Below are 72,089 nucleotides of genomic sequence, written 5' to 3' on the forward strand. Positions count from 1 at the left end.
CCACCAAGAGCCTCCAATGAATTCAAAGGACAATAGGCGGCCACCAAAGAATTCAAAAGGTAATAAGCCCCACCAACGAGAAATAATCAACTCATGCTGTAACCTAGAGCCTATACCCCCCTGAAAAAGTATAAAAAGTGTGTGCTTTTGTTCCTTGGGGTTGTCTCTGTGCCAATTACAGGGCCACCCCAGTGCACTGGATCATTAAACCTCTTGTTTATTGCATCAATCTCCGCCTCTGTGTCTCTGTGAATGGGACATCCCGGATGTAGGGCTCTGGGGCCGAGTCTTACAGAGGTATTTCTTAAGTAAAGGAAAACCATTCATATTCACTCAAAACTCATTTACCAGTATGTTTTTTTTTCTAAAATGTGTTCCTGTCAGGCAGATCATGTATAGTTCATGTAGAGATATCCTAACTTCTTAAGGGGACAAAAGTAAGTGAGGAGCTACTGAGCTCTTGCTTTGTGTCACTCTGCCTCATTCTTTAATTAATTAGTTTACAGATATTCCAACCAAGAAGAGAAGTCCTGTTCTTTCCTCCTTTTTGGTTCTTTACTTATCAAATGTAAGTTTTTCAGCAAGAAAAAGCATTAAGCTGGGCTCCATCTTCTGTTCTGCATTTCCATACTGAGCAATACTGCCCTGATACAAAGAATTTGCAGGAATGTAAACAAATGACAGGCTCCATAGACGTTTTCACATAGCAAGTTTTCTTAACAATGAAAATACTTAAGTCACATTTGTTCATTGTTTTTAATTTGCAAAGTTCCTCTTTTCTTGAGAACTTGTTTCCTGTCTCCCTTTTTTCCCTTTACACTCTACATGCAGTATCAGAACAAAACAATTCAATTTTCTCATCCTTTATACCCTATTTCATTATTCAGATTCCATACTAGATGGCATGTGCCATGTTCTCCACACTTTGTTTCTGAAATTAGAGTCATCAAACAATGGAGTACACAGCTGGAGTTTCTCTGACTCTCTTCTAGTAACTGAATGAGTAATACAAAGTCTCTAAGTTCCCAGTGCACATTTCCACAGGGCAAGAGCAATGGTAATACTGTCCTTATGCTCCCAACACTGAGCTTCCTGATCGCCACAGTACAGGGATTTAAAAAAACAGTTGTGCTTCCTGGTTGCTGCCGCCGCAGAGAGCCCTTGGGCAGCACCCCGCGAGCAAACTTGAGCCTCGGGACCACAGGTAAGACCAACTTGTCTGCTGCAAGAGAGCTGCCTGGTGAGATCGGGACACACAGAGGCAGAGTTCATCTAGGACCGGGCACGTCCTGTGTTTGCCGGAGGTCCCACGCCCGCGGATCCCGGGCACGCAGCAGCTATCTGCTCCCAGACCCTGTGGGAAAGACACCTCACCGCCTGATCAGGTGGGCACTCCTGAGGCTGCAGAGCAGAAGAGACCACCAACATTGCCCACCCCTGCCCACATCCCTGGCCCAAGAGGAAACTGTATAAGGCCTATGGGCTCCCGTGGGGGAGGGCCCAGGAGCGGCAGGACACCTGCCTGAGACACCGCCGGAACCTGAGGGAAACAGACCGGATAAACAGTTCTCTGCACCCAAATCCCGTGGGAGGGAGAGCTGAACCTTCAGAGAGGCAGACAAGCCTGGGAAACCAGAAGAGACTGCTCTCTGTACATACATCTCGGACGCCAGAGGAAAACACCAAAGGCCATCTGGAACCCTGGTGCACTGAAGCTCCCGGAAGGGGCAGCACAGGTCTTCCTGGTTGCTGCCGCTGCAGAGAGCCCTTGGGCAGCACCCCGCGAGCAAACTTGAGCCTCGGGACCACAGGTAAGACCAACTTGTCTGCTGCAAGAAAGCTGCCTGGTGAACTCAAGACACAGGCCCACAGGAACAGCTGAAGACCTGTAGAGAGGAAAAACTACACGCCCGAAAGCAGAACACTCTGTCCCCATAACTGACTGAAAGAGAGGAAAACAGGTCTACAGCACTCCTGACACACAGGCTTATAGGACAGTCTAGCCACTGTCAGAAATAGCAGAACAAAGTAACACTATAGATAATCTGATGGCGAGAGGCAAGCGCAGGAACCCAAGCAACAGAAACCAAGACTACATGCCATCATCGGAGCCCAATTCTCCCACCAAAACAAACATGGAATATCCAAACACACCAGAAAAGCAAGATCTAGTTTCAAAATCATATTTGATCATGATGCTGGAGGACTTCAAGAAAGACATGAACACACTTAGGGAAACACAGGAAAACATTAATAAACAAGTAGAAGCCTACAGAGAGGAATCGCAAAAATCCCTGAAAGAATTCCAGGAAAACACAATCAAACAGTTGAAGGAATTAAAAATGGAAATAGAAGCAATCAAGAAAGAACACATGGAAACAACCCTGGATATAGAAAACCAAAAGAAGAGACAAGGAGCTGTAGATACAAGCCTCACCAACAGAATTCAAGAGATGGAAGAGAGAATCTCAGGAGCAGAAGATTCCATAGAAATCATTGACTCAACTGTCAAAGATAATGTAAAGCGGAAAAAGCTACTGGTCCAAAACATACAGGAAATCCAGGACTCAATGAGAAGATCAAACCTAAGGATAATAGGTATAGAAGAGAGTGAAGACTCCCAGCTCAAAGGACCAGTAAATATCTTCAACAAAATCATAGAAGAAAACTTCCCTAACCTAAAAAAAGAGATACCCATAGGCATACAAGAAGCCTACAGAACTCCAAATAGATTGGACCAGAAAAGAAACACCTCCCGTCACATAATAGTCAAAACACCAAATGCACAAAATAAAGAAAGAATATTAAAAGCAGTAAGGGAAAAAGGTCAAGTAACATATAAAGGCAGACCTATCAGAATCACACCAGACTTCTCGCCAGAAACTATGAAGGCCAGAAGATCCTGGACTGATGTCATACAGACCCTAAGAGAACACAAATGCCAGCCCAGGTTACTGTATCCTGCAAAACTCTCAATTAACATAGATGGAGAAACCAAGATATTCCATCACAAAACCAAATTTACACAATATCTTTCTACAAATCCAGCACTACAAAGGATAATAAATGGTAAAGCCCAACATAAGGAGGCAAGCTATACCCTAGAAGAAGCAAGAAACTAATCGTCTTGGCAACAAAACAAAGAGAATGAAAGCACACAAACATAACCTCATATCCAAATATGAATATAACGGGAAGCAATAACCACTATTCCTTAATATCTCTCAACATCAATGGCCTCAACTCCCCAATAAAAAGAAATAGATTAACAAACTGGATACGCAACGAGGACCCTGCATTCTGCTGCCTACAGGAAACACACCTCAGAGACAAAGACAGACACTACCTCAGAGTGAAAGGCTGGAAAACAACTTTCCAAGCAAATGGTCAGAAGAAGCAAGCTGGAGTAGCCATTCTAATATCAAATAAAATCAATTTTCAACTAAAAGTCATCAAAAAAAAAAAGGAAGGACACTACATATTCATCAAAGGAAAAATCCACCAAGATGAACTCTCAATCCTAAATATCTATGCCCCAAATACAAGGGCACCTACATATGTAAAAGAAACCTTACTAAAGCTCAAAACACACATTGGACCTCACACAATAATAGTGGGAGATTTCAACACCCCACTCTCATCAATGGACAGATCATGGAAACAGAAATTAAACAGAGATGTAGACAGACTAAGAGAAGTCATGAGCCAAATGGACCTAATGGATATTTATAGAACATTCTATCCTAAAGCAAAAGGATATACCTTCTTCTCAGCTCCTCATGGTACTTTCTCCAAAATTGACCATATAATTGGTCAAAAAACGGGCCTCAACAGGTACAGAAAGATAGAAATAATCCCATGCGTGCTATCGGACCACCACGGCCTAAAACTGGTCTTCAATGACAATCAAGGAAGAATGTCCACATACACTTGGAAATTGAACAATGCTCTACTCAATGATAACCTGGTCAAGGAAGAAATAAAGAAAGAAATTAAAAACTTTTTAGAATTTAATGAAAATGAAGGTACAACATGCCCAAACTTATGGGACACAATGAAAGCTGTGCTAAGAGGAAAACTCATAGCGCTGAGTGCCTGCAGAAAGAAACAGGAAAGAGCATATGTCAGCAGCTTGACAGCACACCTAAAAGCTCTAGAACACAAAGAAGCAAATACAACCAGGAGGAGTAGAAGGCAGGAAATAATCAAACTCAGAGCTGAAATCAACCAAGTAGAAACAAAAAGGACCATAGAAAGAATCAACAGAACCAAAAGTTGGTTCTTTGAGAAAATCAACAAGATAGATAAACCCTTAGCCAGACTAACGAGAGGACACAGAGAGTGCGTCCAAATTAACAAAATCAGAAATGAAAAGGGAGACATAACTACAGATTCAGAGGAAATTCAAAAAATCATCAGATCTTACTACAAAAACCTATATTCAACAAAACTTGAAAATCTTCAGGAAATGGACAATTTCCTAAGCAGATACCAGGTACCGAAGTTAAATCAGGAACAGATAAACCAGTTAAACAACCCCATAACTCCTAAGGAAATAGAAGCAGTCATTAAAGGTCTCCCAACCAAAAAGAGCCCAGGTCCAGACGGGTTTAGTGCAGAATTCTATCAAACCTTCATAGAAGACCTCATACCAATATTATCCAAACTATTCCACAAAATTGAAACAGATGGATCACTACCGAATACCTTCTACGAAGCCACAATTACTCTTATACCTAAACCACACAAAGACACAACAAAGAAAGAGAACTTCAGACCAATTTCCCTTATGAATATCGACGCAAAAATACTCAACAAAATTCTGGCAAACCGAATCCAAGAGCACATCAAAACAATCATCCACCATGATTAAGTAGGCTTCATCCCAGGCATGCAGGGATGGTTTAATATATGGAAAACCATCAACGTGATCCATTATATAAACAAACTGAAAGAACAAAGCCACATGATCATTTCATTAGATGCTGAGAAAGCATTTGACAAAATTCAACACCCCTTCATGATAAAAGTCCTGGAAAGAATAGGAATTCAAGGCCCATACCTGAACATGGTAAAAGCCATATACAGCAAACCAGTTGCTAACATTAAACTAAATGGAGAGAAACTTGAAGCAATCCCACTAAAATCAGGGACTAGACAAGGCTGCCCACTCTCTCCCTACTTATTCAATATAGTTCTTGAAGTTCTAGCCAGAGCAATCAGACAACAAAAGGATGTCAAGGGGATACAGATCGGAAAAGAAGAAGTCAAAATATCACTATTTGCAGATGATATGATAGTATATTTAAGTGATCCCAAAAGTACCACCAGAGAACTACTAAAGCGGATAAACAACTTCAGCAAAGTGGCTGTGTATAAAATTAACTCAAATAAATCAGTTGCCTTCCTCTATACAAAAGAGAAACAAGCCGAGAAAGAAATTAGGGAAACGACACCCTTCATAATAGACCCAAATAATATAAAGTACCTCGGAGTGACTTTAACAAAGCAAGTAAAAGATCTGTACAATAAGAACTTCAAGACACTGAAGAAGGAAATTGAAGAAGACCTCAGAAGATGGAAAGATCTCCCATGCTCATGGATTAGCAGGATTAATATAGTAAAAAATGGCCATTTTACCAAAAGCAATCTACAGATTCAATGCAATCCCCATCAAAATACCAATCCAATTCTTCAAAGAGTTAGACAGAAAAATTTGCAAATTCATCTGGAATGACAAAAAACCCAGGATAGCTAAAGCTATCCTCAACAATGAAAGGACTTCAGGGGGAATCACTATCCCTGAACTCAAGCAGTATTACAGAGCAATAGTGATAAAAACTGCAAGGTATTGGTACAGAGACAGACAGATAGACCAATGGAACAGAATTGAAGACCCAGAAATGAACCCACACACCTATGGTCACTTGATTTTTGACAAAGGAGCCAAAACCATCCAATGGAAAAAAGATAGCATTTTCAGCAAATGGTGTTGGTTCAACTGGAGGGCAACATGTAGAAGAATGCAGATCGATCCATGCTTATCACCCTGTACAAAGCTTAAGTCCAAGTGATTCAAGGACCTCCACATCAAAGCAGACACACTCAAACTAATAGAAGAAAAACTAGGGAAGCATCTGGAACACATGGGCACTGGAAAAAATTTCCTGAACAAAACACCAATGGCTTACGCTCTAAGATCAAGAATTGACAAATGGGATCTCATAAAACTGCAAAGCTTCTGTAAGGCAAAGGACACTGTGGTTAGGACAAAACGGCAACCAACAGATTGGGAAAAGATCTTTACCAATCCTACAACAGATAGAGGCCTTATATCCAAAATATACAAAGAACTCAAGAAGTTAGACCACAGGGAAACAAATAACCCTATTAAAAAATGGGGCTCAGAGCTAAACAAAGAATTCACAGCTGAGGAATGCCGAATGGCGGAGAAACACCTAAAGAAATGTTCAACATCTTTAGTCATAAGGGAAATGCAAATCAAAACAACCCTGAGATTTCACCTCACACCAGTGAGAATGGCTAAGATCAAAAACTCAGGGGACAACAGATGCTGGCGAGGATGTGGAGAAAGAGGAACACTCCTCCATTGTTGGTGGGATTGCAAACTGGTACAACCATTCTGGAAATCAGTCTGGAGGATCCTCAGAAAATTGGACATTGAACTGCCTGAGGATCCAGCTATACCTCTCTTGGGCATATACCCAAAAGATGCCCCAACATATAAAAAAGACACGTGCTCCACTATGTTCATTGCAGCCTTATTTATAATAGCCAGAAGCTGGAAAGAACCCAGATGCCCTTCAACAGAGGAATGGATACAGAAAATGTGGTACATCTACACAATGGAATATTACTCAGCTATCAAAAACAACGACTTTATGAAATTCGTAGGCAAATGGCTGGAACTGGAAAATATCATCCTGAGTGAGCTAACCCAAACACAGAAAGACATACATGGTATGCACTCACTGATAAGTGGCTATTAGCCCAAATGCTTGAATTACCCTAAATGCCTAGAACAAATCAAACTCAAGACAGATGATCAAAATGTGTATGGTTCACTCCTTCTTTAAAAGGGGAACAAGAATTCCCTTGGCAGGGAAGAGAGAGGCAAAGATTAAAACAGAGACTGAAGGAACACCCATTCAGAGTCTGCCCCACATGTGGCCCATGCATATACAGCCATCCAATTAGACAAGATGGATGAAGCAAAGAAGTGCAGACCGACAGGAGCCGGATGTAGATCGCTCCTGAGAGACACAGCCAGAATACAGCAAATACAGAGGCGAATACCAGCAGCAAACCACTGAACTGAGAATAGGACCCCCGTTGAAGGAATCAGAGAAAGAACTGGAAGAGCTTGAAGGGGCTCGAGACCCCATATGTACAACAATGCCAAGCAACCAGAGCTTCCAGGGACTAAGCCACTACCTAAAGATTATACATGGACTGACCCTGGACTCTGACCTCACAGGTAGCAATGAATATCCTAGTAAGAGCACCAGTGGAAGGGGAAGCCCTGGGTCCTGCTAAGACTGAACTTCCAGTGAACTAGACTGTTGGGGGGAGGGGGACAATGGGGGGAGGGTGGGGAGGGGAACACCGATAAGAAAGGGGAGGGGGGAGGGGGATGTTTGCCCGGAAACTGGGAAAGGGAATAACACTCGAAATGTATATAAGAAATACTCAAGTTAATAATAAAAAAAAAAACTAAAAAAAAAAAAAAAAAACCAGTTGTATCCTGATGAACACGGGCTTTGGGGTGATATTACACAGTTTTTAGATGTATCACTTACAGAATTGTGTTTGACCTGGTAAAGACTTAGTTTCCTTGTTAGCAAGATCTTGCTGTCAGGTAAAGCAGACCTCATGTAGCAAGAGTTTAACCCAGAGCAAACTCTCAATAAAGGCATGTCATTGAGTTTCATTTCTGTAGCTTGGGAGCCTCATGAATACTGTCTCAACTCTTAAAAAGTTCCCCAATTCAACAGCATGAGCACCTGCAACAATGATTTAGATATCAACGTGATCCTTAGTGTCAGATCTTTAATCATACACAGAGCTTACGAGTAAGGTTCCCCATTAACCTAGTGAATTCACTTAAGAATTGTGTCTATCATACAAAAGAAGGCGAACTATCCAGAGGATTCTATTGTAAAATCTCCGCCTGGAAAATGGAAGGAAAGGTATCTGTGTCGAGAGTACATCACACCTGATTGCCTCAAGCATACAGGTGTACCGGAAATGTCTACAAAAGCACTTTCAACCTTTATGAGAAAGAAAAACAAGTCACTGCCTCCTGCTTGGAGACTTGGAGTCATAGCTAGTGGCATGAATAATTCATCAGCAGTTCCAAAACCCAGATAATGACAGTTTTGTTATCTGCTGAAAGGGCAGAAGGGTTGTTCAGCAACAACAAAATTAGTTCCCTAGAAACAAAACTGTCTTTTTCACCCTTGAACTTTCCTGGTCTGAAATTGGAAGATATTTTAGAGTAGCAGTCCAACCAAATTCAGAGGAGATTCCTGATTAAACAAACGGAAGGAAAACAATCCAAAGCAAAGCATGCAGCAAAATGTAAAGGCTCACTTCCTCCTCTTGGCTTCCACAGAGTTAGCCAACTCTGTTGTACTGTGCACATGTTCCCCATGCAAATCTGTCTCTCAACATGACAGAAAACATTTTGACATGGGTAGAGGACACAAAAGTGACTGCTTTCTAACCTTTAGAGTTACATCTCTAACACAGTAAAGTCTGTGTGACCATGTGGAAAAGTGTGCAGCATTCAGGTACTGAGCTCCTCTTCTTGAAAGACCAGTTCAAACAGTGAGAGGCAAATGTGGACAATATATAGAATTGGTCGAGAGTCAGAGTTAGGGTAACTTCAGAGGGATGCTCCTGTGTCTGAATGACAAGTCCCCAGAAAGCTGTACAGGTTTTTCTTAGTAGCTTGTCTTCTTAAATATAAAATTCTTTTTTGCTGTCTTTGCAAAGGAAGGGGTTTGGAAAGACTTTTGATACATCGGAGGAAGCATTAGCCACATGCATCTCAGAGCCTATGCCTTTGGCAGAAGCGCCTTGGTGTGCAGGAAAGCTCTCTAGCCGCCTGCTACCAGCCCTGTTTGGCCTCTTGTCACAGATGTTACTGATTTTGTAAGATAGCAATTCCCAGCTCCCAAAACAGATTCCAAGTGAGAAAATAGGAAAAGCAATTGGTTGCTATTAGCTACGCATTCTGAAGTAGAAAGAAATGTGGGCAATGAGGAATTTCTGGCCTGGATTAGAGGTTCCATGGTAATCAAACAATTATGAGAAAGAAGATTCCCAGCAACTTGAAACCCAGAAAGTAGGTTCAAAACAAGAGTGTATATCTTTCAGACCTTCCTGGGAAAACCAATGCATCCTCAGAAGAGTCTTCCCCAGGGCTGACTTTCATCCTTCCCAGGAATGTACCATGCTTTTAACCTTACATGAGACTATGGAGGGAGAATATGTCTTAGCCTTACACTAGATCTGGGATGACTAGAGTGAATGACATCCTCACCTGGCCTTGACGACAACATTACGCAGGGTTTTGATTGTAGTTCTGGGGGCTGGCAGCACCATATTTTCCCAAGATCAGAATTCCACAGGTCCTACATTCTCCCATGTACAATACATGCATGCCCCCGATTCTCTGACTATAATTTTCAGCATAGATGTTCATTGCCACAATGTCCTTTAGGCTAAATATTGGGGGCTTTAAAATATGACTTTATTAAACCAGAGTCTACAAAGCAAAAATTAAGCTTCTATAGTGTACAATTTGTCAAATTTTTGTATACTCACAGATACATCTGAAACAGAAATTCACATTCATCAGCAAGAACTATGCTATTCCCATTAACAAGCCCTCCAATCCTGAATCGAAGTGGAAAACCACTAGTCTTATTTCATCACTCTCGCTCCGTAATTTTATAGAGATGAATATAATAAATAGGTATTTTAGCCTGCGTTTAGATTTTAAAAAATTTCATGTCACCAGGAAATTCCAAAATTGAATTTCCATTTTATTTTCTGTGAAGCCAAGGAAGTAATACTTCCTGGCACAGCTGTAAGGTATACACAAAATAATAATATGTTAAGGAAGATAGCACAGTGCTTGGCACACTGAAGATGCCAAATAAAATGGGCCTCGTTTCTGAGAATAATTCTGAGGAAGCTACCCCAAACCTTCACGCTGAAGGCAGCCTACACTTTTGTGCACAAAGGTGAACATGGTGTTGTATGCAAGCTGTAGTTTTCAAGCAAAGTATCTCCCCAAAGTATGTCTGAAGCATTCCCTACTGGACCACACCCTCATTTCCAAAAGTTTCAGATACTCATGATCAATTGAGATTCAAAGAAATAAAACATAAAAAAACCTTAAACCTTAAAGAAACAGAAATTCCTAGAGTGAAATGACTTATGTTTTAAACAGTGTGCCATGTTGAGAAAGTGATGGAAGCCCATGGAGTCTTACCCACAATGTACGCAGTATGACTTCTCCTAAGGAGACATGAACAAACTTCAATAATAGTATGTGGGTTACTGGGGACAGAAAAAAAAGGAAACAAACCAATCGAATATAGTTTATTAGGGTTACTTATAGGAAGATGGGTGAGATGGCCCATTTACCTAAAAGTCCTGCCTCTCCTGGGTGATACCTCATTAATGCTACATCCCTGCACCTCTCTGTCCAACTTGTAGGCAGATCCACTAAAAAGTCTCTTCCCTCTCAGAAACTATTTACTATTTAAAGAATGTTGTGGAAACAGCTTGTGAACCTTATAATGTTTCTAAAATTGAGCCTCTAGCCTACTGAACCTCCTTTTTTTCTCAAGTGAAAATTTGAAGGAAATACACGCATATTCTCCTCTCTCGTGCACTCACACTGTATTACTGCATTGGCTTACCCTCCTGCTGCTTGTTCAGCAGTCCTCAGTTATGAGTTAAGCTGTAGCTGACACAGTACTAGTATAATAGTCCTGTGGTGTAAGTGCACCCCCACAATATTCATCTTGCTTGATCTCAGCACAAAGAAATGGGGCCAGCTTCATCACATATGCATGGAGGGATGAACATGCTATGACTCTGAAAATGTGTGAACACCTGAACACAATTCCTCAAAGAATATTCTAACCATTATTACTCTATTGTGTTTCTCTGTGTAAGGAAATCCATAGGTTGCATGATTTGGTTCTGTCTGTAGTTTCAGGCAGTGTCCTGGAGGAGAAGCTATTGAAGAGGGAAAATGCTGTATTTGAATAATGTCACAAAATATGTGAGAAATAGAAAAACTTAGAACCTATTCATAATCCAGCTACTTAAGATTTCCATAAATAACTCCTTTAGCACTAACCACTATAACATTAATCTACTTTTCCTACCTTTAGAGGAAACTAAATATACATACACAAGACCATGTTGCCTCTATTAGCGCTGAGACTAGTCAATATAGACAGAGATGGTAAATAAGAAAATACGAGAGGGGAGGAGGGGAGGGGAGGGGAGGGGAAGGGAGGGGAGGAGAGGAGAGGGGAGGGAAGGAGAGGGGAGGGGAGGGGAGGGGAGGAGAGGAGAGGGGAGGAGAGAGCGTACCACTTGTGGCAGGCAGAGGCAAGTAGATCTCTGAGTTCCAGGCCAGGGCTTTACAAAGAAACCACGTGTCAGAAAAACAAATGAAAGAAAGAAAGAAAGAAAGAAAGAAAGAAAGAAAGAAAGAAAGAAAGAAGGAAAGAAGGAAAGAAGGAAAGAAGGAAAGAAGGAAAGACAGACAAACAAAAGAAGCCAAAGCATTGTAAATATAAAATTAAGCCTTGTCTTGTAAAGGCCATGCACGCTACTTTCCCCAGAGATAATAATACTAGTGGGTTTTGTTTAGACAAAGCAGTCATAAACAGTTAAAGAACAAACTTCAAAGGCTAGAAAGATTTAAAAGACCATGTAATGCTGACTTTTAAAGTTGAACTGACTAATATTGCTCAGATGTCATCTAAATGCTTTTGACTCATGTGACTTCTAGTGTTATCATCTTATTTCTAAGCCCAAAGAAATAACTAGCAATTGTGATTATCATGTTGGTTATTAATAGCTTTAAGAATTGTTAATATCTAAGATAAAGGGATGGAAAACAACAATACATACATAGATAGCATTTTATTTTATTTTATTTCTATACAATACCAATCTCATTTCCTGCTTCACATAGATTTTCACATGATGCTTGCTTCATTTTGCATTTCTAAAGTTTTAAAAACTATTAATTTTTTATTATGCCTGCATGATGTTTACACATGGTTACTTATGTCATGGTGTACAGGTAAAAGTCAGAGGACAATTTTGTGGTATCTGCTCTCTCCTTCTTGGATTCCTTTCATGGATTCCACAAGTCAAACTTTGGCTTGCTTATCCAGAACCTTTACCTATAGTCCCACCATCTCATTGGCCTTTTGTTTTGCTTATTAAAATATATGTTGCCACTTTTAGAGTAGCTTTAGCATCATAGCACAATTAAGCAGGCTGTACACATTCCCAATTTTCTCTTCCCGTATACCTGCATTTGTTTGTCTGTTTGCTTGTTTGTTTTTATATTTTGGGATGATGATGATGATGATGATGATGATGATGATGATGATGATGATGGTGTGTGTGTGTGTGTGTGTGTGTGTGTGTGTGTGTGTGTGTGTGTGTTTTAGGATATTTTAGGATAGGTCCATGTATGCAAATACCTGTGAAGGTTGGAAGAGAACATCATATCCTCTAGAGCTGAAGTTTTAATAGATTGCAAGCTACTTCGTGTAGCTTCGTGTAGCTGGGAACTGAAGTGTGGTTCTTTGAAGAGCATAAGAGCAGCAAACTCTGTCAACTCACTCAGGACCCTGTGTTTGGGATTTTAGTAATGCTTCTAGATATGTAAAGATGCTATAGTGTCAGAAGAAATGCAGTGTAGTCCAGTGTTGAAATCCTAGACTCTGTTGCACACATAGTTTACATGGCTTCCAAAAATATGGAGTACCACTGAGTTTTCTTGAAAAAATAAGAAGTTAAAATGGATTAGCTATAACAGCTGTACAGGTTCAGCACAGTTTTGAGATGAAGGTTTGTTATATATAATTCTAGATATGCCATCCAAACAAAGAGACTACAACTCTGCAGAAAAATCACTAATGTTCTGATAGCTAAAATTCATGGAACAATAAAAGTGAAGATTTTTTTGTCTCTGGAAGACTACATAGAAAATCTATCACAGAATACACACATTAGACTATTACATATTAGGAAGTGAATCTCAACTGGACTGACCCACTAAAATTAGGGAATTTTCACATATATCTTTTAACTAATAACTCAGTCTTACCTAATGTTAATTGTACATTGGGTTGGTATTATGTATTAGCATAACTTTGTGAGGTAAAATTCTGTGCAGTAAATCATATTGCATATTTATTTGTGAACTTCCTTTGGAAAGCTTCCGGGCTTATTCTTAATGAGTTTCACATAAGTCAATACAGTTCCAACCAAGCTGATGTCAATAACAGGTTTCCTGAATCAGTAGTGACAGAAGTCCTGGATTAAAAAGGTGTGAATGAAGTCATTCTGGGGATCTCAAAAGTAGAGAACTGCCCAGAGGTTGCATCTGGAAACCACTGGAGTATGTGGAATAGAAAACATGTTAGCTTTTCTTCTAAGGTTTAGATGTCTAGGAATGATGCAGAAGCAGGCATTGAATATAAAACATGAAAATATGGGCTGAGCTAAGTGAGATGGGGGTAGGAACAACCATTAAAGACTAAGAAGCCAGAAGCCATAACTTTGAGAAAGAGTAAAGGTACAGGGATATGGAGGAGTTGGAGGTAGAAATGGTAATAGGAAAAATTACATAGTTATATTTTAATTTCAAAATTTTCAAAAAAATTAAAAGAATATAGGAAAGAGAGAAAAAAGGACAAAGCATGAGTCAAGCCAGGTTGCTGGGCCTTGTTCTTTCAGACACACTATATTGTCCCCAGTGCCATCCAACTATAGCTGTGGTCACAGATTCTGCAGGTATTATAACACATGGAGGGGAGGACTCTAAGAAGCCAGTTGTACCTGTTCTCACTAGCATTATATCTGGTTACAACTCACTTTGAGAAGAACAAATTATTGGTATTTGTACAAAAGAAAATGGGCATTCATCGCTCATATATTAACCAAAGTGCCGATTTTAAGTATGAACTTCATCATAGCAGAAACCAGCAGTTCAAGCATTTTTAAATATACATTTTATTTACTCTTGGGGAATTTCAACTATGCATACAATGCCCCTCCCCAACTCCTCCTAGACCTCCTTATGTTCTGTTCTCAGACCGACTTTATGTCCTATCAGTTTTAATAGTGAAAAGGAAAACAAGAAGTTTCATTCACCATGTTGTGAAGAGGAACGAAGAGATCCAGAGACATCCCAAATAGATCTTCACTATCCCTACATGATAGTAGGGCTTAAATAGAAAACTAGAGGGGTTGGGGATTTAGCTCAGTGGTAGAGCGCTTGCCTAGAAAGCGCAAGGCCCTGGGTTCGGTCCCCAGCTCCGAAAAAAAAAAAAAAGAAAAAAATAGAAAACTAGAAAATTGAATGCATGTGTAAGCGTAGACCTTTTTACCATAGCATGAGCAATGAACTAGGGGCCACAGCCTTGGAGAAAACTCCCTCCCCAAGAGCTTGCTTTTCTGGTGCTCTTCAAACTGTTACTCTAAGTTGTTTGTCCAAAAGTTATTTGTACAAATTCCCATTATTTCAATCTACATTAAACCTTTGGTCCCTGGTTGCCTTTAGAGGGGTTAGGTCCCTAATTTGGAGTTTTGTGTGTATATAGGGCAAGAACGTAGCATCCTGATATTGGGGAAAGGAAAGCAGAGATACGCAGTGCACTCCCAGTGAGATAGTGGGCATACAGCAAGTTCAGTGAGTCATAGCATGGCACGTCTAAAGTACGGGGATGATGAGAGAGAGGAGTGCAAGGCAGGACTCTGGAACCACTGACTTCAGCCTCACCAACAATGAGATCTTCCAAGTCCTTAATATCTAACCCAAGGGGTTGATATAAAATGTGAATAAGGATGATAAAGGTGCTTACCCTAAAACAGTATTGACTCTGGAAAGTTGATATTTCAGTCTTAGAAGTTTGAAAAGCCATTGGATATGTGACTGTAAATCTCTGTTTGGATATTATGAAATCATTTATGTGTGATTTTTAAAGGACTGATATGGAGATATGGTTTTTAGCATAACACGAATTTGGAAAGCACACCATATTAAATACATATAATGTTCAAAACATATCAAGTTTTGGAAAATGTCCCCTAAATATCAAAATATAGCTGTAGTTAGAGAGGTCTTGGGAGTATAATATAAAATTCCCCTGTACTTTTTGTGGGGACAACAAAGAGTGATCAAAGTGCCTACCACACTATCTTACTAATTGTCACAGCTTTTTTGCCAAATGAATATTTTCTCAGACTCTAGGAAAACTTCACAACCTCTCAGTCATCTTAAAACTGAAATAGAAAAGATCAATATCTGAACAAAGATCATGACCAAAGACATTTTCCCTTTAAACTAAATTTCTGGGTCTTGTCTCTGGATAGGGACCATAACTAAAAGAAACACAAACAAATGAATTTTGTCAAGCATTGAATTTTTCCATCTTGTTAAAATAATGACCAGTGCAACAGTCATTAACATAAATTAATCTGACCACAAACTACCAATACTGCCTATATTTAGTTATAGATTACCATTATACAATTTTTCCTAAATGTCAAAACCTTAAATAACAAACAACAGAAGAAAACAGCCAAGTAAATTATGCCTTTAATTAAGGTAATGATAATTGGTTATACAGTTTATAGATTAAAAATGGCTCGTGAGGTATACAGTATGTAAACACTCATATGAAACCTTACAGTTTAGTATATGTACACACAGCACAAACACAAAATTAGTAATAAACACATGTGAATGCCAGGTTATCAGTATTTCACTTTAGGCAATATAAGTATCTCTCAATAGGCAAATAGTATATAATTAAAAGTGTATCTTTTTTTTTTTTGGTTCTTTTTTTTCGGAGCTGGGGTCCGAACCCAGGGCCTTGCGCTGCCTAGGCAAGCGCTCTACCACTGAGCTAAATCCCCAACCCCAAAGTGTATCATTTTTAAGTTTGAAAATGATTAAGATGTGTTATTGCTTTGGACATATATAATTTACTATGTATGATTTAGATTCAAGACATTGACCATGGAGCTATGAGCTTGAAAGTTTAAGAGGTAAAAGATTTATTCAATTGATAGAATAACTAGTGTATGAGAAATCTTGAAAGTGGGACAAAATGGTCTATTATTTTACCTACAGCACGGTTTGAATAAATTAACGTTTCTGGGAAAAGACATAAGTGAGCTTATGGACACAGCGAAAGAGAAGCGAATAAGAGTCTTGATGTCTTCTTTCCCTTGAGTTCATTCCAAAAGCCCACAGGAGACACCACCACTTCTGGAAAACACAGACCAGCAATGCTTGACAGTACATTTTCAGCTAAAGCTTTGGTCTTCGGTGAATAGATGAGCTAGAAAAGGCTGTGGGGGTGCCCATTGTCTCATCAGTGCTTTCCCACAACTCTAATGAGCGATGCTAAGTTCCTTCATGACGTTCTGGGAAGGACGAAGGCAATTAACTCATTTTCTGGGAAAACGTATAAGTGGTAAGTGATGTGGAAGGGTAGTTTCTAAATATCACGTACGATCCAGCAATTGTGGACTCAGAACTCCATTTCAGCAAGGTAGATTTGACTAGAACTTGGAATGGGAGACCTCATCTTAGCCTGGAAGCACTTTCACTTTTAAAAAATAAATGAGCAAATTTTATTTACAGCTTTGGAATTTGCCTTTAATTGTCATTAATTCAAAGAGCACCCGTATTTAGCAAAGAGTGGGCCAAGATCAAATAGCCTAACCCAGATAAACTGTACAATAGTATTACTTTTCAGTCAGCCGACTGAAACAAAAAAATCAGCAGGATCTAGAATTAAATTTTTACAACTTACAACGTATTAAAAAAGGGAGTCCACTTCTCTCCCTCAAGAGCTGCGGCTCTCTCCTACCTATTTGTAAGATGAAGTTTGAATATTGTGTTCAGTTTGCATTTGAATTCTGAGGAAAGTATTTCAGCAGCTCATGCATGGGAAACAGGGTCTGAGGGACAGGATTAACTCTTCCAAGGAAGTGGGAATAACACTCTGGAAAAAAGTTCACACTGAACAAAGCAGCCACAATTTATTATGGAATCTCAATCCCTGTGGATACTAAAGTGTTTAGTCTGTGTTATCCATTGACATGACACTTGAAACATACGAAACTGACACCAGGAACAACTCCAGCCACAAAATGCTGTGGCCATGCAGCCTGGCTGTGAGGATAGTTGTGGAAACCTGCCTTCAGAATCCAGCCACATCGTATATTAGCTGGTGACAGATGTGCGTCATCCAACCTTTATGAAATTTGAAATCATTTGTAAATGAAGATAGCTAAGAGATATAAAAATAAGATGGGGAAAAGAGTTTACAGTTCTCAGTGCTCAGGGAAAATATACAGGTAAAAACAATCAGCATAGAGCAATTAAGTTAGAAATAAAAGTTAGGACAATTCCAAGAAAACACATCTTAAAAGCAACAATGCCTGTCATAATGTTAGGATTATGGAAAAAATTTCTGGATGCCATTGAAATCTTTCTCCTTTACCATTTATCACCTCTCGGTAGGTACAGAGATATAGTTTGGGGGAACAGACACATTCCCTGGCCTAGGTAGGGCAAAACAGTACTAAGTATAAAACTTATACTTAAACTGCAGACTGACTCCATTTTCAAATTTCCCCTGTGGTCAATTTTTGGCCAGTGATTAAACAGTGGATTTGAGAAGAGCTCAAGAAAAAGAAAGGAGAACACTGTGGCTAGGGCTTTGGGCAACGTGAACTGTGAGGTTCATTTGGAGCAAATGATTTAGAATAACTGAGAGAAGCCTGTGGCTTTTGGCTAGAGACACAGGAAATCTCACTTCAGGCTCTCCTGACTCCGTGCCTCTATCCAAATCCACTGGACAGAGCAGGCATTTGCTTGCTTTGAATTTAGCATTAAGCTGTTCCTCAAAACACCCCAATGTTTCCAAATGGATATTTGCTCCTGTCACATCCTGAGATATTAAGACCTTAGAATTCAGGGTTAAGGGGAACTTCTAATTCCCCACAGAAGTTCTGCCCTATTGGGAGAAGACAGTCTTGAGTTATTATGACATTTCCAGATGCTGATGTACAATTCTCAGAAGCTAGTTCTCCCCATGAAGAAGCCTCCCTTAATCTATGATAGGACTTTATTTTGCCCAGGTCACTACAGGCCTATGGTGCCTTCTGAGACCTGGGCACAATAAACCTTTCCCATGGTCAGAACTTGAAGAGAGAACTGGTGAGCAAAGGCCTCCATTTTCTTGTTTTTCAAAGCCAGGAAAATCATGCAGAAAACTGAGCACTGAGACGATCGGATCTGTATCCTCTGCACTGAACCATCATTCAGGTCTGCACAATGTGTACTTCTTTGTACCCAGCACATTTTCATATTTTAATAAAATTGCCTGTAGATGTAAGCCACCTATACTTGAATGTGTGGGAATCGTGGTTCAGTTCACATTGATTCTTTTATAAGGAAGCAGGGAAATACATATTTCAAAGAATATTTAAAAGACCACTATAGCGTTCCTTAAAACAAAATATTAGAAAAATTGAAGGCACTTGCTCAAAATGAAGTACATAGAGAAGCAGCGTGGAGCCCCATGCTGGAAGTCGTGACTCTATAGGCTGTGGAGAGAGCAGCCAGCTGCGAAAGGGTGCGTTTCTGAGGGCTTCTCAGACTCTCCTCTTCAAGCTCTCTGTTCTCCACGTTCCTGCTGCTCAAAGTCATCACACCCACACTTTCAAATGCCCACGCTAAGCCAGACAACCTCAGCTTCTTCTCAACATTTACCATTTTCCACTAGGTTTTCACTTAAGTTAGTGGACAAAAGCTAATTAAATTTAATACTCAGAGAGTACAAACTGTCCTCAAACTTTAACATTCTGCTTTTCTGGGTAGCTGATATGCTCTCCATGCACCAAAAAGTTCATAGTATGAATTCCATAGTGTCTGTGGTATCATGTTCATAGTCCATCAGTATCAGGTATTTGTAATAATAGATGCCATATCATCTCATACCTTCTCACCTGCTATCGTTCCCTTCACCCCAACCTCTGCTGTCTCCTCTCCTCTAGTGCAGGGAAAGCAGTTTGCCAGTCCATTCTGACTATTCCCCCAATGTCACCTTGCTAAGATTAAATTCCTATATAGAGGTTGTCTAAAATTATTGTTAATAAAAAGTTTTTTTGTGGCATTCAATCCAACAGACACTGGTAAAGTAAAGCTAAACCCCCCATGTGTCCCAGAGACCACATTATCTCTACTTAATTTTTAATCAGCCTCTTCCATCACTGACTGCTCCAAAGATGTCCACCCAATTACTGACCTTCACCCCGTTCTTCCTGCCTCACATTTCCATTCTGCTCTCTCCTTCCATCCAGATTCATTTTCTTGGAAATCATAGCCTGTTTTTCTACTGTTTCATACAAATTTATATTCTCCTTTTTGATGATGCTTTCCATGTTGTTTCTTTCTTTTTTGCCAATTTTAGCTAAGCTTTCAGGATCCAAGGAAAAGACTGGTCCTTTATATCCTAGACCACACCCTATTCCTGCCCCAAATGGAGTGTCCTTTGAATTAGGAATACGTTTTGTTGCTTATGATAAATCAGGATGTTACCTAAATGAACCCTGAAGCCAAGAACACATAACTAGTTACCACCAGTACAGAAGATACCTGAAGGTGATTGAGACTATCTTCATCCTTGGCAAAATCTGCATTGGCTAACAATATAGAGCTTCGGCCTGCACAACCTGTTCTTGGGATTTAGGCTCAGTACATTCAGAGAGTTCACTGTTTTTAACCTAGATTTAATCAAGTGCTCTTGTTTTCGCCATTGGATCCTCATTGAGGGAATTAGTAGAAAATGAACCAACACACAAAAGATGTGTTTGTAATGGTCAGTTTACTGTGGTTGCTCTCATAGTGTGATGATAAACCTGAACCCAAGACATTAAGCACATTTGGTATATGGTTTGCGATTACCACTCTAGGAAATGCCTAAATAAAGGAATACATATGTGTGTATATTATGTATGTACATATCTTTATATGAATTTGGTCTAATGTCTTCATTTTCTTTTCAAGAAACTGAGGCAAAACATTGAATAGAATACTGATTTTTTATTTTCCACGTATTTGAAATTTCTCTTAGTGGTACTATGGGTGAAGAAAAGTATAATGTAAAATGTCCTTTTCTCCATTGTAAGGACTATAGTAAGCTGGGGAACAAGAACTATGGGATTAGAGGACACAGAACCTGCTTGAATCATAGATGGCATTATCAGAACTACACTCCAAGAACAAACACTTAAAGCTGTGTGGAAAATGGTCAGAACAACAGACTTGTGGGGAATAAACCAGAAAAGCACATCCTTGTAAGATTGCAGGTAGGAGATCCTTAATGAGAGTCATAGAAAAGGCAAAAATAATTGAGGAAGGACAATTGTGGTAGGATGAACAATAGAAGTTACTACAATTAGAGCAATTATCTATAATTGTGACTTATGGAGACTTCTGTTAGGCTTACACCAAATCACTAAAGATCTAATTCATCTATAAGATAGCTTCTCATTTGGGAGATTCCAACCCCAAAGTCTACAGAGTCGCCAAAATCTTATTTATTTATTTATTTATTTATTTATTTATTTATTTATTATTTATATTTTGGAAGGCAAAACTGCTGTGTAATTTCATGATCTTCAGAACTCCTACCATTATGTGTTAGAGGTAAGTCAGGTAAGACTTACCTTCTAAATGCATATGAAACATGAAGAGAAAAGGAAGAGCTCAAGGCAAGTGCTAGGCTTGGCGTTTGGATGTCTGAGAGTGTAGTAACTATTAGACATGGGAACAGGGCGGGGCAAAACACTCTGACCATTTCAGATCCTCAGGAGGTATTTATAGGGATCTATTGGAGAGGCTATTGTTAATGGGATAGAAAAGCCATAATGACATTTTCCCACATGCCTTGAGGACCAGAGATAGATCATGAAAATGGACATAAGCTTTCAGACTTCAAAGGCAGATACAAGAGCAACATCTCAGCGCTAAGGCACCAGTTAAAATTCCTGAACACCAGATAATGCAGTCCAGGTTCTACTTGAAATTTTAAATGGAGAGTCAGAATAGATTTACATCATTATAAACTATTACCTTCCTGCCCTGGGCCTTTAAATCAGTTCCTTTCTTGGCCAAATATTTAGAGAAAAATGTGCTCACCAATACTTTACACTTTCTTGGAAAAGCATATGAATCTAAGACTACTATAAAAGTTTTTCTATTCTGATTTTTAAAGATATCTCAGTGTATCTGTCTTGTTTCTCTTTGTTGTTGTTTGTGTGGTTGGAAGGTTTTATTTAGCTACTTAAAGCATTATCAGTTGATATTTTTACTTTCTTTCCTACCACCTTCAGTTTCTTTGATCCTTTATTTTCTTTCTTTTTTTCTTCAGATAGTTTTTACTCAGCTCATTGGCCAGAATATTTGATTGCCACTGACTGAATGGCACACTATGGTAGCATTCAAGGTTGATACTTCTGTTATGCTTTTGAAGAAAGAATATATTAATTTTAAACTATTTTACTCTGTCAAAACTGGAAAAGAGAAAGACAATAAATATGTTGAAGAAAATATTTCCAAGAGTATCATTGTTACATATAAATTAACTACAGAGGAACACAGCACTCCTAAAATAATAATACAAAGGAAGAAAAGCAAGTTTGTGAAGAATAGACATGTTTTCAGCATTGACATAGATTAATCATCATATCATTTTTTCAACCTGATTCAACAAATATTTTTGTGCATTTTTCTTCTTATTATCACACTGGCAGTAGAAAATATCTATTGTTCTTCTATTAAAGATTTTATTTTTTTTTAAATTTATTTATTTTTATATAAATACACTACAGCTGTCTTCAGACACACCAGAAGAGGGCATCAGATCCCATTACAGATGGTTGTGAGCCACCATGTGGTTGCTGGGATTTGAACTCAGGACCTCTGGAAGAGCAGTCGGGTGCTCTTAACCACTAAGCCATCTCTCCAGCCCTAAAGATTTTATTTTAATGAACAACTAGAAGCTATTAGTACAGAACACACATTTCATTACTTTCTAATCCTTTTACCATGGCGGATATTACTAGCCATTTGTAGTAATCTTTTTCATTGCACTAGGCAAGGCCTCATACTTTATTTCATATTGTGATTCAGTATCACTATCAGTCAATCTAATGGGATTCATGGGGAAAATTCTATTTGTCACCAAGACCTAGGGGATACACAGGAAGGAACATTATGCTGTATAGAGAATCAATCTCTCTATTCAGGAAAAGAGTGAGAGAGACTTGTTTGAAGTAGATTTTTAGAAAGTCTCCCTAGACTATAGCTTTGAGTTGGACATTTAAAAAGGGGTGGTCATCACTTGCACTTTTTTAAAACAGAAATGAAGATCCCTCTGGTACCCCAGGCATTGAGCAGAGAAGTGGGCTCACTATGGCTTGGTTCAAGTCTCAGTTTTATTCTCTTGCTGAGTTTCACTACAACATTGAGAATATCACTGGAACTCTGGACCTGTACACTTTATCTGGTGAATATGAACCCTAGATGAGGTGATTATTAAAAGATACTGAGGCTCTTTTTAAAAATATATCCTTTTACAATACAATCATTATTCCCCGCCCCTGTTCTGCTCCCTGACAGTTCCTCCTCCCTCCCCCATCTCCAAGAGGATGTCTTCCCACACCCCTACACTCCAACAGGCCTCCCCATTTCCTGGGACCTTGAGTCTTTCAATGGTTAGGTGTGTCTTTTCTCATTAATGCCAGACCAGTCAGTTCTCTGCTATAAATGTGTCTGGGGCCTTGGACCAGCTAGTGTATGCTACCTAGATAGTAGCTCAGTATCTGACAGATCTGAGAGATTTGTTGAGACTGCTGGTATTCCTAGGGAGTCACCCTACTCCTCAACTTCTTCCAGCCTTTCCCTAATTCAACCACAGGGGTACCCTAATTCAGTCCAATTGGGTGTAATATCTGCATCTGTCTTAGTCAGCTGCTTGTTGGCTTCTCTAAAGGCAACCATGCTAGGCTTCTGTCTGTAAGCACATCATAGTATCAGTAATAGTGTCAGGCCTTTGAGATGTTGGGTCATGTTGGGCCATGTTGGGCCATGTTGGGCCATGTTGAGCTGGTCATTTGACCTCCTTTCCCTCAGTTTCTTCTCCATTTTTGTCCCTGCAGTTCTTGTAGACAGAAACAATTCTGGTTCAGAGTTTTTAACTGTGGGATGACAACCCCATCCCTCCACTTGATGCTTTGTACTGGAGGTAGATACTACAAGTTTCCTCTCCCACTGTTGGGCATTTCATCTAAGGTCCCTACTTTGAGTCTTGAGATTCTCTCACCTCCCACATCTCTGGTACATTCTAGAGTGTCCCCTCAACTCTCACCTTCCAAGATTGTATATTTCCATTCCTTCTGCTGGCCATCAAGGTTTCACTCCTGGTCCCCCCCATACCTGATCATGTTCCCCTTTTTTCCTGCCCCACTTTCCCTTTCACACCAAATTCCCTCCCACCCTCTGCCCTTTGCCCTCTGCTTTCTTCTTTCTCCCAAATGGGATTGGCTTGTTAATCTTCTTGAGTTCTGTGAATTATATCCTGGGTATTCTGTACTTTTTTTGTGACTAATTTCCACTTATTAGTGAGTATATACTAGGCATGTCCTTTTGGGTTTGAGATACCTCACTCAGGATATTTTCTAGTTACATTCATTTGCCTGCAAAACTCATGATGTTCTCATTTTTAATAGCTAAATAGTATCCCGTTGTGTATATGAATCATGTTTTCTGTATCCATTCTTCCATTGTGGGACATCTGAGTTGTTTTCAGCTTTGGACCATCACCAATAAGGCTGCTATGAACATTGTAGAGCACACATCCTTATGGTATGGTAGGACATCTTTTGGGTATATGCCCAAGAGTGGTATAACTGGGTCTTCAGGTAGATCTATTTCCAATTTTCTAAGGAAACTCCAGATTGATTTCCAGAGTGGTTGTACCAGTTTGCAGCCCAACCTAGAAATGGAGGAGTGTTCCTCTTTCTCCGCATTCTCACCAACATGTGCTGTTTGTTACCTGAGAATTTGATCTTAGCCATTCTGATTGGTGTAAGGTAGAATCTCAGGGTCATTTTGATTTGCATTTCCCTGATAACTAAGGACTTTGAACATTTCCTTAAGTACTTCTCAGCCATTTGAGATTCCTTTGTTGTAAATTTTCTATTTAGTGCTATACCCCTTTTTTGATTGGGTTGTTTGATTGTGATATGATATATTCTGGCTGGAAGCCTGATAAGATCAATAGGGACCAGCCTCATCCTGTTTTCTTTAATATAATATTTCAATCTAGTAAAGTATTTAAAGACTTTGTTATTTTTGTTTGTTTGATTAGTTGGCTGGTTTAATTTGGTTTGCTTTTTGATTTGTTTATAAAGATTCCATCAGTGTACCATTGACTCTGCCACTACCATTTGACTGCTGAGAATTTGCCTCGGGACCTCATTTAGAGAAAAGTTCACTGGAACCGTGATGTAGCTGAATGCACTAAGAAAATATAAACTAGCATTGGTGAATACTAGTGCTTTTCTATCACAGACTAACTAATATGTAGTGTCTACACCTTTTGTTTCTCATCACTAAAAATGGAAATTATCCTTCTTTAACGGTCTTTAATGGAAAGAAATGTTCTGACTATTATAAAAACACAAGCTTTTCATTTGTTCTAAAGCATTTCCCTAAAGAACAATGCAAATCCAGAACTTCCTTGTGTGCTTTGTATACTTCATAATTAATTAATCAAACCCCAAAAGGAAAATGTGCAGGACACAGAGAATGATCCTCAATCACATCCACGATCTAATCACCAGAATCTCTGAATATATTATTTCACATGTTATGAAGATGTTGACTGTATGGTTAAATTTAAGAATGAAAGAGGGAAAGATGTAACCTAGATTATTAGAGTAAGTTTAATGTCACAGTGATCTCTTTAAGTAAAAGAGGGTGATAAGAAAGGACATATCACAAAGAAATATGTCGCAAAGGGAGAAATCACAGTCATGTATTGGGAGAAAGACATTGATGCATACCTGTAATGGTGAAAATAAAAGGACACAGGAACCAAAGAACGTGGACAATGTGAGAGGTTGATAAAGATGGAGGAAATAGACCCTCACAAGGACTACTTTTTCCCAGAGAAAGTCAAAGACCATTGCGTGACCTAACGAAGAGCAAGCTGATTAATGTATGTTTTTTCACCCCACTAAGTCAATGGCTACTTGTTGTAGCAGTAATAGAGAGCTGGTGATGCCCGATGTTTGTTCCCTAAAGTGGGGTTAACTGTGGTATTAACTATTGCTATTATTCACTGAATTCATATTACACCTTAAACACTGTTTCATGTCTTAGGATTATTAACTTAATCCATTTAAATGTAAACCTATGAGATGCATACTATTATTAATCCCACATTAATGAGAAAACAAGGTGAAGAAAAACTAAGGAAATTTCCAAAGTCACATAGCTATTAAGAAGTAGGACTGTAATAGGTATGAATCTATTATTCTACTGGGAACATATTATTGAAAAAAAATGGTGTGACTCCCATCTGAACCTCTTTGTAGATTTTTTGAACAATTAAAATGTTCACCTCAATCACTACACCCTTAAGCAAAAAGAAATATATCATTTTAATTAGAATGACACCTGTCACAATAGGAACAACATCTGTAATAAAAAATTAAATTGTTTAACAACATTGAAAGTGGTTAAAATGCTTACTACTACTGTGTGGATTTTAAAGTCTTTTTTATGGTCCCACAGTCTCGAAGAACTTTTAGGAAATGGGAAAAATACATCACCTTCTTTATTCTTTTGGAAAAATAATTATTCAACTATAACTCAAGATGCCAAAAAGTACTTCCTTTTACAATATGGGGTATGTTTTTCTACAATACTATGAGAGAATTACAGGACCCCAACAGAACAGTCCATGATTTTAGCCACTGCTTCCACAGTTCAATTTATTACAGTGTATTTTTGACCTGTAGCCAGCCCATCACCATATTGCAGATTTATAAAAGGTTCAAGATGGAAACTTAGGATTCTAAAAACTACTGATGTGCTTTAACAAACTCCACTCCACTTCTTCAATGTAGATTTTATAATCGTAGAGTCACTATAAAATTTTATTTCTTGCTTTTGGTCTCACCTAGGGAAATTATACTAGCCTATTTCCCACAATCTTCTAATGTAACTGTACAAAAATCGAATTGTTTTTCTGGAAGTCACCAATAATGTTTCACATTTTAAGCAACACACACACACACACACACACACACACATAGAAAAAGAAGCCCGGTTCCGGGTCATTCCGTGATTTATGACTATCCTCTTCTGAGCAGTTCCTATTTATACATTCATTTGTCCTGTCTCTGGCAGCATCACTAGACACAATATAGAGTGTCCCAATTTTTCCTCTGGAATCATAAGAAAACATTTAGCAGAATTGAAATGATATTGCTTTTTAATTTTCTTGCAGAAATCTGTGGTTTGTGTAACATGACTCAGTCCAGTTTCTGATTAATGGGAATGCATTTCGCTCCCCCAATAGCCGAGTCTGCAGGTATTAAAAGCTCTCACAATCCAAATACCGGAATTAAATGCAAAGCCCCGTGAGCTCGGAATTTACTGCTCTAAGGAAGAGATTACAAAGAAATTGGAAATAAATCCAATAGTAAATTTAAAGAGGTTCCTGAGCTACTGTTTCCACTTGCAATGGATTCCTTGCAAGTCTGTGCTGATAAACTGCTTGGATAAGCACTGGCCCCAAAGTAACCTTTGCACTAGACTTGATGTAAGGAATGGTTCCGTTACCATAGGCATATCACACATGAAGTTGGGAGTTGATGTATTAAGTACAGGACAGAATCATTCTATTAGGACTGCCAGTAGTGAGGCTATGCCTGACGTCACTCACCCTCAGACCTGAACACACAAAAAGTGTTTCTCTCAAAGCAGTTCATAAACCCACTAGTGTTGCTGCCGAACACAATGGTTGTCCACACCAACAGAGTAAGCTCAAAGGTTTCTATAGGATATTGAAGAATATTCTCAGATTTTAAGTGTCAAATGTTGGTCTCTGTGGTAGGATCTTCCCTAATACATAAACTTACAAGGGACCAATCACTGGGCAAGCAGGCGAGAAGGGACTTTGGGGTCATAAAATGGAAGAGAAGGCAGGAGAGAGGGATGATGCCAGTTTTAGATGGGGGAGAGCAAGGAGGCAAACAGAGGCTGCTGTTTCAAGTAACTGGAGGATTTCTAACAGAATAGTTTGTAAAATTGAGATGCTGTATTCTGTGCCCAGCAATCATGTTACCTGTTGATTCTAAACTAAGATTGCGTGGTGTTTTCCTTCACGTGCAACTCAACTGAGTTCCAGAGAAAGGTATTGGCAGAGTGTGGCATCCAGGTACAGAATTTGGAAGCAGAGGGCATACATGGCGACAGCCAACAATGGGAATTTAGTGAGACAGGAGAAAAGAGCCCTGGTTAAAAGGAAAGAATGAGATCTTAGCCTGCCCGACAGGCTGATGAGGCCGTCTGCTTGTGCTTGTCTGCATTAGTGTAGATTTTTTTTGTTTTTGTCTTTGTTTTTGTTTTATATTTCACACAACAGGTCTCAGAAATATCATCTTGAGACCTGATTTCTTATACTTCCTTCCTTCAGCCTTAGCTCTTTGAGTTTTTCTGTACTTGAAATAGTGTCTTTATAACAATTTTCATATAGTATATTTTAATCATATTTCACCCCCTCCCAGCTCCTTCCAGATCTGCCCCACTCCCTCCTTCCTCTCTCATTCAAATTATTTTAATTAGAAAAAATTTTCATACAATATATTTTGATCATAGTGTCTTTTCTTCCAATCTCTCCTAGATCCTACCCAACTTTCCACTTACCCAACTCCATAACCTTTCTTTCACTATGCAAAATAGAGAATTTAAAAAATGAAGAAAATTGGGGTTGGGGATTTAGCTCAGTGGTAGAGCGCTTGCCTAGGAAGTGCAAGGCCCTGGGTTCAATCCCCAGCTCTGAAAAAAAGAACCAAAAAAAAAATGAAGAAAATCACAAGAAACACACATATACACAAAAAGCCCCACAGAACACAAAATTGGAAATCATAATATATAGGTAAACAAAAATGCAGAAACCAAACAATATGAGACAAGAAGTTTACAAAAATGCCACTAAGTTTGTTTTGTTAACCATCTATTGCTGGGCACAGGGGGGAACACCTACAAAAAAGACACACACACACACACACACACACACACACAAACACACACACATACACACACCTTTTGTGTTGACCAACTTCCCCTGGGTCGTTTACTGAATCGTGGTTGATACACCCACCTTTAAGTGTGGGACTTTGTGTGTCAGTTCCGCTTCTCTGTGTGATGATTTTTTTTCTGGCCTGTATTTGTGAAAGTCTTGTGCATATTGTAACAGTCTCTGTGAGGTCATACGTGTCCCAGCCTGATGTATCTTGAAAACGATGCTTCCTTGGAATCATCCACGATCACTGGCTCTTACAATTTCCCCCCTCCTCTTGGATCTAGATTTACTGAAGCCTTGGGATGAGGATTGCAATAAAGTCACCCCATGTTCCAGTGTTTCTCCCTCTCTGAACGTCGCCCAGTTGTGGGACTCTATGTTAATTGTCATCTACTACAATGAGCTGCTCTGATAGCTGAGTGTTGCTCTGCTCTCTGGAAATACCAACATGTCCGTTGGACTTGTTGCATTTCTCTGTTCATTTAGCGTAGCAGTAGTAGGTTTTCCCGTAGAGCCCATGCACTGCCTAGTCTTAGTCTAGCCTTATTAACTGTGTCAGCTTTGGGGTCTGTCATATGGAACATGACTTAAATCCAGCTTTTACAAAGTGGTTGGCTACTTCTATGTCACCTGTGCCACTATTGTACCAGTGCTTACATCTTGCCGGCAAGCTTCTATTGTAGCTCTTAGTGTACGTAACCAGGTGAGACGGATGATTCTTTTCTACTTTGGTAACAGAGATAGTACTTCCAGCACCATGAATGCTAGTCATAAAGGTGAAGCTTGTAGTTGAGTACCTGCTCAATCTCTCCATGTTGGATAGCATAGGTAATTGATGCATTCCACAATAGGGTTGTACTATCAGTTTGTAGAAGGTAACCAATAGCATTGGAAATCACCTGCTGTGTTTGAGATGAGGGTTATCTATAGGATCCCATTGTCTGATAGTTCAAAATAATATAATCCATTTTTGGTTCTGTGGGTTTTGGTAGCACATGATGTCTAGTGAAGGCATTGTCTTCTGCATTATATGGTAACTTCATTTAATTATTTTACATATGTATATTTTTAGGAAACTCTCAAAATAGTAAGTTTTGATACAGATTTTTAAAAGCCATTTAATGTTAATTGTCCCTTTCCATATTTCCATCTCTATACTGCTCTCCTGACCCCCTCCCCCATTTAATTTTCCTTTTCTAATTTATCCTTTATCTCTTTATACACTATATACTATCTTCCCTTTTTTGGAATATCACCCTCCCACCCAAATTTCTTACCACCTATTTAACTCCATGGACATTCTGAAAGAAACCCACACATACAAAACTTAAAAGCTAATGTCCACATGAAAAGGAAAAATGCAATGTTTGCCTTTCTGGGTCTGACTTGCCTCACCTGGAGTGATGGTTTTTTACTCCATCCATTTATCAGAAAATTGTATTTTATTTTTGTTAATAAATGACTAATAATCCAATGTGGAAATGTACTACATTTTCATTATTGATTCATCAATTGATAAATATCCAAGATTTTCTCCTTTCTGGTCATTGTGAATTGAACATCAATGAGTATGGGTGAGCAAATATCTCTTTAGTCAACTGTAGATTCCTTGGGGTATATGCCCATGGCTGTACCATTTTGTAATCCCACCAGGCATGAATAAATATTGCTGTTATCACATCCTTACTGGTACTTGCTATAATTTGTTTTATTAATCTTGATGATTCTGATTGAGGTAAGATGTAATCTCAAAGTAGCTTGGTTTATATTTCCTTAATGGTTAAAGATGTTGATAAATTTTTAAGGTCTTACCCCATTTGTATTATACCTTCCACAGTATCTTCAAAATTTTCTTGGAATAAATCTGTGAAAGATTATTACAATTAAAGATTTAAGACATTGAAGAAATAAGTTGAAGAAGGCACCAGAAGATTGAAAGATTTACCATGCTCATAGATCAAGAGGATTAATATTGTGAAAATATGGCCATCCTATAAATCTACAGGATCAATGCACAGTGTAATAAAATTAAAATGCAGACATAACTTTGTACATATACAGATATCTGTCATATGTTTCTTTGTTTTTGTTTGCTTTTGAGGTTTTTTTTTTATTTTTAGATAAATCAAGACTATACTCAGAGTAAAGAAAGCATCTTTAATATCAGCGTACCTTGAGTCTGATGTAGAGAAATATAATGAAACTCATCGACACAGGAAGGGAGTTTCTGAACAGGACCCTGATAGCCCAGGCACTAAGACTAACAATTTATAAATGGAGCCTCATGAAATCAAAATACTTCTTTACAGAAAGGATATTATCATTCATGCAAAGAATAAGCCTACAGAAAGAGGAAAAGTCTTTACTCTTTGAATTCATGTGATCTTTCTTTAGGAAAGAACAGAGAGAAATTTCAGAAATATCTCTTTGACAATTGATACCTTTAAATACTATAAATGAGAATATCACTGCTATTGGGTTGCGATCTTACTCTTCGGGTACCATTTTCCATTATTTCCTCCTTAAAGGTTCAGGCAATCATGTTCATCATTTAGAAATACTCATTAGCATATGGCCCTATACTGGACCATGAAAACAGACAGGGAAGTAAAGAATAATTACCTAATTCAAAGGCCAAAACCAAAAGACAAGAATGTAAAATTGCACAGTAAAGGGTAATGGGTATGGGTATGATTTGTGGTCACAAAGGCACATATATTACATTTGGATTGAAGAGCTAAGTATTATACATATATACATGTATCCATCCTTGAGCTAAGTATAAGATATATCTACTGGGAGAATAGTGGGTAAACACTGGTCTCTTGGCTAGACATTGGTCTCTGGAGAGACTCCACCTATCCATGGGATAGCATAGAAGTATAAATATTCAAAAATAGATTCCTATTTATTATAAGGCTCATGGTGAGCCAGAATCCTTATACAGTCTTCAACTGGACAATATTGTTACCTAAATGAAACCTTTTATTTTTTTCATGTTCTACTCTCTACCCCTACTTTATATCCAGATGGTTCTATACCATTCTTTTTTAGTCAGTCTTCAGACTTTACTTGTTACAGTTGTCTTTTCAAAGCAAAAACAATGTCCAAGATGTTGCTTCCTTACTTATTTTGTTCTTAGTTGGACAGACTGTAAAATGACCTGCAAGGTGGATCCATGAGTAGCTGCCTTCATCTAAAGTGTTATGACTCTTTGTGGTGACTCCATTATATGTTCTCTAAAATATGTCTTTTGCTTTGAACCAAAACTGAGATCTTGTCTGTAGACTTGGACTTGGAGGAGGGCTAATCGCCCTAGAGATTACTGTAAGTTTTAATACATATGAGTTTCCTTTATTAGAAAATAATATAGTCCACTATATTATAAAATACAAAACCACTATTCTGCTAACCTATTTTCACATACAGCATAATTTCTTGCCCAGGTCCTAGACCGTAGTAGGTGCTCAGAAAAATGTGTGTTAAATGACTAGCTAAAGCAATTACTGGATTGCTTCCTGCTAAGAAGTTTATTTTCTTTTCATAGACATGTCATTAGCAAACCATATAGTTTAATGTTAATTGGACTTGACTGCCAGTGAACTGGCCTCCCTCTCATTCTCTTTCCATCTGAGCATCATATACATAACTGGATAATGTCCATCTTTGAAACACACAGTAAGTGCAGGGCTCCCTGAAGACTCTAGACAAGGCACCTGCTTGTCCATGTTCAACGATAGCAAAGATTGCTGTGTCTGGATGTGTGCAGGCTGCTCATCCACTAGCTTCCTGCAGCCACTGTTCCATCTGCACCTAAGTGCCACCAAGCACAGCATCATTCATACAGAATGATACTCTCCAGGGGAAGAATGAGCACCACAGAGACAGCAAAGAGCATCACGATTGATCTTCATCTCAGCCTTGTCACCAACTGGCAAGCAAATTGTCACCACCCTTATCATCCTCTTGACATCTTTTACAGGTTTGGTGCTGAGGCCTGGATTAACATTTGCTCCAACATCTTAAATAGAGCTCAGGTCCTCTGCAAGTAGAGCTAGTGTTATTAGTCACTGAGCCATCTCTCCAGACCCTCTGCCAACATATTACTGCTAAGAACTTCAAACTTATAGGAAACTTGGAAATGTTTTAATTTGAAGACCTAAATTCCTGTCATTCAAGTCACACAATTAGCATTTTGCTCTACCCACTTTATCTTATATTATTCATCTCTTTGAACCCGTTTTCATCCAGGTTAACTTTTGAAATCACTGCTTTTATTCCACACAGGTATTTTGATCTTTCTGCTCTCTGAGCCAGTCATCTGTTCAAATTCCTTACTGAGCATCCACTACTATGTGAGGACCTGGAGGCTCAGCCATTACCCCAAGCTTAGCTTGATGATGAACAATGAAACAAGACACAAGACAGAAGCTTAGCATTGTAATGCTGTATCAGTGCTCTGTCCAAAAATCACACACACACACACACACACACACACACACACACACACACACAGTGGCACACCCAGACACCCAGGCAGCATGTCCACGGTGGCAAGCAGGTTCTATGTACACCTCTGCAGGGTGATATTGCTGCAATTGCCCTTCTCTCTCCCTTCTTATAGTCCTGTCACTCTTGTGTATTGAGTTCTTTCCATTTGTACTGGGTTGGTTTATTTGTTTGTTTTACAATCTTTTTTCATTTTCTAGAAGTGCTTGTTCAACAACTTCACTATTTACCAAAGAGCTAGGCCTACAGAATGTGCAGAAATTCCCTCACAAGCTGCTGAAGCTGAGTTCTACAGAACTACCTGCAGGAAAATTTTGGAGCCACTCCCTCAGGCAGAAAACCCCATGCGAGGGACTAACTCTTTTGTTGGAATTCATATAGTTTCCTACCAGTGAATGTCAGATATAGTCCAGGACTCCAAAGATGTGCTCTTTATTGTTTCATATAAAGAAAGTCAAGTAAACCCAGCTTCTACTGATTTGTGTAAGAATTCTTTACTGTCTGTGATACTGGAGTGACAGCGACTCTCTTTTTGATCTTAGAGGTAGGTGCAGCCAAGGAAGCCTGGAGTCCCTGTGGCACGGAGGGGACTAATTCACATTTGGGTGCAGATGCTCTCTCACTTAGTGCCCTTGCATGGCTGCAAGCTCTTCTGTTGCAGTCATTAATAAGAAAGAAGAGAGTCTACTCTCTCATTTTACACCGAACCTACTTAGCAAATCTTGTTCAGGAGATGTGTTCTGACTCAAGCTATTGGTAGCAGAATCAGCTCAGGTTGGGGTGATTCACCCTGGAGGTTAAAAAGCAAAAGGAGAGAGGAGAGGGGAGAGAGGAGAGAGGAGAGAGGAGAGAGAGAGAGAGAGAGAGAGAGAGAGAGAGAGAGAGAGAGAGAAAAGAAGAAGAAGAAGAAGAAGAAGAAGAAGAAGAAGAAGAAGAAGAAGAAGGAGGAGGAGGAGGAGGAGGAGGAGGAGGAGGAGGAGGAGGAGGAGGAGGAGGAGGAGGAGGAGGAGAAGAAGAAGAAGAAGAAGAAGAAGAAGAAGAAGGAGAAGAAGAAGAAGAAGAAGGAGGAGGAGGAGGAGGAGGAGGAGGAGGAGGAGAAGAAGAAGAAGAAGAAGAAGAAGAAGAAGAAGAAGAAGAAGAAGAAGAAGAAGAAGAAGAAGAAGAAGAAGAAGAAGAAGAAGAAGAAGAAGAAGAAGAAGAAGAAGAAGAAGAAGAAGGAGAAGAAGAAGAAGAAGGAGAAGAAGAAGAAGAAGAAGAAGAAGAAGAAGAAGAAGAAGAAGAAGAAGAAGAAGAAGAAGAAGAAGAAGAAGAAGAAGAAGAAGAAGAAGGAGAGAGAAGAGAAGAGAAGAGAAGAGAAGAGAAGTGAAGAGAAGAGAAGAGAACCAAGAATTTTACATATGTCACAAGGAGTGAGAGGGTGTGACAAAGTAACAATTTCTAGATAAATGACTTTCCAGCACAGGATGAAGAACAGAAGTCATGCACATAACAATGAAAAAGAGGCAAAAGAAGAAAAGCCTTTGGATGTCATAATCACATACACAGATATTTTATTTTGAAAGTGACAGCGAATTCCTGAAGATATTTTCCAGGATGCAGCAAGTTATGTCTCCATTCAAAACATTACTTAGGATAGAAAATGAACTTTCAAAGGCTAAAGATGAAACACTGAGAAGTGCTTAGGTTTGACCTAATAATAGTAACCCTAGCAAGAGGACCAAGGGAGTTAAACTAATGTGTCTGAGTCAGAAGACAATTGAGTTGGAATAGCAAAGTTGGCCAGAACCCTGGTCTATGGTCCCTTTTCAGGAAGTCACACCTAGAACCTAGCTCTCAAGTGTGGTCAGTATATTCTCTAGTGGCTAAGAAAGTGCCAAGTCTAGTTGAATGGCAGCAGAGAGGGACTAAGCAGGCAACATTTCTTCCCCGTTCTCTTTCTTCTAATCAGTGAAAGCTTAATATAAAATGTTTCTATTAGTCACTACAGGGCAGTGTGAGTATACACTCTTGTCTATTAAAATCTTGATTCTACTCTAATAGTTGATATTGATGGTACTTTTTAGCATTATTGTCAAGATAAGATATGATAAGATACAAATTCAAGGAGGGGCTCAAAAATCTACTATTTGCACTATATACTCAATACCCCAAGAGCCAATATTTTTATTTTGTTCTCATTGATAAAACACTCATAAAACAAAGAAAGGGGGTACTCTCTGGGAAACCAGCTCCCTCTACCATAAGGTTGTATGGATTCTACTGCTTCTTAACTGAGTTTTTCTGTGACAATAAAATGATGATCAATTGTTATCTAAACTCTGAGTCAAAAGTAAACGTTATATGTATAATGCCACTCTCTCAGAAAACCTATGACATAGGCATTTTATTGTAACGATCTCTAAGTGTCAGAGTTTCAAAGGGCTATAGAATAAAGGAAGTGTTCATGTGCCAATGCTGTGTTTGACCTGAAATCAAAAGTCTACACCATCATAAACATGTTAAGAACCAGTTGGGGTACACAGAAAAAGACGCCCTTTTAATTTGCCCCACAAACCTACTTGTGGCAGACATTGGTTGACCATTTTACACACAGAGATGAGGGAATAAAAACCACTCGAAGTTTGTCTGGAAACTATTAGGGATTTGTCTAGCATGCCCTTATTCTTTAACACCATTTATAATAAAAACAAAAATACAACTTACCGATGTGTCCTGTGTGCTTTGCATTTGTATCTATTTAATTCAAACCTGCCTGGTACATATGGAAACACAAAATTAAAGACAAAGAAATTAACATTCATAGAGGTGAAATAAATTATCCTAGTCTCAGAGTTGTAGAACACAGAACGGTCCAGGACAGAAAAGTACTGAATCAAGTGACCCGGGCCCATAGGGGCTCACAGAACCTGAACTGCCAACCAAATGGCATTCATGAGACAGAACAAGGCCCTCTGCACATATGTTAAAGTTGTGTAGGTGGGTTCTCATGTGGGACTCTTAAAGCAGGAACAGGGGCTATCTCCGAAAACACTGCCTGCCTTTGGATCCTTTCCTCTAACTGGACTGCCTTGCCTAGCCTCAGTAGAAAATGCACTTAGCCCTATTGCAACTTGATCTACCAAGGCAGATGGACATTCATGAGAGGCCACCCCTTTTCTTAGGAGAAGGGAAGAAGGGAGGTGGTAAGAAGGAAGGACTGGGAGAAAGGAAGGGAGGGAAAGCTGCAGTAAAAATGATAGCAAGATTCAGGAGAAGAGATTGGCTGATGGTATGCTGTTAACCCTAAAGATACAGAACTGAACCACAATGATTATATATGACAACTGAAGAGTCAAGCTCAAGTCCTATTTAATTTTACCTGACCTCCCAGGTTCACTTGATTTATGACTGGATGAATTAACCCTGTATCTTTATCAGAGTACTTACAAAGGAAACAGCTAAGTTAACAAGTGCAGATCATGAGTCAGGATCTGGCTTAGGCACAACATGGCATTATTTCATTGAGTGCATACAGTAACTGTCAGAGACACATTCTATTATTATCTAGATTCCATACATGAGGTACAGTATAGTGGAGGGTGGCAGGTACTTTGTTTAACTTACTACCCTCTGCGACTTAGCCTATATGTGACATAACTGGACTACTCTTCGGTTCCCTGTGAAAACTCAGATATAGATTTTGGTAGGATGCCATACAGGTGAAGACAGGTACAAGGTAGAATGAGACCTGTCATTGGACAAGAAGGAAGGATGGCCAGGAGAAAAGTTTTAGAGAAAGGAGGAGACTGGAGCAAAGAAGAGAAGCGGAGGAGAGAACATGGAGGCGAATGTTAAAGATTCCTCTCTGCACATTTACAGGTTGTTATGACTATTCTTAAGGGATGGATTTGTACAGGGCTTTGTATGTCTAGGTGGGCAATTATATCTTATCAAGTAGATCAGAGGTTACTGTGTTGTGTTCTTTCATGTGGCGATTTAAGTTCCAGACAGTACGTAGTAGCTGGAGACACTGGGCCACCACAGAATCGGGATGCATCTTTCTGGCATGGTGACAGTCTTCCTTGGGAACTAAATGGGTAGACAGATTGTTGCCAGGCTCATAGAGAAGTCATCGGCAGTGTGCTATGGGGTGGGGCAGAGCACGTGAGAGGCTTTGCTGACTGAGATGAAGATATCTACCAGGTATCTTGGGCACTACAGTGTCAAATCTAGCGTGGGATAAAAGACAGCCTTTTTAATAATTTTACAGCAACAGATTTTAATCTCAAGTCAGTCCACATAGACCAGTGATGCGAACTTTTGTCTTACCTGTCTCTTCCCTATATGTTTCCTCGGTGCCAATTCCCTGTCTAGTTATTATCTCTGGCCTTTGAGTGACTTTGTGTTGTAGTGTACACACAGTGTCCCACAGAGAGCTGTATTTGTATTATGCATCAACAAAAAATAAACTATCCATATATCAAACCATGGATATTTTATCTCGCACAGAATCTAAGATAATATCATAAAAGCTCATAGTGAAATTACAGAGTTGTCAAGGGTTACATAATCACTAAGTGCTGGAATAAAGATTTGAAATCAGTTAGTTCAGCACAGATTCTGCACATCTAAACAAATGCCATACTACCATGTTAAATGTCATTTACCTTGCTCCTTATTAAGCTTTGAGGTTTTTCATGGAAAATTTTTACATTTTTAGTTATGAATCAATAACATTAAGTACTTAAAAGGAGCTCAGATGAAATTTAAAGTAATTAAATTGAATTGGATGAAATATTACATAAAATTCCCCAGCATTATTACATTATCTCTTCCCTACTAGGAACTTGCATAGCATTAATATTTTCAAATCATTTTTACTTTTCATGAGCTAGTTGCAAATTCCCAGGGGTTATTAGTCAATGTTAAAATCATTTTGACACTTGCTGTGTAACAAACTCTTCTGCCATTTTCCCATTGATCCTGATTGAGTATGATTGATTAAGTTCAGCCACTAGCTTCAGCACTTTTCTGGGCCATCGGTTATTTCTACAACAATGTTTCAAAATCTCTCTCTATCTTAAAGGTAGGAAAACATAAAAATGAAGGCTTGGAAATATGCAGCAATTAACCCAAAGTTAGCTGTTGACAGATGTGTGCTTATCTATTGATACCTATTGATGTGTGTGATGTGTGTGTGTGTGTGTGTGTGTGTGTGTGTGTGTGTGTGTGTGTACACTGGTGTGCCTTTTTCTCTTTAAACATAGTTCTTTGGTCAATTTTCTCAGTGCCTCTCTTATTCTTAGAACTCAGAAAGGTCTGCCTACTAGACGTCCACATGAATGATGCTAAAAGATGAATCAAGCTAATTGTAATCAAAGTAAATGGAGATATCATCCGTTGAAGAAGACCTGAGCTCAGTGTCTCTTTTGAGCTGAGGAGCATCTTGAAAAGAGCTGGACAATGAAAGAGCATCAAGAAACAACACTTCAGAACCCAGGTTGAGATAAAGTGAATGTTCTTTAAAGCTGAAGATCAAACTAAATTTTATTTAAACAAAAAATAACAATGAGAGACCAACTATAACTCAGAGTTAGAGCTAAAATTTTCAGAATCCACTTCTCCTTGTTGATTACGCAGATAGATTTAAACTGTTACTGTTCCTAGGTTTCCATAGCCCCACCTTAAGGCTTCCTTGATCTATTGCCAGTTTATAAATTCCTGAAATGTTTTTAAATTAAACAACTTTCTCCTAAGTTTCTTTTGAGTCAAATATTAAATACTGAATGAATCCTAGAGAAAACTGTCAAATATTCTTAAATAAACAGGAATATAAACACAAAATATTATGTTATACAAATAGTGCATTGCTTAATGGTATAATGATATCACTTAAGCTGACTAGAGCAGCATAAATGTGAGAGATAATAAGCTAAAGTTCATGTGAAGAAAATAACATTTTACAAACAGCAGATTCAAGAAAAGTTTCTTTGAGAACAAAAGTTTGAATGGAAGAAAGTGAAGATGTCTCCATCAAGTCTATCAAGTCTCAGACCTCAGGGACATTTGCAGAAGAGAGACAGAGCAATTGCAAAAGTGGATAGAGGACATGAAGGAAACAAGACCTTTTAAATTTTTTTAATTAAAATATGTATTTATTCCCTTCACAACTCAATATCAGGCCTCCCACTCCACCCAGTACCCCCTCACAAGTCCTTTCCCAGGTCCTCTTCCCTTTCTCTCCTGAGAAGGAGAAGCCCCCGTCTGAGTGTCAACCCCTTCCCAGCCATATACACATCAAGTCATTGCAAAATGAGGCACATCCTCTCCCACTGAGGCCAGACAAGTTTATCCATTTAGGGATGTGGGATCCACAGACAAGCAGACAGGCAGGCTCAGAAACAATTCCTGCTCCAGTTGTTTTGGGGGCCCACATAAAGACCAAGCTGCTCATCTGCTACATATGTGCAGGGAACCTAGGTCCAACTCGTGCTATTTGGTTGGTGATTAAGTCTCTGGAAGCTCCCAAGGGTCCAAGTCAGTTGACTCTGTTAGTCTTCCTATGGAAATTCTGTCTTTGGGTTCCTCAATCTTTCTCTCAACTCTTCTGTAAGACTCCTTGATCTCTAAGGTTTGGGTGTGAATATCTACATCTCTCTCCATTGGCTACTGGGTGAAGTCTCTCAGAGGAGAGTTATTCTAGGTTCCTATCTATAAGCATACATGATTATTGATAATAGTGTCAGGGATTGGTTCTTGCCCATGGGATGGGTCTCAACTTGAGGCAGTCATTGGTTGGCTATTCCCTCAGTCTCTGCTCTCTCTGTCCATGCACATCTTGTAGGCAGGACACATTTTGGGTTGTCAGCTTTGTATGTCCTTATCCTCCCGCTGAGAGTCCTGCTGAGGTAAAGGAAGTGACCACTTCAGGATCTACACTCCCCCACTGCTGTGAGTCTCAACTACACTCACCTTTTTATACCCTCTGGAGTCACTGGCGCCTCCTAGAGATTGCTGCCACAGCCGATCTCCCTTCTCTCTTGCCTGCTCTCCTACCTATGATTCCCCACACCCATCCACTCCCCTTCCCCTCTTCCACCCAGAACTTTCTGAAAGAACACCAATGCCTCAGGTGCTAAGACCAAGAATTAATAAATGGGATCTCATGAGACTGAAAAGTTTCTGTAAGTCAAAGGATATTGTCGCGAAGACAAGACAATAGCCTACAGCTTGGGAAAGGTCTTTACTACAACTGACAGAGGGTTAATATCCAAAATATATAAAGAATTCAAGAAACCAGACACCAACAATCCACATAACCCAATTAAAAATAGGATACAGAGCTAAAGAGAGAGTTTTCAACAGAGGAATCTCAAATAGTTAAGAAGCACCTAAAGAAATGCTCAATGTCCTTAGCTCAGGAAAAGGCAAATCAAAACAATTCTGAGATTCCACTTTACAGCCACCAGAATGGCCAAGATTAAAAACTCGAAGGACAGCACATGCTGGCAAAGATGTGGATCAAGGGGACTGCTGGTGGGAGTTCAAATTTGTCCAAACCACTCTGGAAATCAATTTGGCAGTTTCTCAGAAGATTGTAAAAAAGTTCTTCCTGAAGATCTAGCTATAGCACTACTGGGCATATACCCAAAAGATATTCCACCATCCCACAGGAACACTTGATCACTATGTTCATAACAGCTTTATTCATAATAACCAAAAACTGGAAATAACCTAGATGTCTCTCAGCTGAAGAATAGATACAGAAAATGTGGTATATCTACACAGAGGAATATTACTATGGATACTATTGTATACTATATACGATGTATGTATACTATAAATTTCAGAGACAAATGGATAGAACAAGAAAGTATTGTTCTGGGTGACGTAAGTCAGACTCCAAAGGACATGCATGGTGTATACTCACTGATAAGTGGTTATTAGCCATAAAGCACAGGATAGCCATTTTATAATCAACACACTCAAAGAAGCCAGATAGCAAAGAGGGAACAAAGGAGCAAGTTTAACTCTTTCTCAGAAGAAGAAATAAACTAGGTATCATAGATGGATGGAAGGTGGGGACTGTGTGGAATAACGAGACTTTTTAAACACAGCAGGACTAGCAGTTCATAGGAAGTCACACAGACTGTGGCAGCATGCATAGTCCTGAATGGGACTAATCCAGATGGAGTCCTTCTGCCTCTACCTACAACCCAGAAGATATGTCCACAAAACAATTTAGTTTTCCCCAAATGAAGTCATACTGGGGATACAAACTACTCTTATGGGCAGATCTTGTTAAGGGCGGCTTATAGTTCCAGTAGCAGTTGACCAACATACATGAACACAATGGCTTTTTATTGTTTGTTTGTTTATTTGTTTGTTCATTTGTATATTTTTGTCTCATAATGCTTTGCCAGGCTATTTTTTCTTACAGGTATTTTGCAAACATATTATGGTTTCTGGCTTTGTTATTTTATGGGATTTCTGTGTGTGATAACACATGTGTCTTTGCATCTGTATGTTTTTTCTACTTTTGTTTGGCTCTTTTTCTTCTCTTTTTTTATATTTATTTATTTACTTTATGTATATGAGTACACTGTAGCTGCCTTCAGACACCCCAGAAGAGGGCATCAGATCCCATTACAGATGGTTGTGAGCCACCATGTGGTTGCTGGGAATCGAACTCAGGACCTCTGGAAGAGCAGAGCCATCTCTCCAGCCCCCTCCTTTTCTTCTCTTTGTTTGATTTCTTCTACTCTGGTTGATTTATTTGATGATTCTTTTACTTTATTATATTTTTTTAGATTAATGTTTTCTTTCTAATGAAAGAAAGAAAGAAAGAAAGAAAGAAAGAAAGAAAAAGAAAGAAAGAAAAAAGGTGTGACTTTGTATGGGATCAGTGGTGCAGAGGTTCTTAGGGGAGCTGGTGGAGGAGAAACAGTAATCAGAGTAAGGTGTGTGAAAACAATCAACATAAAAAAAATAAGCCCACATTCCATTATGACAGTCCCACAAACTATAAAGCTTCAAATACTGGGAGATAAAGATGATAGAATGCCAGGAAAGATTTTATAGTCTTACTTTAAAAATGACAAATTACTCAACAGAAGATTCAAATATGCAGGTAAAAAAACTTAATTCATTGTCTAGACAAGAATGTTATTTAATCAATTCAGAACATAGCCAAGAAAGTCAACAAAGTGGATGAATCAGTAGCATGGAAAGGAAAATTTGAAATGTATGAAGGAAATTTTCAGGAAGGAAGCTAAGACAAAGAAAAGATAAAAATGCTGGCAATCCAACAAGTCTTCATAAATGAACAGCAGTAGGCAAGAACAGCATCGACGCACAAGACCAAGAAGAATGAACTCAAGGATGAATGTCAAGGTCAAAACCAATATCTATACACACAGACATATATGAAGAAAAACATTCATAAATATATCCAGAACTTCCTAAGAAGTCTGTGACAAATTGAACAGACCAAGCTTACTAATCAATAATATTTTAGAAAAGAATTTCCCAAACTTATATAAAGAAGTAGGCATGATCTTCTAATATCTTCTTATAGTCAGAATGTTAAAAAAAACACAAAAAATAGTCAATAAAAATAAATAATGCTAAAGACTAAAAGAAAAAACACATTAACATAAAGAGACAAAAACAACAAAATCCTCTGGCAAGACATCCTTAAGAGGAAAGTTTAAAAGTGTGCACACATAAAAATAAAGTTGGAGAGATGACTAACATCCCAGTGATGACACTCGAAGCCCTTACAGAGTTAACAGGCAAGAAAACACAAATGTAAGTGATGGTGAGTGACGGCTTGTAAATCATGCACTTACTATACACGTAAACACAAAAGAGAAAATATATTCCCCTAACAGAAAACACACAGACATCCCAATTCTCTCTGGAGGGAGGATCTCTGGCCCCACATTTGAGGTTATACAGTCCTGTGATTTATAATCTTAAAGTTTAAGTTGTCTGAGTTAGGATAGGGCTGTGCTGATGATTGGGGCAGGCTATATTATTCAAGGAAAGTACAATCCATGTATTCTACAATGTACAAATTTTTCTTTGCTATGACTAGTCACTAAACAACACAGTGTAACTACTATTTCCAATATGTTTACTTGTCACAGTCCTCTTCAGAGGATTCAAAGTGTACAGAAAACTCTGTATGGGTGTGGACAGAACCAAGGCTGGGGAATTCAGAAACTAAACACCTTTGCTCCTAACTATAGCTATATGTAGGAGAATATTTCTGCTAGGTTTTTACATAAAAACCTATGGTGGGAGTTAGCTGCAATGTCAGTTAATGAAATAATGCTGAACAAATACTTAGATGTTTGACACGTAGTAAATAGTCAAACATGTGCCTACTCACCCTTATTTCTACAATCATAGAATCATATTAAGATTTAATAAAGCAGTAAATTACAGAAACAAAGCACTCTACACCACACAGTCTGTGGAGAGTTGGGAGAGGGGAAAACATAATAAGAAAATAACATATGGGGAAACATCTATTTCCTATTTTAAAGGAGTATTTTTAAGTAGTCTTAATAGGTAAAGACATGGCATTCAACAAAACTCTAAACTCTATTGAAACTCTCTAAAAGTTTAAGTTTTCTAGAAACACTCTAAACGTTATAAAAGGTACTATTGGAAAAGGCAAATTTAACAAATAAAGTGAAATGGTTTCTTTCTGTGTTGTCTGGAGGAGTTCGGTCTGGTGTTGTTTGTGTTTAGATGCTAAATTCCGTACCCGAAGATGGAATCTTGTATATACTTCAAGTGTGAGTCTTTTCGCTGGTACAGAGGGGGAGAGAGGAGACCATCATGAGAGGAGATGGGCCATGAACATATGAGCAGGAGAAAAACAACTGACGAGGGAGGTATGGCTGGGGTGTAAGTTAAAATCATTCCAAAACCTTCCCAATATAGGTTTACAGCTTGTAAATTAAATACCTGGATTCTGTGTCTTTTATGTGGGCTAGCTTGAATAAATAATTACATTTACATTGTTGGAAGAGACTGTAATTAGTACAGTGAAACACGGAAAAAAAATAAGAGAATGTGTTTGTAGGAATATTTTAGGTAAAACCATCTTCATTTATAAACAACACTTAGCTGTATAGAAGTTTTAGGGATTGGTAGTGTACCTGTAGTAGATACAAAATTTCAGCATTTAAAAAGAAATCGTGTGTGTGTGTGTGTGTGTGTGTGTGTGTGTGTGTGTAATCAAAATCAACTTAGTAAAATTGTATAATCATATAATTTATGATTGCACACAAAAATATATTTAAGGGATTTTATAACAATTTTATTCATAAGAACACAAAACTGCAAGCTACTCCATATTCCCAGCAAGCAGATTAATGATAAATATGTTATAATATTTACCCAATGTAGGATCACTCAGCAGACCATAAGTTACAGATATGTGCAACAACCTGGTTGGACTTTAAAAGCCAGCCATGTAGAAAGCATACGTAATATATAAATATATAATATATTTATCCAAGATTCTAGTTTCATAAAAGGTGATATGTAAAGAAAAATAAAGCAGAAAACTGGTTGCCATTCTCCGTCTGTGGATTGGAGTAGAATCGGGAGGGGTTGTTGATGCAGATGACTTCAGCATTCTGTATTGTAGACGTGCGGCTACACAAGCATCTGCACTTGTACTCGATGACTACTGCGTCTGTCAAGTTTTGCTGCTTGAAATCTATGTGCCAATTCAAATGAAAGACAAAAATGGGGAAATGGAAAGAGAGAGGGAGAGGGAGAAAGGGAGAGAGAAACAGTCCCACAAATTCAAGAATAGTTGAGGCAACAGCTGAGAAAGGAAGAGAGGAGGCCCTGGAAGGGTCAGATCATTTCGGAACCCTGCAGCTATTTAAAGATGCCAAATAAAATCCTGAAGCAAAAAAGAAAACATATTTTTGAGATGCAAAAAGCAAGAAACTGACCTCTGACCTCTGACTTCTGATCTATTGGCTTAGATAGCAGTTGGAAGTATAAGAGTTCATTTTCAGGAATTAATTTGTATAGCTCTCTTATTCGGTCCCTTTAATTTGGAAAATAAAAGTCGTTCCAAATTGCCCACTGTATTTCTGCCAAACTCTCATGTGAAGAATTGGGTGGCAGGTGTTTCTTTCTGTAGTCATTCTTAGGAGGGTTTGTTCCCATGTTTGAATGGAGTCACTTGTGCAACTTCCCCCTCCCCCAGATCTTTCATTGCAGCCTGGCCTGAAATCTATTCTTCTGGAGTACGGTGGAATGTTCGCCCATTTATAATTGCTGCAATCCTTCATTTCTCTCTCTGTTACTTTGCTGTGCCAAGCACATCAGAGCTAAATTCTTGGCAAAGGATTTTTTGCTTGTAATAGTACAAAATACATTTTACTATGCCCTTCAGTGTGTGTCCTGAAGGGAGATGAAGAAAAGCCTGAAATAGCTGAGGGAAGATCTTCTCCTGAACAGTAGCTGATATATGAAAGTAACCTACAACAGCTAAATCAAGGTACTTTCAGACTGTGGCAACGACACCAGCAAAAACTACCTTTAGTGCAGGCAACACCAGAAACCAATTTGTAAAATATGTTAACTCAGACTCTGTACCTAATTCTTATCATTACACTATCGATGGTCATTTCTATTTCTTCTTTGTTTTAAATGGTAACATTCATACTTAAAAACAAATATTAAGGTTTTGGAAAAGTGGGTTCTACTATGCAATTTAGACATTTTATGTGTCCAAATCCAACCCCAGTGGGCTTTATGCTAGCTCAGATTGCTTTATAATTCCACCCCCAAAATCTATCATCAACACCCGTCACTGAAGACTCGGGATGAATATGTATTGAGTGAAAAGCCTTCAGAAGAGAAAGCCCACATGAGAAGTAGCATAGACGTTGTAAGAAAAAGCCAACTATAACACATTTGTCTAGAACATCTCAATTGTTTGAGAGCCACAGGAAACAAGAAAAACAAAATGTAATTGACAAAACATACAAATACACACATACACATTATATATAATACATGTACATATACTAGATAGATAGATAGATAGATAGATAGATAGATAGATAGATAGACAGACAGACAGACAGACAGACAGACAGACATGGTCATATTAATAAATTACTTTCTGGCATGGTTAGCAATTTCAATGACTCCCTCGCCAGACCCTAATTTTATCAGCTCTGAGACTTTCGACTATTTCATTAATCATTAAGGATATGCTTTATAATTACATAAAGCTTTTTGGACCTTCAAATTGTATGATGGCACCAATCACCATCTATTCAGAGGGGATGCAGCCCTTGGATGACTGACAATCAGTCTCAGTATATCCAAACTGAGTAAGATTGGACTGTTGTTGAGGTTACTGTTTTAGTTTGCTGTGTTCTGTGTAGATTTTTTAATTAGGCCAGTGATCTTAAGGTTTCAGGTAATTGTACAAAATTTTATGAAAACTCATAGGTACATTATATTTTATATTTGGGGGATGTTGTTTTCATGATTTTACAAAATTAGTAAGGAATTTATGACTCATCACTAAATATTAATGTAATCTTTAGAGTGTAAAGAGTGATCTATAGAGCTTCTTCCTGTATTAACTATTTCTGTTGCTGCTGTAACAAAGTACCTGATTAAAAGCAAATGGAAGGGAGGGAGGGAGGGAGGAAGGAAGGAAGGAAGGAAGGAAGGAAGGAAGGAAGGAAGGAAGGAAAGATTGATGTATGTAGGCTCAAAGTTTCAATATAGAACGCATCATTGCAGGGATGGATTGAAGGTGGGAACACCAGAGTACTCAACTGGCATATCATTTAGAAATATCCCAGGTAGAGTATTAGATGTCATGAACAATTTTTAAACTTTAATTGCAAAAGTCTGTAATAAACTTAAGCATTGAGAAAAAGGTTTCATTGCTCTGGGTACCAGATTTCTAGTGGTGGTGATGATGAGCACCGTCCAGCATGGTGAAAGTCTATTTGAACATGTTGTCAGATGATGTCAGGAAGCTCAACACCTTTTAGGAGTAAGGCAGAAGTAGCTCGATATAATCCTGCTTTTTTAAAAGATTAGAATCATTGCTGTGAGGTTTTTTCTTTTTCTTTTCTTTTCTCTCTTTCTTCCTTCCTTCCTTCAGTCCTTTTTTGTTGAAATCATTTTTTTATTCTTTGGAAAAGACTAATTTTTAATTATATAGTTAAGTATTTTATATTATTTGTCATTTGTTGATCTAGTAGACCAAATTTTGTAAGCAGATTCAAATATCTGTCCACTAAAACAAGTTTTACAATCATTTTTTAATTTAAAGTAATAACCCATGTAGGCATCATGCTCTAATCAAAAACATTTTTTATGGTTAAAACAATGAATGACTATCTAAGGTTTTTTTCCAATAGGAAAACATAAATCTATAATTTAATTATAGGTTTAATATGTCATTTCAGAAAAGGATACTTAAGAACAAATAAATGATTAAGAAAATATTATTGTAGAAAATCAAACATAATTTTATTTCAGCGTATTGAATTAACCTTCAAAATTTTCATAACCTTTATATTATTTTTAACTTAGTTACAACCATATTTATTTTTTAAACAAACTTCTATGGCATACTTTAATCTTAACATTATTATTGCTATTTAAAGTTTTTAGAAAATACTTTTAATGAGCTAATTTTCAATGAAAACTCAGGAGGCTATATTTAGAGCGCAAAAACATATGGTAACTTAGATATCAAAGAGTTATAAATGCAGGTAATTATATTAATTATTTTTGTTTTCATAACTTAATTACTCATTAGAGATTCAAATTATTATAACATGTACCTTAATGTGGTCTTTGCTAGGAAAGCATTTGTTTTTTATTAGTATTAATGAAGCTTCTGAAGAAGAATAAGAGATCTAGAACAAGCATTTATGACTTTATCACTATTATTTTTTAACTAAATGAATATTTTTTAAAATAGGTTTTTATGCTGGAATATATAAAGATGATCTTCAAATGTGAAGGTGTCTGTGCAAGCCTCAAAGTAGGATTTTTAAAATAACAATTAAAAAATTGGCATGTATCTTGGGTAGTCTGAGGTTTGGGGCTAATATACACTTACCAGTGAGTGCATACCCTGTGAGGTTTTTTTTGTCTGTGTGTGATTGGGCTACCTCACTCAGAATGATATTTTCTCCTTCCATCCATTTGAATAAGAATTTCATGAAGCCATTCTTTTTAGTAGCTGAGTAGTACTCCATTGTGTAGATGTACCACATTTTCTGTATCCATTCCTCTTTTGAAGGGCATCTGGGTTGTTTCCAGCTTCTGGGTATTACAAATAATGTTGCTATAAAGAGAGTGGAGCATGTGTCCTAGTTATATATTGGAGCATCTTTTGGGTATGATACAATCCACAGACCACCTGAAGCTCAAGAAGACGGACAACCAAAGTGTGGAGGCTTCAGTCCTTCTTACAAGAGAAAGCAAAAATATTCACAGGAAGAAATATAGAGACAAAGTTTGGAGCAGAGACTAAAGGAAAGGCTATCCAGAGACTGCCCCATCTGGGAATCCAGCCCATATACAGCCACCAAACCCAGACAATATTGCTAATGCCAAGAAGTGTATGCTGACAGGAGCCTGATATAGCTATCTTCTGAGAGGCTTTACCAGAGCATGACAGATACAGAGGTGAATGCTTGCAGACACCATTGAACTGAGAATGGGGTCCCTATTGGAGGAGTTAGAGAAAGGATTGAAGGAACTGAAGAGGTTTGCAACCCCATATGAACAACACTACCAACCAACCAACCAGAGCTTCCATGGACAGACCCATGTCTCTAGCTGAAAATGGAGCAGAGGATGACCTTGTTGGGCATCAATGGGAGAAGCTCTTGGTCCTGCCAAGGCTGGACCCCCACTCCAAGTGTAGGGCAATGTCAGGACTGGGATGTGGGAAGGGGTGGGTGAGTAGGGGAACACCCTCAAAGAAGCAGAGAAGGGATAGGATAGGGAGTTGGTGGATGGGAAACCAAGAAAGGGATAGCATTTCAAATGTAAATTTAAAAAGTCCAATAAAATAAAGATAAAAGACAAAATAAATTGGCATGTTTTCTTAAGTAGATCTGGCTAAAGTAAGGGTCTTGAAAACCATGTTCGCTTGTTTGTTTGTTTGCTTGTCTTTAAAAAGACAATAGTGGCCAAAATAGTGGCCTTAAAACCTCACAGCCTAGCTCTTTATCCTCTGCCTCTTACAGTCTTTCCACCTCTTCTTCTTCAATGTTTTCTGAGCCTTAGACATAGGCATGTTTTTGCAGACTGTATTCTTTAGGACTGGGCTGCACAACTCAGAATTTTGGTATAAAGCATCTGTCTATAGTAAAGGGAGGTTTTCTTAATGAGGGGGTAAAGACTAAACTTCTTTGCGGGTATAGTACAAATGTTCATAGACAGTTGTTGGTGATTATTCTGGTTTAATAAATTAGAGGATGTAGTTTCTCCTCTTGTAGTCATATTTTCTCTACCACTAAATAGTTCTAGGTTTCCAGTACCAGGAATAGTCTCCCTTTGTTGAGCTAGTCTTAATTCCAATTAGGGAACAGCTGCTTACTATCAATGTATATGTGAAATTATTGTAGCATTAGGAAATTATGCATTCTGGTTGTTGATGTAGTTCATAAGCATCATAACTGGATAATACTGTTGGTTGCCTCCTCACTTAGAAATTTGCATAGCTCTTTCTCCTATGATGAAGCTAGTCCTCAGAGAGGGGGCATTTAGGCCAATTCAACTCAGGGGCCTTAGGGCCCTATTTATGAAGTGTATGGTGTCATCAGAAATAAGGACTTATGTTCTACTCTGAGGGTTAGGGCATGGTAACCAAGGGCAACAACAATGAGCTGTATGCTTTTAGAGTTGCTTAGACAACCCTTGTCAACAACTCAAAAGATGGATTAGGTGGTCTTTGGCACTTAGAGAGAGCACTATCAGCTCAGATGAGAAAAGTTCATGAAAATATATAAGCATATTTACACACAGAATTACACACACTTTTCCTTAGTGACTTTTTTCAGCCATTCACATTGTTATTTTACCTATTTTCCTTCTCCTGTATTTATCATTCTACCCTGCTCTAAGAGACCTTCATCTTCCCATGTTACCTATCAGATTACTTATACCCTGCTATTCCCATTTACTCTCTTACTACCTTCTTCTTTCTGTTTTTACCTCCCACCTCCTCTCTAAGCTCCCCTTTCTCATTTCACAGATCTGACCCTGATTCGATTCTGAATTCTCCTCTGCATTGCTCCCCAATCTCTCTATACTTGCAATGACCCCATTTTACCTACCTGCTTTCTGAAGTTACAACATTCTACACACACACATCTGAACATTTGAAGCTAGGAATGCCAAATAAGGTAGAACATATGACATTTGTTTTTGTGTCTAGGTTACCTCATTTGATATAATATGACCTTTTCTAGAACCCGCAAAGTTCTTGATCTCATTTTTTATACCAATGAACAGTATTTTATAATACATATACATATATATCATACATATAGTTATAATATATATATAACTTTTCATTTACCATTCATATTCATTTGGTTGTGAGAAATTTAAGTTGTTTACATTTCCTAGATTTTGTGAATAGAATAGCAATGAATATGAGTAATCAAGTAAGGACGTATCTTAAGAATAAGATGTTGATTTTAATAGCCAAATAGTATTCCATTGTGTAAATGTACCATATTTTCTGTATCCATTCCTCTGTTGAAGGACATCTGGATTCTTTCCAACTTCTGGCTATTATAAATAAGGCTGCTATGAACCTAGTGGAGCACGTGTCTTTGTTATATGTTGGATCATCTTTTGGGTATACACCCAGGAGTGGTATAGTTGGGTCCTCAGGTAGTACTATGTTTAATTTTCTGAGGAACCACCAGACTGATTTCCAGAGTAGTTATACCAGCTTGCAATCCTACCGTCAATGTAGGAGTGTTCCCTCTTTCTCCACACTCTTCCCAGCATCTGTTGCCACCTGAATTTTTGATCTTAGCCATTCTGACTGGTGTGAGGTAGAGTCTCAGGGTTGCTTTGATTTGCATTTCCCTGATCACTAAGGATGTTGAACATTTCTTTAGGTGCTTCTCAGCCATTCAATATTCCTCAGTTGAGAATTCTTTGTTTAGCTCTGTACCCCGTTTTTAAAAGGGTTATTTGACTCTCTGGAGTCTAACTTCTTGAGTTCTTTGTATATATTAGATATTAGCTCTCCATCAGATGTAGGATTAGTAAAGATCTTTTCCCAATCTGTTCGTTGCTGTTTTGTCCTATTGATAGTATCCTTTGCCTTACAGAAACTTTGCAATTTTATGAGGTCCCATTTGTTGATTCTTGATCTTAGAGCATAAGCCATTGGTGCCATGAAATTCTTAGGCAAATGGATGGAACTAGAAATTATCATCCTGAGTGAGGTATCTGAGTCACAAAAGAACACACATGGTATGTATTTATTGATAAGTGGATATTAACCCAAAAGCTCGGAACACCCAAGATACAATTCACAGGCCATATGAAGCTCAAGAAGAAGGAAGACCAAAATGTGGATGCTTTAGTCCTTCTTAAAAGGGGGAACAAAATACTCACAGGAGGAAATACAAGAACAAAGAGTGGAGCAGACTGAAGGAAAGACCATCCAGAAATTGACCCACCTGAGGATCCATCCCATATGCAGCCACCAAATCCAGTCACTATTGCTGATGCAAAGAAGTGCTTGCTGACAGGAGCCTGATATGCATGCCTCCTGGGAGGCTCTGCCAGAGCTTTAGTGAGACATATTAAGATGCTTGCAGTTAACCATCAGATTAAGCACAGGGACCCCAATGGAGGAGTTAGAGAAAGGACTGAAGGAGCTGAAGGGGTTTGTATCCCCATCAGAAGAACAATGTCAACAAACCATATCCCCCAGAACTCCCGGGGACTAAACCATCAACCAAAGAATACATATGGAGGGACCCATGGCTCAAGCAGAGGATGGCATTGTCCAGCATCAATAGGAGGAGAAGCCTTTGGTCCTGTAAAGGCTCATTTCCCCAGAATAGGGGGATCTCAGGGATTTGAGATGAGAATTGGTGGGTGGGAGAGGAGCATTCTCATAGAAGCAGGGGAAAGGAAGATGGGAGAGGGGAGAATCAGGAAAATGGGTAACATTTGAAATGTAAATACAGAAACTATCCAATAAAAATAATAAAAAAAGAATAATATGTTGAATCCTTTGGGAATATGTCAAAGTCTCATTTAGGTGCATCATATAGGAGATCTATTATTTTTCATTATTTTGAGAATCCTTTACTATAATTTTAATAGTGTTTAAAATCCCAACAATGAAGGAAGCTTCTTTTCTCCATGATCTAGGCCAGGGCAAAGGATTTGGGACACTGTGAAAGCCTAGAAGTCATCTGTTACAAAGCCCAGGTGGCCAGACTAAGCCAATGCTTTGGAAACTGGGCTAGGCTTGGCAGGAAGTGGAAAACAAATATGTGGGGGTACATTCATCAGGCTAGAACTTAGGGGAAGATATGCTAATTCTACTGACACACATTGTCCCAAAAAAGATTCAGGACCATTAGCCATCTCTATAATTTATTATTTTTTTTACCAATGTGATAACATTGGTTAAATGCACTGTTTTTCTTTTATTGTTATTTCTTATTTAAAAATTTTAGTTCTTGTATGAGCCAAATGAATCTGAGTCAAATTAACAACTTTAGCTTAAATGACCATTTCCTTATAAACCAATTAGATACTAAGTATATTTTAAAAACAAATAGTAATCACATGTAATATAATATATATATATATAATCATACACAAAATACATTTAAATAAACCGAGGCTTTTGAACATTTTTGCTTGTTGGGATAATATTTTCTAGAACCCCCATTTTGAATATGGGATATGAGGCTACTTCAGATTGTCTACAACAGCTAACTATGATTTGCTTCTCATACTCTACCAGGGGGCCATGATTTTGGCAGCAGCTGATAGTTTTGTCAAGTTTATGACATTTGGAATTCTGAGGACTTTTCAGAGGATATATAAATGCTAGAGCCCCAGTAGAAGGAACTGGTTGGCTAGAAGGAGGCTGGATGTGGTTTGTTGCACTTAGTCAAAGAGTCATATACAAAGAGGTAAGAAGAAAGTAGATATCCTGATAGTAAAGATCAAACTCGCCCCAAGGAATTCAAAACTCCTAATTAACAGGATGTAGTCATACCACCACATTCTTTCTACTCTATCCTTTCTTTTCTCCTACCTAGTGTTAGGGGGTTGAAAGGGAACAAGAAGAGTGGAGAAGTATGGAAGGAAGAGGAACCTATATAGTAGCCAAAAGTCCAGCTACTATATGTAGTCCATCATTAATACAACAATCCTTACACTTAACAGATTATATTAAGAATATTTTGGAGAGGGGTTGGGGATTTAGCTCAGTGGTAGAGAGCTTGCCTAGCAAGCGCAAGGCCCTAGGTTTGGTCCCCAGCTCCAAAAAAAAAAAAAAAAAAAAAAAAAAAAAAAAAAAAAAAGAATATTTTGGAGAGGTCATATATAGGTTAAAGAAAGCCAAGACAAAATAAAATAAAAAGAAAAATTCCTTCAAAGTTCTGAAACTGAGCAAAGTCCAGAATATGTTTAGAGATTCAAAAGCAAGTGAACAAAAAAGCCCAAATCAGATATCTAGACCAAAGTGTCTTTAAAGCAAACAAACTAGACACTTTCCTGGGACATCGAGCCTTGATAGGACCAAGGGTCTCTCCTCCCATTGATGCCCAACACTTTAAACTAAATGCATCGAAAGCAGACTGAATGTGTATGTATCATGGTACAATTCTTATGATGAAGCTTCAAATAAACAAAACAAGCTGTTGAGAAAACCAAGGGAGTTGCCAGGGCCCAAAAAGTCGTTAAAGTTTTAGCTCACTAACAGTGCAGATAAGGAGATAATATGAGGTGGCCTGGACTCAGTGGGTCCATGCAGGTGCCTGGCTGACAAATGATTATTCCAATAAAAGATGGCTCATTCTTGGAGGCCCAAGTTATGTTACCACAATTATCTAGACAGAAATCAAAATTCTCATCTTAAAAGAAATGAGAAATAATTTATTCTGAAGTCATTTTTGAATTCCCATGGCCAGGAACACAGATTTAGATTACTCCAGATTCCATGTTCCAACATGGAAGTTATTCCATGAAGTCTTTATATATATAGTTTTATGGAACAAAGAAAATCATAAATCAAGGCAAGTTTAAAACGCATCTTGTGGATACATCCTAGAGTTAGTTATAGCAAGATGGGGGAAGCTTAGCTATCTATCAAAGGTGCTGTCTAATGGCATTCTTAGTTTCTGAATTGGTAGAAACTAGAGGTCTGCTGAGGTAAGAGAATCTAAAAGGTTCTACCTATTATTCATAAGACAATACTTAAACACAAACACAGGCAAAGATTGGCTGGTAAGGAGGCAAGAACTAGCCTCCTAAGTATGGTAACTAGCCCCAGGATAGGAGCTACAACATTCTAATCTCCCCATAATACTGCAGCTCTAGTCAGCCAACCAGCCTCTGCAGACACAGTCCCTTCGAGGAGTTTTTTTTTCTTTGACTATGGAAAATTTTGAAATTGAATTGAATGCATTTAGCCTTATTAAAGTTCCCTGAAACTCTGAGGGACGGGAATGAAATGCTGTCATCAAAAGCAATACGTTTACATAGTGAGTTGATAAGACTGAAATTACAGAGGTGTGCATGTGAAAGTATATCTACACACATGTAACTGAGGAAAGGAGACCCATCCCAGATATGGGAAACAACCTGTCATGTAATGGGTTCCCAGACCAAATAGAGACAAACTGAAGCACCTACATGAGCATCAGCATTATGCTCCCTGGTTCATGACTGGAGACATAATGTGTCCACCTACCTCATATCCCTGCTAGTATGCCTCCAGTGAAAACTGAACTCCATCTCCTCTTCAACCATCACGCAGAAGGAACCTTCTTCTCTTAAGTTGCTTCAGTCACATGTTCCTCAAATGGATGCAAAAAGTACACACTCACTACCAAGTACCCCTCCTCTTCTCAAATTTCAATCTAATACAAACAGTATCTGTTGTGCTGCATGCTGTATGCTCCAAGCAGAAAGGAAACACAGATGTGTTTGTGAAGGTTAACACCATTACTGAAGCATCCAGTATCCCTGTGATATCCCTTCTCTGCTTACAGAAGAAAGAGACTGCAGCAAAGGGAGTGTTCTACGGAATCTAGAGTTGTTTACACCAGAGTTCAAGAAGTTGACACTATGTTTATTTGCTTCAGAATGTGATCTACGAATAAACTACCTTTTCTCCTTATGTACCCATTTTTTTCTGGAGGTGTTATTTGTCTGAAGTAATAAAAATAGATCTGAGATGGTTCCTTTCCCAGGCTATAGCATTTTAAAATCACATAACATATAAGAATTAATAGTGATAATTCTTCTTACATAACATTATGGAAAGGAAAGAAACTATAGTGAAAGTAAGATCTTGGTGGCCAGGAGTCAGCAATAAAAGCGAGTGAATAATCAGAGAACATAAGCATTTTAGAGCAGAGAAATTATACTAAATAATAAACTGACAACAGTTACATGGCATTGGGTGTGCGTCAAAATCCACAGGATATACAACACTGTCATGAGCCATCAGTTATAATAAATAATATCACTGAATATTTATTTATGCATACTGGTGTATATATTAAATTCTACTTAGTTCATTTGTTCAACAAACAAAGCTAGTCTTCATTTTTTTTAAGTTTTAAATTTTAAATTTTTAGAAGTTTTCCTTTTTCTTTTTATTTATGTGTAAATGAATTTATGTTTGCCATTTTGTGAAGGTGCCCTTAGAGGCTAGAAGAATGTCCTGTACTCCCCAAAGCTGACGTTACAGGCAATTTATAGGCAATTGTGAGCTGCCTTATGTGGGTGTGTGTAGCCCAATTCTAGTTCTCTGGAAAAATCAGCAAATTCTCTTAATCACTAAGTCATTTCTCCACTTCTTAAAACAGTAGTTCTCAATCTGTGGGTCTTGACCTTTGGGAAGGTCAAATGACCCTTTCACAAGGGACACCTAAGACTATCAAAAAACGTAGATATTTACAATACAATTCATAACAGTAGTAAAATTGTAGTTATGAGGCAGTAATACAAATAATTTTATGATTGAGGGTGACAATAGCATAAGAAAGTGTGCTAAATGGCCACAGCATTAGGAAGGTAGAGAACTACTGCCTTAAAAAGAAAACACTCTTTCAAAAGTCTACTTTAGCTAGGAATGTAACTTTATGGTACAGCACTTGTATAGTATGAAACCCTGGGTTTAATCCTAAGTACTTGTAATAAAAAGAATAGGTCCCTAGGTAAAGGTACCTGACATGTAAACCTTTTGACGAGTTCAATTGGCAGAATCCACATAAAGGTGGAAGGACAGAATCTCCACAAAGATATCTAACCTCTGCCTGCACACCATAGCCTGCATTCATCAAATACCCATGCACACATACATACACGCTTGCTCACACATGCACACTCTCTCTCACACACACACACACACACACACAGAGAGAGAGAGAGAGAGAGAGAGAGAGAGAGAGAGAGAGAGAGAGATGGAGAGAGACAGACAGAAAGACAGACAGAAAGACAGAGGGACACACAGAGAGAAACAGAAAGACAGAGAGATAGAGACAAAGACAGAGAGAGATGGTCAATCAGAATAAACAAACAAATACACAAATTCTACTTCGTAGTTAAAGAAGATACAATATTACAATGGACTAAGCTGGTTTGTGATGAAATCCAGTGTAAATTTATGATGAGACATGTTTAAAACACTTATTACAGCCTTAAAGGCAACAAAGACCTTCCTCTTCTCATTGTTAAAAGTCAATATAAAAGAAGTGTCCGAAGGAAGCCAATCTCATGTCACCATCTCCATTCCAATGTATGAAAAGAAAATGTAGTGCCAGGAAGGTAAGTCACACACAGGAAACCTTTTATCAGAAAGTTTCTACAAAAGGAACCCAACATAGCTAATAAACCCAGAACCTCATCTTTGAGGAGCAATCATTAAAGAAGGTCAGAGAAGTAGATAGAGACACAGCATCCTTCCTCATCGCAGTCCTACTCATTACTATTAGACAACATCCCTGGGCTTAACACTGTAATTTTCCAAGAAGCTACTCAGAGTAGCTGAATTCACTATATATTTTCTCCTCCTCAGACACAAGCCAAATGGAACAGCTTGATTGTCTTGCCAATTTAATTTTTGACAGTGTTGGCACCTGGGTTTATTTATCAGTCTTTTAATAATTGCTTATTCTTGTATATCCAAAACCCAGCATGGCACCAAATCATTGCAGATACACCATAGATACTTTTCACACTTTAAAAATTATCCTTGACTATGAATATTCTGAGGCACTTAAAGGCAGTGATTATCAAAAGGTCCCAGACAATAATGATATTAATATCATTTGAAAATATGTTGAAGAGAAACAATAAATAATTGGTTCTCAGCCATCCAAAATCTGAAGGGGGATGGGTCCAGTAACTAAGCTTGCAGAGTTGGGGAGAAGGCTCAGTCAGTAAAGGAATTGCTTTGCAAGCCTGGAGACATGAATTTGAACCCCAGAACTGCAACCTGTGCCCTGGACTACTCTCTGTTTGACCCTACCTGCCCTAAGAAGAAATCAGGAGACTCGTCCTAGAACATCAGCTAAAATGACAATAATTAGACAAGTATTGCCAAAAATATTTCTATGAGACACTCATTATAGTAAGATATTCAAGTGCATTCGGTCATCTTCCCAAGAGCTATTTGAGATGAGTATTATATTGTCCTATTTTGCACATTAAACCTAAAAAGATTTGAATCTAATAATTTGAACAATATGGCTGTGGTAGACTAAATGGTAAATGTACCCCCATGTAAGCATGTACTTGAACACTTACTCGGTGACCTGTCGGTGCTGCTGCTGGAGAGGTTATGGAACCATTAGTGGGTATAACCATGCTCGAGGATGAACACCCTCCTGGTGGGGATGAGCTTGGAGTACATAGAGCCTCACTGTCCTTTCAGCCCACTCACTGTTGTTTCCTATGCACAGTGGAAGTGTTTCAGTGCACTGCCCTTATTGCCTGCTACCCTGCTTTTCTCGTCATTTTGGACTCTCCCTGTGGAATTGTAAGGCAAAATAAAATCTTTTTTTTCCTTAAGTTGCCTTTTGGCCATGATGCCTCATCACAGCAACAGAAAGTACCTATACACTGGATACTATGTCCTGATAGGAAATACTGGACCAGGTTAAGATCCCAGTCGGTAAGGAAGAAAGGAAGAGCTCCCAATCACTTTACTGAACTATAGGCCACAGGAGCAGCATAGCACAGCTCAGCCCTAGACTCCCCTGGCAAGCAAATGAGTAGTCTATCACACATGGAATCTCCTGAGAGACTTTCTCATAAGAAGACTCCATTAGCTGTTTTTCTTATTGACATGACAAGATATCCCACAGCAAACAACTTAGGGAAAGAGGGTTTATTCTGGCCTAAGGTTGGAGAGCATTATGGTGGGGAAGGTACAGTAGCTGGCAATGTTGTCTGTAGGTGTGGTGGCTGGAGCATATCACTGGACACAATGTGGCCAGAGTCAGGGAGAAGAAATGTGAATCTTGGTGCTCAGCTGAATTTTTCCCCTTCTACTGTTGACTCAGTTTGTGAACCCAGGACATAGACCAGTGCCATACATATTAAGAGTAGGGTTTCTTTAGTCAGTTAACCCCCCAGAAAAGCCTGCAAGGCTACATTGCAAATGATTCTTAATCCAGTCAACTATAAAATCACGTATTAGCCAACAGAAGGATGAAGACAAAAACAGGTCCTGCCACAAGCCACAGAAAACCCTTCTTGATGTCTGTGACATTGATGTGAAGCAATCTCTTTTAAAGCAGGGGAACTCCCCTACCTCTGAATATGTTTAACCAGGATGAGATGAGCACCTTCAGCAGGGCAAGTGTAGCTCATTCGGACAAGTTTGTACATCTGGTCCCCAATCCATTGTTGATCTGGTATTTTCCTCATATATCAAAGAATTGGAAGGAGAATAAACATTTGCCACAACTTTTATTTCTGCAAGGTATTTTTTCATTCCCTGATTACTAATTATAGTTAAAATAAATTAAGTAATATATAGAGAACAGAGAGCACAAACATGTGAGTTTACTCACCTTCTCTATCTCATTCCCCCACTGCAGGAGGGAAATAAAGGGAGAGAGAACACCAAGGTTCTCAACTTAGTCAATTCCGTTGTTACCTCACCTAGCTCCTTACCTTCAGCCAGAGCCCCATTATGTTGTGAGTTCTCCATCCCCAAGCTAGAGATGGAAGTGTGAAGGTTTACAAAGTCAGCCTTTGGAAGGATTAGAGTCAAAGTTTGCCTGTGACCTGAGCTAGAACTTGTTCAGCAGTTCCTCAGTTTCCATGGCCTCATGACAAACTGATGGATTCCTAGCAGTTTCTACAAAATAAATTGGAAAAGAAGGGAGACAATAGATGTTCCTGTTCTCCATTTGTACTGTTAGTTCTGTGCACATTTGACACAAGCTAGAGCCTTGTGAGAGGAGGGAGCCTCAGTTGAGAAAATGACTTCATAACATTCAGCTATGAGGAATTTTATTAGTTACTGATTTTTTGAAGGACGGGGCCAGCCTATTGTAGGTGGTTCCATCCCTGGGCATGTGGTCCTGGGTTCTACAGGAAAGCAGGCTGAGCAAGCCTTGAAGAGCAAGTCAGTAAGCAGCACTCCTCCATGGTCTCTGCATCAGCAACTGCCTGTTTGAGTTCCTGTCCTGACTTCCTTCAATGATGCTCTATAATGAGGAAATGTAAGCCAAGTAAGCACTTCTTTTTTCCAGTTTGCATTTTAGTCTTGGTGTTTCATTGCAGCACTTGAAACCCTAACAAAGACATCAGTTTAACTTTTCTACTTGACTGTGCCCTTCTGTTAAGCAAATACTTCAGCAGATTTGTCTCCTCTGTGGCACCAAATAACAAAGGCAATGATCAACCACGAAGGATTCCTATTGGTATCCTTGATAAGCAAGCCAGGAACACAATCTCGGAAGTATTGACTACAGTCTTCTGCAGATAAAGTGTGGAGAGATATGTCACCCAATCCTCCAACCTCTTGGGTTAATTCTGTGGCTACTATATACTATCCCAGGACAGAGAGCTTTTCTACTCAGCAGCATAATGCTAAGAACTCACAGATGACACTTTTAGAGATAGGAAGATAGACTGTAGTTCAAATGTCTTTTATTTCATGAAAAATGATTGCAGCTCCCCTGAATCTAACACAGTTATGAAAATGGCAACCCAAAATATTACCCTTTATAAAATAAATATTTATCAGACTACCATTATCATGAGAAGTAGTTGTTCCATTTCTCTTACTTAGGACTTTGCCACTAGAAAAACTTATAGAAAGAGACCGTGGTAAGACTGCTATTAGCCACACCATGCACACCTACCTTGGACTGCTCACAGTTTTTGAAATCCATTCTCAGAGTCACCATAACAGGTGCCTCTAATTTCAGTAGTTGATGCCTCTTGGTTTGGGTGTCACATGGTCTCCAGGTAGACGATACATTCTGTTTTCCTCTTGGCATTTGTTCAGGCTCCCAGGGACAAAGTAGGAACTTGTAAATCCAGGAAAAACAGAAATCGTTACCTAATAAAACACCAACAGACTTTCCAGGCCTCAGGGAGTGTAGCACTGCTGCCCTTTCTAATTTGTAGACCACATTCCAAGTGCAAAATGGAGTCATTTTTTGTTTTCAAAGTGATGCTAATTTATTATCCATGGGGCAAATGTTGACTGTGGAAATGAGACTTCAAAAAGAATGTCTGTAGCCCAGAAAGCTTGAGGGGGGGTGACGGAAATCAGTAAGGAGTGAAGAGAATCAAGAACATTCTCCATTCCAAATTGACTACACTCAACAATTCATCCATTCATTCATTCGTTAAATTTTCTATTACTAACCTATTCATTCCAGAAACTTCCTAGGTTCTACAAACATACAGATGTTTAGTACAGTCGCTCTTCTCTAGTGGGAATGGTGGCAGACTCGGAGAGAGATGGGTAGAGAAAGTACTGCTGACCATTCTGTTGCCTGCAGAATGTATTTGTTTTATTAAGCTGGTGGAAATATCAGAAGAGAATTGCAGGGAATGATAGGGAAGGGATGAGGAAATGAAAACATTAAAAGATAAGAAATCTTGAAGGATAATTTATACAATTAACTTCAACAAAATTGTAGATCTTCCAAGAAACAACTGAAGGTGAAGAAATTCCATAAAGGATGTTCCAAGTTCACAAGGTTCCCAGGCCTATTTTTCTCTGCCTATGAACTCTGCCATGCTCTTTCACTAGAGATTGTCTCAGTGCCTCAAGATTGTGGTTACATGTGAAAAAGGACCCTCTGGTTTTTTAAGGTAAAAGGGGGTTTACTTTAAAAAGGAATTAAGAACCTGAAAAATAAAGAAAAAACAGAAAAAAATACAAAAATTCTGGGAAGAGACATGAAGCAAAAGTAGTGTGTAGTAATCTAATGTCACAGCCTCTGAGGGACAAAGTGGCTGGATCTAGATCATTCATCATTAAAATCTCACTGAAGCAAACAATGCTACCAGTGTGGTCTTTTGTGCCCTGCTACAAGGAATCAAAGGCTTTCGGGGCATCATTATCTTTCTCTATTTCTATTTTCTTCATTTGACTATATTGAAATATTTTTTGAAGTTTTGACATACATATAACATAAAACAGATGATTTTTAACTATTTTAAGTATGTTCTGTAGTAATATTTATCACATTCACATTACTGAATAATCACAACCACAGTCCCTCTCAATTTCTCATTTTGCAAACCTGTAAGTCTGTGGCCAGTAAACAAAATTCTTCCCTTTCTCCTTCTGCAAATTTCTCTTTTTTTAATTTTTTTTATTTTTTCCATCTTTATTAAATTGGGTATTTCTTATATACATTTCTATGTGATCCCTATGTCAATGTTTGGAGGGGCTCTCCTCCCGAGTTCTGTGGTTCTTGTATAACTAAACATTTTCTGTGACAGACCCTCCATTCCTGAACAAGAGCTCCTAGAGATCAGATGGTAGCTAAGGTTAGACAGTCCAGCATCTATACCAGGGCTTTGTGCCTTCAGTAAGTGATAAAGGGACAAAGAACTGAGAGGGTACCTGGTCATAGAGGCTTCGAGAACACATGACTTTTCCAATATTATATACACCATTAAGTGTTTAAGCATGGGTATCAACCCAGAGGATCTGAGATCATAACCCTCATAACTGTTGAATTAGAGAACTGTATATTTTTACCTTTAGTTTACCAGAAAACTTAAAGGCATCTTTTACACATGGGTCACAACAAAATAAAATATACACTTTTCTGCTCTAAAGGATTACTCTTAAATGGGAGCATAGATAAAATAATTATACTATAAACTGGTTGCTTTTCTGCAATAATTTATGGAATAGAGCAGGAGAAAGGACTAGATTAACATGTAATGTTGGAAAAGAATTACAAGAAGTTGAAGAAGTTGTAGTATTTCCTTTAGTAAACTTTTAAGCACTGTAAAAAAAATACCTAGGGCAGCTAACCTTTATAAAAAAATGTTTATCTTATAGTTCTGAAGATTCAAATACATGGTACAATAGTTCATTTCCGTGGTGGGGAAGCTGTGTTCTCATGAGAACTACCTACTGAGATAATGACATGAGTGAATTAAAGATCTTCTAGCTTGCCCATCTCCCAAAATTTTGACCACTTCCTGGCCCCATCACCCTACTGAACAGTGCCCTAGTGGCCAAAGGTTTCCCTGTGAACACACAAATAACACCCAACCTATAATGACTCTTGAGCTTGATCTTAAAGGCTAGTTTAAGACTACTTTACACATAAATCCTAGAGAACCAGGAACATATTAATGATTGAGGCAGGACAGGCTACAAGGTACTGCAAACAATTGAAACATTAAACCTTGCTCAAATCTGAGGGAGAGATAAGGCATAGTCAAAGAGAAATCAGAATAATGGTCAGGGCATAGATAGGTCAGGAAGACCTTACCATGACCAAATAATGTTAGTTCTCCAAGCAGGAACTGAGTATGTGGATCCTCTGTGGGTTTTATGTCATCATGCTGAAACCATATCAAATGTTGGTGGTGGTGCTATTCTTCTTTTTCCCTGTTTCCAGTCCATAAGCCTCCTATCCCCTCCCCCTCCCCCTTCTTCTATAAGGGTGTTCCCACTCTGCTTCCTACCTCCCAGCCTTGTCATTCCCCTTTTACAATAGGGGGTCCAGCCTTGGCAGAACCAAGGGCTTCTCCTCCCACTGATGCTCAACAAGGACATCCTCTGCTACATATGCTTCTGGAGCCATGGGTCTGCCATGTGTAGTCTTTGGGTAGTGGTTTAGTCCCTGGGAGCTCTGATTGGTTGGTATTGTTGTTCTTATGGGGTTGCAAACCCCTTCAGCTCCTTCAATTCTTTCTCTAACTCCTCCAACAGGGACCCCCATCTCAGTTCTAAGGTTTGCTGTGGTGGGTGTTATTCTTAAGGTGAAGATCTGTATATTTCTTTGTGGTTTTATTGTGGTGAGCAGAATCTGTGGAGTGAATAAATAAGATTGGAGAGCCCTCGATATATGACTGCTTTCAATGTTTCTATTTCCTACCTCTTTTCCTTCTTACAATGAGAAGTTTACCACATAATCTCTGCACTGGTCAAACGTCCGCTACTAGTATGTGCACTGGTGTGAAAGTAGAGACTTTGGAAGGATAGAGCTAGGTTAGAGAGAACTGTGAAATAGAGAGAGATCAGCCTCTTCTTCCCTAGGAGTAGTGTGCTAGTTGCCACATAGTGAGTCAATCCAGAATGCTAATGCCATCAGTAGCAGATGAATAAGCAATCTATTATTAGACTCTATCCTGCACAGTAAGTACTTCTGTCCCCTCCTTCCTTGAACAGCATCTGTTGTCACATCATGCGTCAATGTTGGGAACACTGGTCCCAATGAACATGGAAGAAATTGAAACTGTATGAGAAATGCTTATGCAGAGAATGAAAAAAAGAAGTCTTGCTGCAACACAATGATTTAACACTGTCCGTGCTGGTGGCACAGGAGAATGTCTATCTTCCCTTTCAAGATTTATGATAAGCATTAAGGCAGGAAACATTGCAACATCAATTTACCCTGTCTCCCCTTTGGCATCTCAAATGATACCAGGCATCTATGAAGTGCTTTAAAATGAGATGCCTTGCTATCTTGAATTAGACTATATTGTACTTGATCAGCAAATCACTTAGCAAGGAAGCAGTTGGCACCCTCTAAGTGCCAGGACCATGAGTACGCTGTCTCTCAAGGATGAAATGGTACAAACAATACAAAATGGACTCTCTAAACACAACACCATTGTATGTTTAGGATTTAAGCAGTTTGAGTTAGCTGGATCTGGCCTAGAATCTGCAAATTAACTGCACACCTCTTTGCATATGATATACAACACCCAGGAACTCAGTTTTCTTATCTATGGAATGAAACACTAACAATACTTCAAGGTTATTATTTTGCTTGCAGTTGTTTTATGGATAAGAAACATCATCTATGTATTATGCCACACAGTGTATTCTGGGTAAGAGGTCTCCAATTGTTTTTAAAGGATAAAATCAACAAGAGATTAGATGGCATCTTACTTCTAGGTGGAGATAATGAAAATTCACAACCTAGCATAAAGTATTTGTCATGAACCTTGAAGGGTGAATGCAGTTACCGCAGAAGAACAGAATACAGAACAGGAGTGGGGAGAGTAATACAGTCCAGGGAAATGCAAAATAGGGGAATGGATTCTAAAAATGGCAGAAATGGATGAATCAAAACAGCAGAACTAGAAACTCAGTGAAGGCAACAGAGTTCTTAGAGGCGAGTGGAATGGGATGGTTAGGATAAACTCAAACCATAAACCAGAGGCTTGCTTTGATGAAAACCATAACCAAATAGTTCAGTGAATTTAGTCTATAGGCATTTTTATGACACAACATTAAGATATTTGTTCAAGTAACTTTTCAGAAAGATTAGTCTGGTGGCATTGACAAGCTGGATAACCCAGCAAAGCTATGACAGTGCTGTAGATTACAAATGGAAACACTCAATAAAGTAATGATGAGTGACGAGAGGCAGGAAGCTTTTGGGGTTAAATGGGATATTCTAAAATGACTCCCACACATTTATGCTTCTGATTATAAGTAACAAACATTGCTAATTCAGTTAAATTATTTTTCTCTTCATGTATCGTGTAATGACATATATGTAAGCATGTTATTTTCAGAAAAACATGTTTTGCCTACAATCAACTGCCCCCCTCCAAAAAAAATTCTTGGGGGATGTAAGACTCATGTTATTTATTGCTGTGTAACATGCTGCCTCAACAATTAATTGTCTAAAATTGCAACTGGTTATCAAATATCAGGGCCTGACTTAGCTCAGTGCTGCTCTAGTTGTTGTTGACATCTTAAGCTGTGGTCATGTGACCCTTGAGTATGTAAAACACGCAAGATGAATCATTTAACATACCTGACACTGAGCTGGCTGTCAGCACAGAGCCCAGCTGGGATGCTGACGGAAGTGTCTCATCTCTTCAGCCTGACCTCCTCATATGCTTGGAGTTCTAAAAGAAGGCACGTGGAGATGCTGGATCTCAGAAGACCTGGGATCAAAGTCATTTGATTGTGACTCAAATGCCTTTCCTTTGATAAAGTCTCTCTTAAGAACAGCTTTGGGTTCAGGCAACAGACACATTCATCCTAAGAGGAAGAGGAGCGTGGAGGTGAAGGAGTAGGAGACTGCTGGGGAATGTCTTTGTCTAAGGTTATATTTACCTCAAAGACATTCTTAAATGATGCAAATTTAGGAAAACTGGCCTGAAAATTATATTTTAATGACTAGGAATCTAACATTCACATCAAAACACTGAGTGCTAGCATGATTCTATTCTTGGTCAGTCTGCCACCGTGCACTCCTCCACTGCTTTATCCCTTCGGATGATTGCTGACTCAGTCTATCCTAAGCTATACAACTTCAGAGATGAGGGACGTTTGAGGCGAACCTTACAGGAGCCTGTCAAAGTCACTGTGATGAGTCTTTACCCACTCTGAGAGGTCTTTCCCTGAAGTAACACATGCATCTTCTAAACTGCACATGGCAACTCTGCTCATGATTCTCAACTTCAGCTAAGGAGCCCAGCTGGGAAGGCGGGTGCAATGAGCATTTGATTAGCGGGTTTGGTGTAGAGCATGTTACTCAAGAGTTCAGCAAGTTCACTGACTGCCACTGCTGCCAGGCCACGAGAAGTAAGGGCAGAAGCACTGATTTGAACATGGACTAGATATCGCTTAATTCCTTTTTGCGCCTTCAAAGCCTATTATTAGCTCCCAGGTATTGTCATTAGTTTTTTTCAAATAATGCAAAATCCACACCCTCCATTCATCTCTACCTTCTTTTTTCTGTGCCATGGGAACTCTGACTCTGCTTCTGTGTCCAGTCTCATACCATTAGCCCCAACAATTCTCTGCCTTAATGTCTCCTGCCCTCACTCACAGCACACAGCATACATATAGCCTATGCTCATAACACATGACAATGTTTCTAATAACATAACTTTGGTCAACTCTGCCAAAATTGCCTACCAAACAGTGTATTCATTAAGTAAGCTAGAGATATTTATTTAGAGATAAAATAGCAATTAAAATACTGCCTATTTTATGCCTATTTCATTGTCTATTTCTGTTCCCCTAACTGATTCAGAAATCACTTACAAAGATGCCCCCTGAACTTTCAATATATCACTCTCAAAACAATATTTATGTATTACTGTATTCTTTATATTTTAACCACTATACCTCAAAACCTTAAAAAACAAACCATATCTTCCCAATTCTGTATTCTGTATATCTAACCCCAACTCAGAACAATTGTTACAATAATGCATCAATTAAACATATATGTAGAAAATTAACAGTAATATTGGCAATATGAATGAAGGACTTTTAGTGCAAAAACAAGAATATTATTGTCACCAAATCTCTTGTGGTTTTTGTTTGTTTTTGTTTTACAACAATGTGCTGCTTCTCACCTAAGAGAAAACAAGATGGGAAGAATTTGAGAGCAATTCTAGATTGAGTGTGATTTGAACTATGATGCCTTCAACTCCTTTCCACTTATGAGACTCTGATACAAATGACTTAGTGAATCTTGTTAAAAGATTTCTAAACCATATAATTAGTTCTCCCTAAATGATACAAGAGGGAAATTTCCAATTCATGACACTTAGAGAGAGACAGTAATCCTATCATCCATACTTTCGCTGATAGGTTGTTTTAATCTCCTGTGAACTGAACTGGGGTCATTGGCATATCCTTAGAAGTCTCCCACTGCCAGCCAATGTTTCCCAGTTCACTAGAAGGACCCAAGTGATTATAGCTTCAGGAGATGGGTAGTACAGACAACTTGGTCTTGTCTTTTCTTCTCAACTCTCTTTTGTAGCTTCTGTAAAACCCTTGCAGTTCAAAGCAGTAAGACAACTATTGCCAGAGAAGAAGAAAATGGAATTTATGGAATTGTTGTCTCAAACAACTGAAAGTACTCCCAATGGACAAATTTTTCATTTAGGCATATTGCATTACATCAATAATGCTATTTTTTGGCTCATCTTACAGGAAAAACTTCACATTTCCTTGTAATCTGATATTGAGTTCTTTGCTTGTTATAAGTTTCAAGAATGTCACAGCTAATTGAGTTCTATAAACTGATTCAACAATTACAAAAATAATTATTACATATTTAAAACTACTGTGTATTGTTTGCTATTACGAGAAGACATAAGCTGGACAGCCTGACACAAAGATATCACAGCCAACTTATTACATGGCAGTGCAGGGACAATAACAAACCAGGTCCCTCACATTCACCAATAAACTAACCAAATAATCCTGACTGTTTCTCCAAATTAAGAAAAGGATTTTTATTTGTTTTTGCCCTTGTTAACTTACATGACTGTCTCTCCTTTGCCATAAGAACAAGAAAGGGAGAGAGTGAGGAAGAGTGTTTAACCCATATCTGGTGTCAGATGTCTGTCTTTTCCACTTCTTTTTTCCCTGATCTCGCACTCATGTCTTAGCCCCAGAGGCCATCAAACAGACCCGTTAAATGGAGTCTAGACAAGTTTGCCACAGTTATGCTTCCCAAAGCTCATGCTAGAGCAGAAGTAAGCCAAACATGCTGGAAAACACACACACACACACACACACACACACACACACACACACACACACTTCAGCAAGGACATGCTCTGATTTGGGGTGGGGTGCAAGTGGGGCTTGAGAAATTAAATTTTAGAATGTCCACTTTAGAATCTCCCTTAAGTATCTCATAGGCTAGAACTAGATGATAAAACAAAGATGTCAGGCCTTTTCGTCAAGTGTGGCCCTTGTGGTATCTCTAATCACCACACTGGAGACACTGGAGCAACCCAAGTACCTCTGTGCCTGTGAGAAGGATGCACAAAGAAAATGTGGAATAGTATTCAGCATCGTAAAGAAGGAAATCTTCACATCTGTAGAAACATGATTGAGCTGGGAGCATACGACGCTAGTGAAATTAACCAGATACATGAAGACATGTACTTCCTGTCCTCACACAGAGATCTGAAAGTTGACTTCATGGAAATACAGACAGAAGGAGGGTTATCAGAGGACAGTGAATTGGGGGAAATAGGAAGATACTTCTGAAAAGGATAAACTTTCAGTTCTGAGATGATGTTATGGCGACACAACACAGTGAGTACAGTTAAGAGCATTGTATTAAAATCTCATTCTTTGCCTGCTAATTTAAAAATAATTCTTAAATTTTTAATTTAGTTTTAGTGTGTCCATGCATCCATGTGTGTGCATGTATGTGTGTGTGTTTGTGTGTGTGTGTGTGTGTGTAAGAGAGAGAGAGAGAGAGAGAGAGAGAGAGAGAGAGAGAGAGAGAGAGAGAGAGACTGTGCCCTCAGAAACCAGGAAAGAATGTAGAATCTTCTGGAGTTCAAATTTCAGGCAGAGGTGAGCCATCATGTGTGGGTGGTTGGAACTGAACTCGAATGCTCTGAAAGAGCTACTATACGTTCCCTTATCCACTGAGTCATGTCTTCAGTGTCCAACAATTCTTTTTTTAAAAAGGCTATTGAATAGTATTCTTGACAATTACTGGAGCAATGTCTCATAAATGTTCTTATACAAAAATTTCCACTGTGAGGGACACATGAATCATTTAATTTGATCACGGTGACTGTTTCATATTGTAAACTTGTAGCAAAACATAATTTTGTATGTCTGAAATGTGTGTAATCTTGCCATTTTAACCCCAATAAAGATGAAAATAAAAATTGCATACATATTCAGTGGGGGTATTAGCCCAGCATGGAGAACTCAAGGCAGGCTTCCCAGGGCAAGTTAGCACCTGACACTTTTTAACCTTCTAATTCAGCATATACATGTATACGTGTGTGTGTGTGTGTGTGTGTGTGTGTGTGTGTGTGTGTGTGTGTGTGTGTGTGTGAAATGTACCACATCCAAGAATGCTAATAACACATGAGTATTCCTGGAGACAAGATATCCTGTAAAGTTGCAGGAACTACTTCAGCTCTATTGGATCACACACAGGGGAAGTGGCTGTAAGTTAACAAGTGGTACAGTGATGTTTGTAGAGACCCTTAGCCCGGAGCCTGAGCATTTAGGCAAAGGGACATTTCAGAGCACAGTACCATATACAGTGGGGGTATTAGCACAGCATGAAGAACTCAAGACAGACTTCCCAGGGAAGGTTAGAACCTGACACTTTTTAATCTTCTAATTCAGCATTTTCTGCTCCTTTAAACTCTGCCAGGCATTGACAGTAATGTCATAGTCTGACAAAAAGGGGGCCAACTGTCACCTGCATGTGAAGTGAATTGTGTCACATGGGAGATGCTGACCTACAGAACCTGTCTTTCAATAGTAAATGACCAAGCTGCTTTTTCAGGTGCATGTTGGGTTGGGGGACATTGTCTTTATTACTATAGAGAATACATATGCCTGCCTGTTACACACAAGGAAGCTACCTTATCTTTTAAGGCCACTCACTCACCTTTTGAAGCAGATGTAAGGACCTTCATAACAAAACAAAAAATGTCTGATTTCAGATGTCCTTAGTATGTGAGATTGCAGCATGACTGCAATGTAGACTGTGAGCTATGCACTGAAGGATTCCTTCCAAAGAAGAGCTGATGAACACTATGGCTTTCCTAAAATAAGTGTGCATGAGAAAAAACATACTGTCAGAAAATAAGAGAATTTATAACAAAATTCAACGAAGTATCTACTTGGCCTCAGTAGGCAAATTTTACTATGTGTTCTCAAAATACCATGTGATTTTTCTCTTGAAACTTTTTAATAACAATTGTGATATATGAAGTAGTTGAATGTCTTTACCTCAACTTCTATTGATTTCCCTAGACTATATAAACTCTTGCTACTAAAGGAGCTGAGTGCCTCATTTTTAATGTTATGTTTGAATGTGTGTAAGTAATCGCATAATATTGTGTATCTACTAGGTACAAAGTGTGTATGTGTGTGCGCACACACACACATATAATTACAAATATTTTATATATTTATATGTAAAATTATGTTTTAGTGTTGACCAAAGTCACTTCACTTCCTAGTAGAATATGGAAATTTGACCATCAGGACTCTATCATTCTTCTGTTCATGGTTTTCAGATGTCTTACTTGAGTTCCCTATGACAAGAGACCATCTAGTATTTTGGCTTTAACTTACAGAGAAGTCACTGTGAGGAAGGGATAGCAATGGATTGTCTAAGTCAGACATCAAGTCATGAAGGAGTTAGACTGGAGTTTCCCACCTGCTGGCTTTTCCACTTCTCTCTGCTTCTGTGTTCTTCCACCATGAGATGTTGTTAAGGGTTTTAGGGACAATGGGAGGATTGTGAAGATATCTGAAGTTCTATACTAACACCATCCAAGTCTCCTGTGGATCACAGAGCTGGAGTTACAGATACAATTATCAAGTCTCTAGTGGATTCTTTAGTTTGGAACTTTGTTGTTGACTGTTCTAAGAAAAGAGCTTTGAAAATCCACAGGACAACTCAACAAGTCAAACCATTTAAATCATCTGCCAAGCTCAAGTTCAAAGATGCAGATCATTACTGTTTCTTTCTCCTATGCTGTTTAAATCAGTGAAAACTTTTCCTACTCAATTTGCCTATGTTTGTGATGATTTAGCAATCAATTCATCCATAGTGGTCTAAAATTTAAATATGTGAATTTTAATGGCTTAAAGTACATTATTTCTCTTGTGATTTTAGCAATATTATATAGTAGATATACTGAAATAGAGGATCATCAATAACTGATCCTAAAGATAACTGATAACTAAAGATCCTGGAAAGCCATGTCCATTTCTATTGTGAAAGACAGCCTGCCATCTGCTCGCCTGACAGCACTACAGCATTCTTGTGATGGACTGTTGCACCAGCAGCCTGGTCTGACAAAGATGTTCCTTTGCATGACAGACTGACTTTAAATATAATACATAAACAAGGATTAGGAATTGCTATGTAGGTTCTCTACTCAGGAGAGGTAACTATTTGGTTTTTAAATTTGAAAGAAATGCAGAGCTAT

The sequence above is a fragment of the Rattus norvegicus genome, chromosome 5 (assembly GCF_036323735.1).
Source record: "Rattus norvegicus strain BN/NHsdMcwi chromosome 5, GRCr8, whole genome shotgun sequence".
NCBI classification, from domain to species: domain Eukaryota; kingdom Metazoa; phylum Chordata; class Mammalia; order Rodentia; family Muridae; genus Rattus; species Rattus norvegicus.